The following is a 60,948-nucleotide window of genomic DNA, read 5'->3' as shown; positions in this document are numbered from 1 at the left end:
GGCCCGGGGAAAGACAGGCCTGTGTCTGAACCCTGGATTCATCACTCACTAGCTTTATGACTCTAGGAAATTCACCTAGCCCCTGCTATCTTCTCCTACCCCATCTATAAAACTAAAATAATGAGGCCAGTCACAGTGGCTCACGCCTATAATTCCAGCACTTTGGGAGGCCAAGGCGGGCGGATCACCTGAGGTCAGGAGTTCCAGACCAGGCTGGCCAACATTGCGTGAAAACCTGTCTCTACTAAAAATACAAAAATTAGTCGGGCATGGTGGCACATGCCTGTAATTCCAGCTACTCGGGAGGCTGAGGCAGGAGAATCGCTGGAATCTGGAGATGGAAATTGCAGTAAGCTGAGATTGTGCCACTATACTCCAGCCTGGACAACAGAGTAAGACTCAGTCTCAAACAAATAAACAAACAAATAAACAAAACCACTAGAATAATAATAATGCCTGTCTGGCAAGGTTGTGGTGAAAATTAAATACAAGAGCCTGGTTGTTTATTAATTAAAGTAGTATAAGGGATGGTGTGTTCACTGCTATTTATTTATTTATGTTTGACGAAGTCTTTCTCTGCTGCCCATGCAATAGCATTTTGGGAAGCCAAGGTGGGTGAATCACGAGGTCAGGAGTTCAAGACCAGCCTGGCCAATATGGTGAAACCCCATCCCTACTAAAAATACAAAAATTAGCTGGGTGTGATGATGGGTGCCTGTAGTCCCAGCTACTTGGGAGGCTGAGGCAGGAGAATCACTCGAACCCAGGAGGCGGAGGTTGCAGTGAGCTGAGATCTCACCACTGCACTCCATCCTGGGCAACATAGCAAGACTCCATCTAAAAAAAAAAAAAAAGAACAAGCTAAATTCTAGACTTTATTCAGGCTTTGCCAGTTTTTCCACTATTGATGTTTTTCTGTTTCAGAATCCAGTTTGGGATAATACATCACACTTAGCTGCCTTCCTTAACATTCCTTCCATCAGGATCACCCTGGCTGCTGCATAATAGAAGACCAGTTAAGAAGCCATTGCAGGCCGGGCGCGGTGGCTCACGCCTGTAAGCCCAACACTTTGGGAGGCAGAGATGGGCGGATGACGAGGTCGTGAGTTGGAGACCAGCCTGGCCAACATGGTGAAACCCTGTCTCTACTAAAAAATACAAAAATTAGCTGGGCGTGGTGACACATGCCTGTAATCCCAGCTTCCTGGGAGACTGAGGCAGGAGAATCGCTTGAACCCGGGAGGCAGAGGTTGCAGTGAGCCAAGATCACGACATTGCACTCCAGCCTGGGTGACAGAGCGAGATTCCAACTTGGGGAAAAAAAGAAGAAGCCATTGCAGTAGTCCAGGCAAAAGATAATGGGGTATTGAACTAGGGTGTTAGAAGTCACATTGTGAAAAGTGGTCAGATTCTGGATGAATATTAAGGAAGAGGCAATGGAATTTATAGGATATGGATTGTAGGAGAAAGAAGAGAGTCAAGCGTTACTCCAAGATTTGGGGCTAAATAACTAGACAGATGGAATAGTCATTGATTGGAATGGGTACAGCTGACCAAGGAATACTATTTGGGCTGGAGATCAGGAGTTTGCAGCAGTCAGACAAACGAGTCTGGTACTACCAAATTTATTTTTAATTAATGAATTTGTTTATTTATTTTCATAAGGACAGGGTCTCATTATGTTGCTCAGGCCTGAGTAACATAACTGAGGTCTCAAACTGTTGGGCTCAAGTGATCCTGCCACCTCAGCCTCCCAAAGTGCTCAGCTTATAGGCGTGAGCCACCATACCCAGCCAAACACAGGAGTCTGAATTTCAGGGAGAAAGCTTGGCTGGAAATGCAAATGTGGGAGTCGTTAAACTTATAGCTAGCATTCCAAGAAATTAAGCTGGATGAGATCATAAGAGGAATGAGTGAAAACAGAAAAGACAAGAGGTCCGAGGATGGAGCCCTGAGGCTGAGGAACATGTTGAGAAGAGAAGGAGGAAGCGGAGGAGACCAAGAAGTGGTGGCCATTGCATTACGTGACGAAGCAAGTGAGTGATCCCAGAAACCCAGTGGCAAATGCAGATAACAGAGGCTTTGAGAGGAGGACTAAGAATTAATCACTGGCCGGGCGAGGTAGCTCAGGCCTGTAATCCCAGCACTTTGGGAGGCCGCAGCAGGTGGATCACGAGGTCAAAAGATCCAGACCATCCTGGTCAACATGGTGAAACCCCGTCTCTACTAAAATTACAAAAAATTAGCTGAGCATGGTGGTGCATGCCTGTAATCCCAGCTACTCAGGAGGCTGAGGCAGGAGAATTGCCTGAACCCAGGAGGCAGATGTTGCGGTGAGCCGAGATCGTGCCATGGCACTCCAGCCTGGGTAACAAGAGCGAAACTCCATCTCAAAAAAAAAAAAAGAAAGAATTAATCACTGGATAGATTTGGCAGTGGTGAGGGCAATGGTGATCTTTACAGGAGTGATTCTAGAATGATGGGGTGAGAGTGGATTCAAGAGAGAATGAGAAGAGAGGAAGTGATGAGAGCAAGGAGAATTTTCAGTAAAGAAGAGCAGACAAATGTAGCCAGAAGAGAACAGAGGGTTGAGGGAGGTGATTTACTTTTTTATTTAAGATCTGAGAGAGGTTGATGACAATGATCCCATAGAGGCAGGCAAACTGATCATGCAGAAGAGATGGAGAGGATTGGAGAGCCCTGGAGTTACCCAGGTGAGAGAGAATGTTAACTAGTGCTCAGGTGAAGGAGCTCACCTAGGTAAGAACACAGGCGGTTCACGTACAGTAACAGGAGGGATGATGGAGCACATGGAGACAGATGCAGGTAGGTGGTGGAGGCGTGTGGAAATTCTTTCAGATTGCTTCTATTTTCTCCAGGAAGTTGAGAGCAAGACCATCAACAGAGTGAGCAGAGAGGAGGAGCGGGTGGAGGTCGGAGGAGAGAGGAGAATAAAATAGTTTTCAGGGTGGGTGGAAGAGTGCACAGAACTAAGGAAATCCAAGAGCGCTGGTGATCAATACAAACAGCATTTGAGGGTCATGAATTTAAATAAGAATAGCCAGTTTGGAGGTATGTTTTTTTTTTAGCTGTTTGGGTGAAGGCTGAAGAGGTCACAGCAGTGGATTTTTACCACACGAATATGATGGAAGGAGAGGGGGCAAGGGAGTTAAGCGTGTATGCATTGGACTAATTATAATGATGAGGCATGGAATCAAAGCTGAGGAAGCAGAAGGGTGGATGTGATGGGGATAGAGGATGGTGAAAGGAGGTTGATTCTACCTCCTTTTCATGAAAGACAAGGCTGGGTGAGGTGGCTCATGCCTATAATCCCAGCACTTTGAGAGGCCGAGGCAGGTGGATCACCTGAGATCAGGAGTTCGAGACCAGCCTGGCCAACATGGTGAAATTCTGTCTCTACTAAAAATACAAGAAATTAGCTGGACATGGTGTCACGTGCCTGTAATCCCAACTACTCAGGAGGCTGAGGCAGGAGAATCACTTGAACCCGTGAGATGTAGATTGCAGTGAGCTGAGATCACGCCACTGTACTCTGGCCTGGGCAACACAGTGAGACTCTGTCTCAAAAAAAAGAAAAGAAAAGAAAAGAAAAGAAAGACAAGGCTGACTTATTCATGGTAGGTACAGTGCCTAAGTCCCATAATACTTTTAAGGACCCACAAAATGTTTTTATTTTGAATTTATTTTAAAATCAGAAGGAAAAATGAATACAATAAAAATGTGTATAATAATGAATTCAACCTGGATTATATTAGTCTTTTTTTTTGAGACGGAGTTTCACTCTTGTTACCCAGGCTGGAGTGCAATGGCGCGATCTCGGCTCACCGCAACCTCCGCCTCCTGAGTTCAGGCAATTCTCCTGCCTCAGCCTCCTGAGTAGCTGGGATTACAGGCACGTGCCACCACGCCCAGCTAATTTTTTGTATTTTTAGTAGAGACGGGGTTTCACCATGCTGACCAGGATGGTCTCGATCTCTTGACCTCGTGATCCACCCGCCTCGGCCTCCCAAAGTGCTGGGATTACAGGCTTGAGCCACCGCGCCCGGCCCTATATTAGTCTTTAAACTAATGTAGTTATACAATGTAATATTTACTATTGTGTGAAGGAAGGAGTCCCCTAAGGTGAAATGGCTAGGACCCATGAAGGCCATAATATGGTTTTTGTGAGAGATCCCAGTGGGTTAGTAGACTTGTTTGAGCCAAGGTGCTAGAGGTCATGGGCTGGAAAGCTAGGAGTTGGTAATAGGAAAGTATGATACTTAAAATAGAGATGATGGAGTGTGTGAAGCTATTGGTAGCAAGGTTTAGGGTGGGATCATCTTTCTCATTGGAGGGGAAGAAATCAAGGATATGAGAAGCTGGTTTTATCACATATCTATTGCTATGTTAACAAACCATCTGAAAATTTAGTGGCTTAAAACAATGACCATTTAGCTGCTAATGGCTTGGCAATATGGCCTGGGCTCTGCTGAGCAGTTCTTCTGTTGGTCTTGCCTAGAATCACTCATGGGGCTGCAGTCATCTGGGAGCTTGACTGGGGCCAGGTAATCCAATATAACTGCTCTTCTGATGTTGTTGGGCAGGGAACCTCCACTCTCCTCCATTGGGCTTTTCGTCTTCCAGTAGGAGGCTAGATGGACTTCTTGACCTGATGTTGCAAAGTGGCAAGCTGCAAGTCTCTTGAGACTTAGACTCTAGGAACTCACACAACATTTCTACCCCATTCTATCAGCTAAAAGCAAGTCATAAGGCCAGCCCAGATGCAAGCAAGAGGTTGAGAAATAGATTCCACCTCTTGCTGGGAAAAGCAGCAAAATAATTGCAAAGTGTCTTGTGGAACAGGAGGAAGAAGAGTGGCCATGTTTGCAATCTATCATAGTTATTGGAAGAACTGTTTAGGTCATATTGAATCATTAAGAATCACCAAGAATTTGACAGAAGTGGGAGTGAAGGGATTGACAAGCCAGATGCTAAAATCTTCAAAGCACGAGGAGGCACTAAGTCATATCCTCTAATGCCAACAACTTCAAATGCTTCAGATACCTTTATTGTTTCATGAGTGAATTTCCATACATTTCAGCAGTTAAAAGGAATTTATTTTTCATGACTTCTTTGACTCAGTCACTCATCAGTTCAGACGTGATCCTAAGGAAGGAGTCTAAAACATGGGGGAAAAAAACCTACCCTCATAAAAATGTGTGGCACTGGCCAGGCGTGATGGCTCATACCTGTAATCCCAGCACTTTGGGAGGCTGAGGTGGGCAGATCGCCTGGATCACCTGAGGTTAGGAATTCAAGACCAACCTGGCTAACATGGTGAAAACTTGTTTCTACTGAAAATAAAAAAAAAAATTAGCCAGGTGTATTGGCACACACCTGTAATCACAGCTACTCAGGAGGCTGAGGCAGGAGAATCACTTGAACCTGGGAGGTGGAGGTTGAGGTGAGCTGAGATTGCACCATTGCACTCCATCTTGAGCAACAAGAGCAAAACTCTGTCTCAAACAATAAGTAAATAAATATGTGTGGCACTAATATTTATCTGGGGACTGTATCCTCAGTGCCTCTGGTATCTAATGGTAACATATGAGTACTCAAGATTTTTTGAATGAATTTATAATTAGAAAAAAGTAAGCAACCGAAACAGCCAATAATCAGCCAAATATAGTATATATATTTACTATTAATAGAAGATCACACAGCCATCAAAAATTATGCTTTTGAGAACTATTGATATATGATATGGAGTAAAAAAAAGCAGGATACCACATTGTAGCTACATTATGATGATGCCTGTGTAAAACTATCTGGTTGGAAAAAAGGAATCAAAACAACAATAATAGTGGTTTTCTCAAGCTAGTAGAATTGTGGGTGTTTTTTTTTTTTCTTTTTACTTTATTCTAAAAAAAAAGTTAGGCTGGGCACAGTGATTCATCCCTGTAACCCCAGCACTTTGGGATGCCAAGGCTGGTGGATCACTTGAGGTCACTTCAAGACTAGCCTGGCCAACATGGTGAAACCCCGTCTCTATTAAAAATACAAAAATTAGCTGGGTGGGCTGGGCACAGTACCTGACGCCTGTAATCTCAGCGCTTTGGGAGGCCGAGGTGGGTGGATCACCTGAGGTCAGGAGTTGGAAACCAGTCTGGCCAACATGGTGAAACCCCTGCCTCTACTAAAAATTAAAAAATCAGCCGGCTGAGGTGGTGTGCGCCTGTAATCCCAGCTACTCAGGAGGCTGAGGCAGAATTGCTTGGACCCGGCAGGCGGAGGTTGCAGTGAGCCCAGGTTGTTCCACTACACTCCAGCCTGGGCGACAGAATGAGACTCCAGAAAAGGAAAAGAAGTTATAGATGCTTATTGTAAAACAAACAAAAATTAAAGTGTTAATGCTGAAAAGTATCAATAGGAAAAAAAGAAGAAACACTTCTATAATCCCATCATCCAGAGAAAAGCACTGTCAATGTTGAAGTAGGTTCTGCTTTGTTTCCGGCTTCCCCCCACCCCACTTCACATGTTCTTAGCTTTTTTGAACATCTTTAGACGTCAAAAAAAGTATTTTTAACAGTCACATAGGGTTGATGTACCATAATTTATTTGCCTGTGGTAATTTTTGAATTACAGGTTGTTTGCAATTTTTCACCGAAAAAAAATTTAAACAAAATGAATGGTAGAGCCATGTCATTACTCAAATTCAGAGAGCTCTTCAGGGAAGAGGCCACCACAGTTGAGAGGAGGCCAGCCAGGGAGCTGGGTGGGTGTGAGTGTTATGTCCAATGGAGACTGCAGGGAAAATGAGCCCAAGAGCTCTGTGCCCCTGGGGGTGGCTGTGTGAAGGTGAGAAGCTGCTCTGCATGGACTAGGGACTGCTCCTTCCGATGTTTTGAACTTAGAGGTCAGATCTCAATCTGAAGGACTGGAGATGGGTGCTAGCGTTCCTGACCCCTGACCTCTGCCCTCTTGTCCTGCACAAACTAGAAATTATGTTGTGGGTCCTTTTTTTTTTTTGAGACAGTCTCTCACTGTCCGCCAAGGTGGAGTGCAGTGGCACGATCTCAGCTCACTGCAACCTCTGCGCCTCCCCGGGTTCTCAAGCGATTCTCCTGCGTCAGCCTTCTGAGTAGCTGGGATTACAGGCAGGCGCCACCAGCCTGGCTAATTTCTGTATTTTCAGTAGAGACGGGGTTTCACCATGTTGGCTAGGCTAGTCTCGAACTCTTGGCCTCAGGTGGTCCGCCTGCCTCAGCCTCCCAAAGTGCTGGGATTACAGGCGTGAACCCACCGCGCCTGGCTGGGTCCTTGTCTTGAAACGTGTCTCTGAGCGAGGAGCGGCAAAGAGGCCTGGAGGACAGACTTCCCCCACTGCCCCTACCTTACTCTCTCAATCTGAGCTCCGGGTTTGGGCAATTGAGGATTACCCTGAGGCCAAAGACGAAAGTCATTGGGTACGGGAGAAGGAACTCGGCGGCGGAGGGGGGTTTGAGCGCACATTTACAGAGTCAGGGGCATTCCCAGTCTAAGGAGGATTCTCAGAGGCGGTCACAAAAAGGAATCGGGTGGAAGAGCTGAGACTTGAGTGAGGGAAGGGTGGTGGGGGTAGGGCGGGGGTGGGCGTTGGGTGGATCGGGTTGATATTTGTAGAAAGATAGGTTGATCCTGAAAGGCTGGGGACTGCGATGGAGGGAGGAGGAAGCGGAGGGCTAGGAGGAGCGGAGGAGCACACAGATGAAGAGAGTGATAAAGGCTTTACAAGCGGGGAGGCGTGGGCTGGTGACAGGCGGAGGGCGGGGAGCGAGTGCCTGCGTGTACAGCGATCTATATGAGAAGCGTGAGGGGCCGCGGGCAGGCGAGGGCAGGGCTGGGGCGTGGGCCGCGGACCGCGGGGCGGGAAAGTGGGCATGGGAGATGGGAGAATAACGGGGTGGCGCGCCTCTGGCTTCTTAGTTTGCTCCCATTGAGACTCTTAAGATTTTCTTCTCTCGTGGAAGGAAGCTGGGTTGGGGCGTTGGGTGGCCGCGGAAGGCCGGGGCCCCGGGGCGCGCCGGGTGCTAGGTGTGCGCCGTGCGTCGCGGGGGGGTGGGGGCGGGCTCCGCCCCTGGCAGGGGGCCTGAACGCGTGCGAGGAGCCGCCGCCGCCGCTCGGGGTCGCCTGGAGCCCCAGATTCCCGAGCGCTCGGCTCGCATGGCAGCCGCTTCGGCGCCCGGCCCCGCGGCCAGCTAGGGGCGGCCCAGCGCTCCCGCCCGGCCCCTCGGCAGCGACCGTCGGATCCGGCCTCGCTCTGCGCCCCGGGGCGCGCCGCCTCCCCGCCGGAGGTGAGGACTGCGGGGACAGGGCGCGCAGGGCTACGGGCGCGGCGGGGATTCCAGGCCCCGCGCCGCCGCCGAGCCCAGCGCGGCGGACATAGGAAGGGGACGTGGGAGCGAGTGGTGGGGGGGCTGTCGGAGCTGTGGGGCGGAGACTGCTCGCTGCTGGGAACCGTCCCTCTCTCCGGCCCCCGCGTCCCCTCCGTGCTCGAGGCCGCCTCTCTGCGCTGTCCCCATCCCGCGGACCCCTCCGTCCTGACTGTGATCCCAGCCCCAGCTGTTCCCGCGCCTGGCCTCGTTCCGCGCTGCCCACCTTTCGCCTCCTTCTTGCAGACCCCGCTCCAGGGTTCCCGTCTTTGCTCTCCTCGCCTGCTCAACCCTTCCCCGCCCCAGCACTCCCGCTGTCCCGGCACCCCTCTCCCTCGTCGGCTCCTGTCAGTTGGAACCCGTATCCGTGCCGCTATCCCCGCATCCGGCCGCCTCCCAACCGGTGCCGTCCCACAGGTGTCCACGCGTCCGGCCGTCCATCCGTCTGTCCCTCCTGGGGCCGGCGCTGACCATGCCCAGCGGCTGCCGCTGCCTGCATCTCGTGTGCCTGTTGTGCATTCTGGGGGCTCCGCGTCAGCCTGTCCGAGGTGAGCGCACCCGCGGGCACCAGTCGCAGCCCTGTCCAGCGGTCCTCGCTTGCACGTTGACCTCTGCCGGCCGGAGACTGCACTGCAGCCGCTCTGACCCGTGGGGCAAGCAAAACCGAGGTTGCCTCTTTGGAATGGGATGGGTTTCTGTGTTGTCCTGCCCTTGGGCTGAGTCCACTCAGTTACCCGAACCCCAATCCTCTTCTGAGTCCCCCATCCCAGGTAGCTGTGTCCTAAGACTCACCGCTCCCACATCAATCTCTTGCAGCCGATGACTGCAGCTCCCACTGTGACCTGGCCCATGGCTGCTGTGCACCTGACGGCTCCTGCAGGTACCTGTCCTAACCTCGTGCCCCAAACACTTTGGTTCCCATTTTCCAGCCCTTCACATGCACAACAGAGTGTCTAGGGGCTTCAGACTCTACTCTTCATGCCTCATCACTCCTATGGCCGACTGGCCAGCCCGCCTTTCCCCTTTACCTCACCTCTGTTGCTTCTTCTAGTTTTTATCTCCCCACTTCTTTCATCTCCCAAGTCTGACTCAGGGATTCTCTCTGAACCATTGCTCCTCAAGATACAGGGAAAGAGACCTAAAGCTTGAGAGAGTTTGGGGATTGGGTGCCATGAGGAAATGGGGAGATAAAGGAGAGAGAGAAAGAGAAACAGTTTAGCCTGGAAAAGAAACGCTGCAGGGAGGGTTGCTGAAGAGAAACATTTATAATGAAAGAGGATCTTTCTTGAGTTTGAGTAGTTGGTTCACTTAGGTGGAGGGTGGAGATTGGGCAAATTCTGTAGCAGGAGGAAAGTGGACATAAAAAAATGAGCTGATAGGACAGGTAGTTCAACTGGCTGGGGATCTTTAAGACTTTTCATCCCTGGAGGGCTTTTAAAATATGAGTCGAGTGTTTGCTCTAGAATCAGGGTGGGAGGATAGTTCTGATGACCCTTTTTATTTTTGAGATGGAGTCTCAACTCTGTTGCCCAGGCTGGAGTGCAGTGGTGTGATCTCAGCTCACTGCAGCTCTGCCTCTTGGGTTCAAGTGGTTCTCCTGTCTCAGCCTCTTCAACAACAGATTACAGATGCACACCACCATGCCTGGGTAATGTTTTTTTTCTTTTTTTTTTTTTTTTTGAGACAGAGTTTCACTCTTGTTACCCAGGCTGGAGTGCAATGGCGCGATCTCAGCTCACTGCAACCTCCGCCTCCTGGGTTCAGGCAATTCTCCTGCCTCAGCCTCCTGAGTAGCTGGGATTACAGGCACGCACTACCATGCCCAGCTAATTTTTTGTATTTTTAGTAGAGACTGGGCTTCACCATGTTGACCAGGATGGTCTCGATCTCTTGACCTCGTGATCCACCCGCCTTGGCCTCCCAAAGTGCTGGGATTACAGGCTTGAGCCACCGCGCCCGGCCATGTTTTGTATTTTTAGTGGAGACGAGGTTTCACCCAGTTGGCCAAGCTGGTCTTGAACTCCTGACCTCAAGTGATCCACCAGCCTCAGCCTCCCAAACTGCTGGGATTACAGGTGTGAGCCACTACACCTGGTGCTGATGACCTTTCAAGGTCATTCTTCTTTAAATGTTTGTGAGCACAGCCGGGTGCGGTGGCTCAAGCCTGTAATCCCAGCACTTTGGGAGGCCGAGGCGGGTGGATCATGAGGTCAAGAGATCGAGACCATCCTGGTCAACATGGTGAAGCCCCATCTCTACTAAAAATACAAAAAATTAGCTGGGCATGGTGGCACGTGCCTGTAATCCCAGCTACTCAGGAGGCTGCGGCAGGAGAATTGCTTGAACCCAGGAGGCGGAGGTTGCGGTGAGCCGAGATCGTGCCATTGCACTCCAGCCTGGGTAACAAGAGCGAAACTCCGTCTCAAAAAAAAAAAAAAAAAAAAAATGTGAGCACCTCAGACATGCCAGGAGGGGTAATGGAGGCATCTAAAAACATCTTATTTCTTCCCCTACTCAACCCTGCAAGGTGTATCCCCAACTTACAGACGAGAAAACTGATGCTTAGGTTAGACAAAGTACAGAACCAGGGTTTGAGTGCTGATGTCTGATGGTCTGATTCCATATATGTGTCCTATGACCCTGCACAGCCCTACACCTACATGGGACAGGTCTGCTTTCCCTTAGGGGCTGTCATGTGTCCTCTTGGTTTCTAGAAGCTCTGGTTCTGTCTCCTCCATTTCTTAACTTCCATGACCCAGAGCCCTGACCCTGTGCTTCTCCCTGTCAGGTGCGACCCGGGCTGGGAGGGGCTGCACTGTGAGCGCTGTGTGAGGATGCCTGGCTGCCAGCATGGTACCTGCCACCAGCCATGGCAGTGCATCTGCCTCAGTGGCTGGGCGGGCAAGTTCTGTGACAAAGGTAGGGGAAGGACGGGTAACTGTTGGTTGGGAACCCTATGCTCTTAGGGAAACATCCATCAGTGTTTATTGAATGCCTATTGTGTCCTTGTCAAACCTTCAAATACATGACATTTTATAATTTTTTTTTTATTTTTTATTTTTTTATTTTTATTTTTTTTTTATATTTTCTTTTTTTTTTTTCTTTTTTTTTTATTTGAGACGGAGTTTCGCTCTTGCTGCCCAGGCTGGAGTGCAATGGCGCGATCTCGGCTCACCGTAACCTCCGCCTCCTGGGTTCAGGCAATTCTCCTGCCTCAGCCTCCTGAGTAGCTGGGATTACAGGCACACGCCACCATGCCCAGCTAATTTTTAGTATTTTTAGTAGAGACGGGGTTTCACCATGTTGACCAGGATGGTTTCGATCTCTTGACCTCGTGATCCACCCGCCTCGGCCTCCCAAAGTGCTGGGATTACAGGCTTGAGCCACCGCGCCCAGCGACATTTTATAATTTTTTATCTTATACTTTTTATATGTTGTCTGAATTGATCCTCAACATAACCCCACAGGATAGGAAACACAGCTGCTGAAAATTGTACTCATTTTTGAAACTAAGGCCCACAGAAGAGCTATAACCTGCTCAAAGTCAGTTTTTTGTTTTTTGTTTTTTTGAGACGGAGTTTCGCTCTTGTTACCCAGGCTGGAGTGCAATGGTGTGATCTCGGCTCACCGCAACCTCCGCCTTCTGGGTTCAGGCAATTCTCCTGCCTCAGTCTCCTGAGTAGCTGGGATTACAGGCACGCGCCACCATGCCCAGCTAATGTTTTTTTGTATTTTTAGTAGCAACGGGGTTTCACCATGTTGACCGGGATGGTCTCGATCTCTTGACCTTGTGATCCACCCGCCTCGGCCTCCCAAAGTGCTGGGATTACAGGCGTGAGCCACCGCACCCGGCCTTAGTTTTTTGTTTTTGAGATGAACTCTCAATCTGTCACCCAGGCTGGAGTGCAGTGGTATAATCTCAGCTCACTGCAACCTTTGCCTCCTGGGTTCAAGTGATTCTCCTGCCTCAGCCTCCCGAGTAGCTGGGATTACAGGTGCCCACCACCACACTCGGCTAATTTTTTTTTTTTTTGAGACTGAGTCTCACTCTATTGCCCAGGCTGGAGTGCAGTAGTGTGATCTGGGCTCACTGCAACCTCTGCCTCCTTGGTTTAAGCAATTCTCCTGCCTCAGCCTCCCAAGTAGCTGGGATTACAGGTGCCTGCCACCATGCCTGGCTAATTTTTTGTATTTTTAGTAGAGATGGGATTTCACCATGTTAGCAAAGCTGTTCTCCATATCCTGACTTCAAGTGATCCACCTGCCTTAGCCTCCCAAAGTGCTGGAATTACAGGTGTGAGCCACTTCACTGGCCTAATTTTTCTATTTTTAGTAGAGATGGGTTTTTGTCATGTTGGCCAGGCTGGTCTCGAACTCCTGACCTCAAATCGTTCCCCCACCTCGGCTTCCCAAAGTGCTGGGATTACAGGCAAGAGGCACCATACCCAGCCCAAAGTCAGTTTCAGACAGACTGAAGGCAAGTGCCAGGAGCCCCCTGACTCCAAATTCAGTGTTGTCTCCCCAGTACACACCAGCCTGGGCTGGGTTTGTAGTATAGCCACACCCATAGAGCCTGGGGCCTGGAAGGCATGGACAAGTCTGGTCTGGGGACCAGATGTGAGGGGCTATCCCAGAGCCTTTCCTGTCCCTTCTCCAGATGAACATATCTGTACCACGCAGTCTCCCTGCCAGAATGGAGGCCAGTGCATGTATGACGGGGGCGGTGAGTACCATTGTGTGTGCCTACCAGGCTTCCATGGGCATGACTGCGAGCGCAAGACTGGACCCTGTGAACAGGCAGGGTGAGTGCTGGGCCCTTGGGGCCAGTGGAAAGTTAGACCAGAACCTGGTGATGAGATGAGGAAAGGGCAGGAATGTTAGGATGGGAGACTGAGGGTCAGACTCGCACAGGAGCACTCAGACAAAACCCCTGCATGCCAGTGTTCCTAGTTCAGGGTTTCTCAACTTTTTTTGTACCTTCTGAGCCATTTCTTCAACAACCTATAGGAGCTAGAGCAGTAACAAATGTGTGACTGCTCTGACTGAGAAGGGTGGGTGTGGGGGGGGGTGGAGGGGCCTGGGTCTCCCCTTATCCTCCCCTGAATGCTGGCTTGCACCCTTCGGTGTCACCATAGGGATGAGGAAACAGGCTGCAGGGCTGGACTTGTCCTCATTTCTGCATCAGGCCCAGGAGCCTGCGAGGATAATAATAGCACACTTATCCTGAGCCTTGCCTTCCGGCTGGGCCCTGTACTAACTGCTTAACATTGATTATTCCATTTAACCCTCACAGATAGGGAAGCTGGGCACTATTTTTATTGTCACTTTTAAAATGAGGTATTTGAGGCTTGGAGAGGGTAGCCCAAGGTGACATGGCAGGCAGTGGTCAGGATACTGACCTGGGCTACCCTGCAAGTGTCGTGTCGGTAAGTTGGTATCATGTCCTCTCCCACCCTCACCCCAGCTCCCCATGCCGCAATGGCGGGCAGTGCCAGGACGACCAGGGCTTTGCCCTCAACTTCACGTGCCGCTGCTTGGTGGGCTTTGTGGGTGCCCGCTGTGAGGTGAACGTGGATGACTGCCTGATGCGGCCTTGTGCTAACGGTGCCACCTGCCTTGACGGCATAAACCGCTTCTCCTGCCTCTGTCCTGAGGGCTTTGCTGGACGCTTCTGCACCATCAACCTGGATGACTGTGCTAGCCGCCCATGCCAGAGAGGGGCCCGGTGTCGGGACCGTGTCAATGACTTCGACTGTCTCTGCCCTAGTGGCTATGGTGGCAAGACTTGTGAGCTTGTCTTACCCGTCCCAGATCCCCCCACCACAATGGACACCCTTCTAGGGCCCACCTCAGCTGTGGTGGTACCTGCCACGGGGCCAGCCCCCCATAGCGCAGGGGCTGGTCTGCTGCGGATCTCAGTGAAAGAGGTGGTGCGGAGGCAAGAGGCTGGGCTAGGTGAGCCTGGCCTGGTGGCCCTGGTGGTGTTTGGGGCCCTCACTGCTGCCCTGGTTCTGGCTACTGTGTCACTGACCCTGAGGGCGTGGCGTCGGGGTGTCTGCCCCCCCGGACCTTGTTGCTACCCTGCCCCACACTATGCTCCAGCATGCCAGGACCAGGAGTGTCAGGTTAGCATGCTGCCGGCAGGGCTCCCCCTTCCACCTGACTTGCCCCCTGAGCCTGGAAAGACCACAGCACTGTGATGAAGGTGGCGGCTTTCCAGCCCCCTTCCTCTTCCATCCCTCAGACTGGAGTGGTCCTTTCTCACCACCCTTCAACTTGGGTACACACACTGAGGAGACCTCAGCCTCACACCAGAAATATTATTTTTTTAATACACAGAATGTAAGATGGAATTTTATCAAATAAAACTATGAAAATGCAAATGGGCTCCTATACCAGAAAAACCCACCTGGTGTTCCAGCTGAAAGAGGGCCGGAGCAGAGGCCTGGTTCTGAGGAAGCTCGGGATGCTGCCCACCAAGGAGTGGTTTCCAAAGAGTACCCCAGGGTGCCCTTTTCCCCTCTGGGGAAGTGTGGAGAGGTACAGCCTCAGAGGAGAATGTAAACAAGTAGCCAGCACCTCTGTACGGGCCCGGCCTGGATCAGAGAGAGGGGAGAACCCTGCAGGGTGTGGGATGGGGCTCAGGGCCCTCCGAGCGAGGAGGGGACTCCCTGCTGGCTGCTCTGCAGCAGCTGCTGGAACAATGAGTGGGGCTGGTTGAGCAGGGCAGCTGGGGAGTCCAGCTCCACTACTCTCCCCGCTTGCAGCACCAGCACCCGGTCTGAGTTCAGGATTGTGTTGAGCCTGTGGGGGGAAGATGGGCAGTGTGGGGGATGAGGGACAGTGCCCTAAGTGAGAAAGCTGACGTGCTTTCCCTCCTCTCCCCTTGGGACACCACAGGTCTGTCCCCACAGGCTTTATCCCCTGGATCGGTGCTGGAGAAGAGATTGCAGAGTCCCTCAGATAATGTGCTATAAAGGGCCCTGAGCAGTACCTGGAGGAGGAGGTGCTGTCTTCTGGGGGACAGGATCTCTAGGGCCCTGACCCCTGGGGTCCCTGAAAGTAATGGAGGTTCTGGGTGCATGCTACCACAGTCCCTGATTAGACTGTCACTCTGGGTGTTTGCACACCTGTGGGCAATGGTCAGCACTGTCTTGTTGGCAAAGCGTTTGTAGATGGTCTGTTGGAGCAGCTGGTCTGTCTTCTGGTCCACGCTTGCTGTGGCCTCATCAATACACAGGATCTGGAATATGGGAATGGGGTAGGGGACAAGGAAGGAGAGGCTGTAGGGTGAGCTGGGTCTGGCCCAAGCAACAGCTCCCCACTTCTAGCTCTAAAAGGAAAATGAAGTTGGTCACCTAAAACATCTTCCCACTCTACCTCCTCACCCTGACACTCCCCCTGCCACCTCCTTCCTAGCCCTCTCTAATGTCTCCTCCTCTCACCTTACCTTGGCATCTGTGAGGAGAGCCCTGGCCAGACACAACAGCTGCCTCTGCCCAAGGGATAAGCTCCGGCCCCCCTCGCCCAGCTCACCATCCAGACCACCTGCAAGGAGAGCATCTTCACTGCAGGGTCCAGGCCTTCCCTGCTCCCTTCTTGCTCTAGGGTCGGGGTCCAGCACTCACCCATGGATGTAATCACCTCATTCAGGTGGCACTGCTCCAGGGCCTGCCACAAGGCCCTGTCCTTATGTAGGCCTCGGGGGTCCAGGTTTTCCCGAACAGTCCCACTGAACAAGAAGGGCTCCTGGGGGATGATAGCCAGCTGGGATCTGGGGGTCAGTGACATGGAGTCTAGCGGTTAGAGATGTAGCCACTTCTGCTCCCAGCTCAGTTTTTGACTACAGGGCTAGCACCTCCACAAAAGCCTGGAGATGAGACCTGAACATAACCCCAGCTCTGCTCCCCACCCCATCCCCACCAAATGATCTGTCAGCTGGGTACCCAGAATTACCAGTGCTATGAGCAATACCAAAGAAACCAAAGGCTGGACTCTGTTCTGAAGGAGCCTACATTTCATGGAGGTGCACAAACACAAACCAGAGAAAACAAATGGGCTAAACTGCAGCACTGACTCCAAGGGCAGCAGTGGCTACACGGGCACGACCAGAGTGACTGAAAGGGCAGGTGACACTTCAAGGTTGGAGTGGGCCTAGAATTGGGTCCTGAAGACATGGTGGAGGTATAAGGTGGGGCCACCACAGCTTAGAAGAGAAGGCAGAAGAGGCAGGCCTATGGCTTTAGGATACAGCTTCCCTACCTTTTCCATGGCGGGGAACTCAGAGAAAACGATACTAGGTTGACCTGGGGGTAGGGAAGGAGCGCATACCCTCCAGTGAGGCCACCTGAAGCCAAGGGTAACTGGCTCAGGTCTCAAGCTGTCTGAAGCATTGCCTGCTGAGCCTCAGGGCTCGGGATCAGTATCTTGGGACACAAGAGTAGAGGGTATATGCTGTGAAGTATAAGAAAGATGAAGCTGGAAAGGTGGCCTGAGTCAGGGCAAGGAAGACATTGCGATCACCAGCCATGAATCTGGACCTGGGCACTGGGATTTTGCTGTCGTTGCCTGCTCATCCTGTCCTCCGTTTCAGCCCCCTGAACAGCCCTGGCTGCCCTGAGTTTACATAAAGCCTTCCTAGTTGTGCCCTCCTCTAAGTACCCGTAGTTCTGGTTCCCCTGTCCCCCTCCCAAGTCCACCTCTCCCAGACCTGAGCTGGGCCAGCTCCAGCTGGCTGGTGTCCACGCCATCCAGCAGCACTCGCCCTGAACTGGGCTCTAGCAGCCGGAAGAGCACCAACAACAGGGAAGACTTGCCGGAGCCCGTGCGGCCCACGATGCCCAACTTCTCTCCAGGCTGCACGCGGAAGGTCACTCCATCCAGGGCATTTGGCAGCCCTGGCCGGTACACCAACACCACGTCCTGGAACTCCACACTCCCCTCGGTCAGCCAGCCGGTGCCCAACTGATGGGGTCCATAAGTGGGAGATAGAGGGAGAGCGGGACATGGGTGAGATGAGGAGTGATGGTGACGAGGGGTGAAATAGACAGTGCGAGAGGAAAGGAGAATGAGGAAAGATGGGGAAGAAGGGACATAGTGAAGAATTGTCATCATGCAGAAAGGTTACGGGAGCTGAGATGAGTGAGCAAAAATAAAATGACTTGGGGGGAAACTGGGGTCTGCAGAGTTCCAGAGCTTTGGCCTGGGGTGGGGGTACAGGCCCACCTGCAGCGTCTGGCCCTGGGGTTCCTGGGGCAGGTCACAGGAGTACTCTTCCAGACGCTCGACGCTCACCAGCATGGCCTCTGTCTGTGTGAAGCTGCTCACCAGGCCCGAGAGCAGGCCCGTCAGGGACAGGGCGTAAGACAGCGACAGGCCCACCAGCCCTGCAGGAGAGGAGTATCAGCTGCTGGGAAAGCTTGGACACTGGGATGTGTGTGGGTGATTCCCCAAGCTGTGGACTGCGGGCATTTAAAGGAAGCACAGAGAAGCAGGAGGGTGACAGGACCTAGCCAGGGGAACAGAAGGCTCGATGCAGGGCAGGGGGTGGGGCTGGAGAAGCTGGGAGGGATGGCAGGTGGGAGACTGAGATAGGCTGGGGCAGTGTGGTGGGGACAGGGTGGGGGCAGGAAAGGGACTAAGACCAGCAGGTTGGAAGACTCATTTTAGTCCCTGAGCCACCACCACCGGGGCATCACTCCTTGGGACTGTCTCCTCAACTCAAACTGGGGGTGATGATGATAAGCATGATACACCCTCACAGGGAACCCTGGGTGGGAGGTGAGAATGTTGGGGGACAGTGCAGGGGGAGATCTGGGAGGAGGTGGACTAAGTTGCAGCTGAGGTAGGGTTGAAGGGTCTTGGGTGGCACCTGGGTTGGCGAGGCCCTGCTGGTGTTGCACCAGGGCAATGCCTGCGATGGCGCTGACCACTGCCGCCCCCATGAGCTGTAGCCGAATGTCCAGCCACTGCATTGTGGCACTGGTGGCAAACTGGCACCTCTGGTTTAGCTCAAGGAGTCGTTGGTTCTCCTCCTCAAACCTGGGAAGGTCAGAGGGATGCAAGGCTACTCCACTGTTGCCCTTAGCCACCCGGGCTCCTTCCCTATCCAGCAGCTTCTTCTCGGGAGCTGATCTATACACTCACATGCCTCCCTCAAGGCTGCAGATGCCAGCATGCTCTTTCTTTTTTTTTTTTTTTTTTTTTTTTTTTTTTTTGAGACAGAGTTTCGCTCCTTACCCAGGCTGGAGTGCAATGGCGCGATCTCGGCTCACCGCAACCTCCGCCTCCTGGGTTCAGGTAATTCTCCTGCCTCAGCCTCCTGAGTAGCTGGGATTACAGGCACACGCCACCATGCCCAGCTGATTTTTTGTATTTTTAGTAGAGACGGGGTTTCACCATGTCGACCAGGATGGTCTCGAACTCTCGACCTCGTGATCCACCCGCCTTGGCCTCCCAAAGTGCTGGGATTACAGGCTTGAGCCACCGCGCCCGGCAGCATGCTCTTTCAAAGTGGGCGTCTGCTCTGCCTCCCTATCTCCCTCTTCTGTTGCTTTCCTCCTTCCCCATCCTTGTTCCCAGGTGGCCTGAATCAACCCTATGCTGCATATTCTTCTTCTCGGGGGTCTCTCTTTTCCCCTCCTTCCAACACCTCATCCCCCTGGGCTCTGGTTCACACACCTGTAGGTGGCCCCTGCAGCCCGGAGCACAGGGAGGCCAGCCAAGGTATCCGCCAGGTGGGTATAGAGTGGAGACAGGGTGAGGCTGCCCAGGCGCCGCAGCTCCCGTGAGGAGGCCCTGTAGCGGCGCTGCACCTGATAGTAGATGATGCTCAAAGGTGGCAGCAGCAGCAGCAGCCAGGGCAGGCCAGAGCCCAGCACAGCCAGGAGCCCCAGCAGGCCTGCTGCATTGGCCAGGAAGATGTTGAGGATGAAGGGCAGGCTGTCATCCGCACAGGCCACGTCGGAGGAGAAGCGGTTTAGGATCCGGCCCGTGGGCGTGGCATTGAAGAAAGTCACTGGTGCCTGGGAGAAGGACACTGGTTGGGCCAGAACAGAGTCTGGCACAAAAGGGGTTGGCAGGCAGCCCTGGGGGAAGTGGGGTGGAAAGGAAAGCCCAAGATAGAGAATAGGGAAGGAGTGAAGTATCTCCAGAATTTGGGGGCAGAGAGGAGATTGGCAGACCTTGAGGAAGACTATCCCAGAACAGGAAAGACTCTCCCAACCCTCTGGCCAGCGGCAATCCTAGGAGCCTCTGCTGGCCATTCCTCTCCCTCTGGGCGAGACATGCCTATGACCCTTTTCAAGGGCAGGGATCTAGACTCTGTCTAGAAGATAAGGACTTCTGGCCAGTGAGTGAGATTAAGTTAGATGTCCGTTAGAACAGTGGGCAGCTGCTCCCTGAGAGGCAGTGGAAAGACCCACGCAGTGCTGGGTTTGTTTACTGGCTCTCCACAGAACTAGCCTTGGCCAGGTCACTTCAACTTTCAGCATCTCAGTTTCTTCAACTGTAAAAGGCGAATAACAGAACCTACTTCACAGGGTTATTGAGAGGCCCTGCTAAGAAAGTGGACACAAAAGGGGCTTTGTAATAACAATGTTAATAATTGCTAAGTGAGCACTTAGTGCGTGGCAGGTACTACCCTAACCCCTTTCCATGTGCTAATTAATTAGGTCCTCAGAAGAAGTATACCGGGTAAGCAACAGACGAGAGATATACGGAGCAGCAGGGATGGATCTGAGAAACAGCCCTAAATAAAAATGGTAAGAAATGGAATGTGAGGCTGGGCGCGGTGGCTCAAGCCTGTAATCTCAGCACTTTGGGAGGCCGAGGCAGGTGGATCACGAGGTCAAGAGATCGAGACCATCCTGGTCAACATGGTGAAACCCTGTCTCTACTAAAAATACAAAATATTAGCTGGGCATGGTGGTGTGTGCCTGTAATTCCAGCTACTCAGAAGGCTGAGGCAGGAGAATTGCCTGAACCCGGGAGGTGAAGGTTGCGGTGAGCTGAGATCGCGCCATTGCACTTCAGCCTGGGTAACCAGAGCGAAACTCCGTCTCAAAAAAAAAAAAGAATGTAAGATCTAACACAAGATCATTTGCATAAATTAAAAACACATGCATACCAAACAGACATTTTGTAAAAAGACAAACAAAAAGATACATATGAAACTCATTTCAGAATGGCTGCTTAAGGAGCCAGAGGAAATAGAAACAGGGCATACAGATAAAGGGGATGGATAAAGAAGTAAAACAGGCCAGGCGCGGTGGCTCACACCTGTAATCCTAGCACTTTGGGAGGCCAAGGGGGTGGATCACCTGAGGTCAGGAGTTCAAGACCAGCCTGGCCATGATGGTGAAACCTCATCGTTAAAAAATAAAAATAAATAAAAATAAAAATAAAGAAGTAAAACAGAAAGGGGGCCTTGTGTGAAGTCAGGGGTCAATCCTCTGCACCTCAAAGTCCAAAATGGAAGTAATTCTCAGGTAGATTATATTATTTGCCTCATTATACACATGAGAAAACTATAGCAGTAAGTAACTGGGTTTGAACCCAGGCATCCACTCTGCCCTGCAGCCTCTCCAGGTCTCAGAGATTGTCACATGCCAAACCCACCTGTAAGGATGGGATGTAGGACTGGGGATGTCGGATAGGGCCCAGTGGAGCCTGAGTATTGGGAGGACACTCCACAGGGCTAGGAGACTGCACTCCCCTACCCCCAAACTCCCAGCTCCTCACCATAAGGACTTGATGCAGCAGGCGGCGATGCAGGGTGGCAGCTGCTTGGAGGGTGCCTGCAGCAAAGAGCACTGCCCGGAGGAGGGTGCAGAGGGAGTTGACACCAGCAATGGTCGCATATATGGTGAGGTAGAAACGGAGGTCTGAGGAGCCATTGAGGGCAGCTTTTGGCAGTGGGAACACTGGGGTGCTGGGTGGTGGGGAGGGGGCCGTGGGTAACCAAAAGTTGGGCCACTCAGGGGTCCCTTCTCCTCCCCCATGCCATTTCTCCCACCTTCCAGAAGCCACAGCACCTGGAATACTGGCCCCAACCCTCACTCCCTGCCTGGCGACCAGGCCTACTCCCAGCCCCAGCCACTTACTAGAGGTTTCCGGGGGAAAAGAGGAGCAGCTGTGGACAGAAGAGCCCCATAGAAGCTGGGCTGGTGGAGGCTGGTGCCTCCTGGGAGCTATTCTCAGCCTTCAGCTGAGAGATCCAGTGGGAAAGCCACCAGTCAGCAGCATTCCGCGTGGCTGGGTGGGGACAGGAAGGAAAAAGCTGTGAGGGGCTCCTCTCCCTCATTCATTCTATTCCAATGACCCCTTTCTCGGCCCTTGCCTCTGGTTCCTGCCCAACTCCATCCCTCTGGCCTGGCCTCTCCACCCTGCCACTACCCCGTATCTTCCCTAGTACGCACTTCTCTCCTAGGCCCATCACCCTTCAGCTCTGGGGAGAACAGGATCTCAGACTTGCAGAATGGAAGCTAACCTGGGGGGCAGAACTGAAGCCAGCTATAGAGCACATGCCTCTGGCCCCCAGGCCTGTCAGAATTAGGAGTATGGCTTTTGCCCCAGATGTGACCCATGCTTGGTGAGTCTCTGGGCTTTGTAATGATTAGTGTAAGGTAATGGGCACCTGGACAGCACACCTTACAGCGGTGGTGTAAGAGACTCCCTGGCACACTCACCTTGCATGAGAAGCAGAGAGAAGAGGATGGCTAAGGCCAAGGCCCCGCCTACAGCCTTCCAGTAAGCTTGGTACACATGCAAGGCCACGGCGCCCTCCTTCTTGCTTTCTTCCTGTAGCAGGCGACCAGATGTGCTCTGCTCCTCCTCCAGCCTCCACTTTGTTTTCTCTTGGTTCTGTACTGACTGGGCTGTGGCTGTGAGAATCAGGGGTCATGGAGGAATTAAGCTTGCAGGGTGCCAGCTGGAAACAGTATTTCAGAGGAGCAGGCAGCCTTTGTAGAAGCTCCACAGTGTGGGAGTGAAAAGCAAGGCTTTTTCTCCCACTGGGGAGCCATACCTGAGTCAGACTCTTGTCCATTCTCAGCCCAGGCTTTGGGGACAGCTTGTACCAGTGGCAGAATCTCAGAGGGAGGCCCTGGAGGGTAGAAGGGGAGATTAGGAGGGGCTGTTCTGAGTCTATACTATGCTTTTCTCAGTGCGTGTGCAGATCCCACCTCCCATCCTCTTAGGCCTCCCTCTCTAACCCACCCTAGCAGGATCCTGATCTGCATAACCCTAGATCCTGAGCAGGACTCAAGTCTATCCTTGTTTTTCTTTTTTCTTTTTTTTTTTTTTTGAGACGGAGTTTCGCTTGTTACCCAGGCTGGAGTGCAAGGGCGCGATCTCGGCTCACCGCAACCTCCGTCTCCTGGGTTCAGGCAATTCTCCTGCCTCAGTCTCCTGAGTAGCTGGGATTACAGGCACGCGCCACCATGCCCAGCTAATGTTTTGTATTTTTAGTAGAGACGGGGTTTCACCATGTTGACCAGGATGGTCTCGATCTCTTGACCTTGTGATCCGCCCGCTTCGGCCTCCCAAAGTGCTGGGATTACAGGCTTGAGCCACCGCGCCCGGCCTTCAAGTCTATCCTTGTAAACCTAGATTCCAACCAGCAGAGAGGGACGAATGTCCATCCCCAAGAGGACATCCAGAGCTACGCTTGCCACTGTTTCCAGGGTTACTTCTCATTACTGCAGAGCTTTTTCTCATGCTTCGCTCAATTCCTAACATCTGGTTGGAGCTTCACTTTCTATTTTTCTCCCAGTGACCTTGCAGGTGGTCATGTCCCTCTGCATAAAAATCTTTCAGAGTTAAAAAATTTTTTTTTTCTTAAGATGGAGTTTCACTTGTTACCCAGGCTGGAGTGCAATGGCGCGATCTCAGCTCACTGCAACCTCCGCCTCCTGGGTTCAGGCAATTCTCCTACCTCAGCCTCCTGAGTAGCTGGGATTACAGGCACACGCCACCATGCCCAGCTAATGTTTTGTAGTTTTTTTTTTTTTTTTTGAGACGGAGTTTCGCTCTTGTTACCCAGGCTGGAGTGCAATGGCGCGATCTCGGCTCACCGCAACCTCCGCCTCCTGGGTTCAAGCAATTCTCCTGCCTCAGCCTCCTGAGTAGCTGGGATTACAGGCACGCGCCACAATGCCCAGCTAATTTTTTGTATTTTTAGTAGAGACGGGGTTTCACCATGTTGACCAGGATGGTCTCGATCTCTTGACCTCGTGATCCACCCGCCTCGGCCTCCCAAAGTGCTGGGATTACAGGCTTGAGCCACCGCGCCCGGCCTATGTTTTGTATTTTTAGTAGAGATGGGGTTTCACCATGTTGACCAGGATGGTCTCAATCTCTTGACCTCGTGATCCACCTGCCTCGGCCTCCCAAAGTGCTGGGATTACAGGCTTGAGCCACCGCGCCCGGCTAAAATTTTTTATTTTTACAAAAAGACCATTCTAAACCTGACTGCTTTCTTTTCTCTGAAGATATGAGACTGTTGTCTCTCCTGTTCCCTGAGCCTTTACGTTCCAGGAGCACTCCATCACAAAGCCCATGAGTCCCAGATACACTGGCATTTCCCCAACATGCTCCTTTTCCCTCCTGTTCTAGTTCCTCACACCAGTTCTGTGAAGGCAGGAGGCGGCAATGACTGGCTCAGGCCACACATGCAGCAGGTGGCAGTCTGTACTTCACAATCTCCTGCCACACCTGGGCAGACACCTCCCTTATGTGGGGCTCCTGCCCCCATTACCAGCCTGGATGAGGCGCCCAGCTTCCATCAGCAGCACCATGTCAGCCCTCTCCAGGTACTCGGTGCGGTGGGTGCACAGCAGCCGTGTGGTGTGGCTCAGCACGCCCAGGATGCACCTGTGCAGTAGATGGTTGGCCACATCTGCGTCCACAGCGGCCAGAGGGTCATCGAGGAGATAGAGCTGCTTTTCCTAGGAAGACGTAAGGGTACCATGGGCACCAGGACCCAGAGGCTCTCCTGGGAAGATCTCAAGGTGGTCATGGAAGACAATCGAGAGGAACTCTGGGGGCTACCCCTACACTAGCAGAGAAGGTGGTGAGACCTGAGGGTGGACATCCCTTCAGGCAAGCGAGAACACCACCCCAGGGCCAGCACCCAGCTTTTCTAGGTCCCAGGGCCCCAGCCCACATTAACTTTATTTTTTGGAAACAGAGTTTTGCTCTTGTTGCCCAGGCTGAAATGCAATGGCGTGACCTTGGCTCACTGCAACCTCCGCCTCTTGGGTTTAAGCGATTCTCCTGTCTCAGCCTCCTGAGTAGCTGTGATTACAGGCATGTACCACTATGCCTGGCAAATTTTTGTATTTCTTTTTTTTTTTTTTTAAGTAGAGATGAGGTTTCACCATGTTGGCCAGGCCAGTCTCAAACTCCTGACCTCAAGTGATCTGCTCTCCTCAGCCTCTCAAAGTGCTGGGATTACACCAACTAGCTTTTTAAAATTATTTTTTGTGGAGACAGGATTTTGCCACATTGCCCAAGCTGGTCTTAAACTTCTAGGCTCAAGCAATCCTCCTGCCTTGGCCTCCCAAAGTGCTGGGATTACAGACCTAAGCCACCATGCCCAGCCCACATAATACTTTGTAAAGGGCCTTGAACTCTGCCTTAAATCTGCAAAAGGGATGGGACAGCCAGTATCTCAGGAACATTCAACAGCGCAGGGAAGGAACCAGATGCCGAGGATAATATTCCTATCCTCCTGACTCAGCCAAGCTCTCAAGGCTCTGGACTCGCCCGACCTCCCTGTCACTGCAACCCCCATCTTTAACTTACCTGGTAGACAGCACGAGCAAGGGCAATCCGGGCACGCTGTCCCCCACTAAGGGTCACACCCTTCTCCCCCACCTCTGTCTGGTCTCCAGCAGGCAGGATCTGAAGGAACAGGTGCCCTAGTGGGTCAGGGACCTCCCCATTACCTACTGGCCTACTTCCTATCCCTTTGCAGGAAAGAGACAGTGGGAGTCAAGAGAAGTAGGAAGCTTGAGGAGAGCAGACTTAAATTTGGGGTGAGCTAGTCAGAGGTAACAAGGCAGAATTCCAAAAACATCTAACATTTATCAAACACTTACTATGTGCTTAGCACTTTACAGGCATGATCTCATTCAAGCCCTCTGATAATCTTATGAAGATGGTATCATTTCCTTTTCTCAGGTGCAACCAAAGCTCAAACAGATTAACTAGCTTGCCCACAGCTAGTAAGGGGCAGGATACAAGTTTACATTCTTAACTACTCTGTATGTTTACTACCCCTTTTTTTTGAGACTGAGTTTCGCTCTTGTTATCCAGGCTGGAGTACAATGGCGCGATCTCGGCTCACCGCAACCTCCGCCTCCTGGGTTCAAGCAATTCTCCTGCCTCAGCCTCCCGAGTAGCTGGGACTACAGGTGTGCGCCACCATGCCCAGCTAATTTTTGTATGTTTAGTAGAGACAGGGTTTCACCATGTTGACCAGGATGGTCTTGATCTTTTGACCTCGTGATCCACCCGCCTCAGCCTCCCAAAGTGCTGGGATTATAGGCGTGAGCCACCATGCCTGCCCTACCCTGTCTTTCTAATAGGCAGATACCTTGGGCAAATTTGATGTAAAAGCTTTTATAGATTTTTACTTTTTGTGTGAGTATGTGAGACAGAGTCTTGCTCTGTCGTCCAGGCTGGAGTGCATTGGCATGATCTCTGCTCACTACAACCTCCGTCGCTCTAGTTCAAGCAATTCTCCTGCTTCACCCTCCTGAGTAGCTGGGACTACAGGTGTGAGTCGCCATGCCCAGCTAATTTTTGTATTTTTAGTAGAGACGGGGTCTCACCATGTTGCCCAGGCTGGTCTCAAACTGTTGGGCTCAAGTGATCTGCCTGCCTTAGTCTCCCAAAGTGCTGGGATTATAGGCATGAGCCACCGCACCTGGCCCAGCTTTCATAGGTTTTTAGAAAAGGAAGGTACTACCTCCAAGCCTTCTTGTGGCCTCAGAAATGGTCTACTAAGCAAAGGAATTCCCGTCCTCATGCATAGGAAGCAACTGTGGTCCACTAGATGGTGAGTCCCCTGAGCTAAAAGCTTTGTTGTTCATCTCTTTCCTTAGTGTCTAGAACAGGACCCAGAACCTAGCAGAAGTGGGAGGCCAAGGTGGGTGAATCGCTTGAGGTCAGGAGTTCGAGACCACCCAGGGCAATATGGTGAAATCCCACCTCTACAAAAATAATAATAATAATAATAATAATGGCTGGGTGTGGTGGTGGCTCATGCCTGTAGTCCCAGCTACTTAGGGGGCTGAGGTATGAGGATCACTCGAGCCCAAGAGGCAGAGGCTGCAGTCAACCAAGATGGCGCCACTGCATTCGAGCCTGGGCGATAGAAAAAAGACCCTGTCTCAAAAGAAAAAAAGGAAAAACAAAAGAATGACAGCTGCATACAGGATGCCTCATGGTCAAAGTTAAAGGTGCTCCTTCCCAGGGATGTTTTACCTGGGTAGGTTACTGGTGGTGAAGGTTAGCTCCTGAAGGGAACGGGGGAGGGGGTTGAGTGGGAAGTCAAGGGAGAAAACTGGAATCTCTTCCTCTATATATGTAGTACTCTGGATTGGGGCAAGGGGAAATCTAATAGTCTTGGCAGGTTTCAGTAGTGTAACCTGCAACCAAATGAGATCTTGACTCTTCCAAGCCTTTCCAGCAGCAGGTGGGGAAAATCTTCCAAGCCTTCCCAGTGGGAGGTGGGTATGGAGAAGGGGACAAGGAGCCAGGCTGTGCAGAGCTAAGCCTCACAGGGAGAACCCTCCCTAGCTCCAGAGGCCATAGGGCTCTTCCCACTGCTATGTAGAACACCCAGTCACCACCCTACTGGGCCCTATAGGAAGGGGCAGCTGAACACTCTGGGAGGACCACAGTCCAATGGCCATTCCTAGATAAGTGATGCCCGAGTAGAAGCAACCCCTTTCCAGAGAAGCAAGGCTCTGGTTTGAGGTGTCAGGGACACATGGAGAGGCAAGCAGCTGAGAGGATTCAAGGCCAGGCACTCACACTGAGGTCATCATTGAGGGCGCAGGCTTCTAGCACCTCCTTGTACAGCTGTGCATCAAATGTCTTCCCAAAGAGGATGTTGTCTCGGATGGTGGCAAACTGGATCCAGGGTTCCTGGGTGGCCAGGCCAAAGCCCTTGGACAGCCCCCACACTGCCACACGCCCACGCAGCCTGCAGAGAGCCAGGCCAGCAGTATGGGGACCAGCTCTTCTCTGGGTCCCTCCGTGCCCAGCACTTGACTCCTAGAAGCCTCCCCAGGCTACTGTCTTCTACACAGGGTCCCCTTTCATATCACATGACTGAGCTGGCAGCCCCTGAAGTGAAGGGGTCTTAATGAAGCCCATCCTGGATGGAGAAGGGAAAAATTGCTGTTTGGCTACAGCCAAGCAGCTGTTGCATTTACAAGTGCTCAGGAGCCACCAGACTGTATTTGTTCTCATCTGAAAACAAGATCTTCCCTCAAACCTATGCTCCTCTCTAGATCCCTTCCCTGCACAGCCACATTTCTGAAAGAATGGGTGACACTGGATGTTTCCATTCTTTTGCTCACTATTATAGCATTTAAAACACTCTGGTGTAATGATTACGATGGTTTACTTTCTTGGTCACCTCCTTCTTTCCAGATTGAAAACTCTCCCAATTAAGGGACCATGCATTGCTCTTTTTAGTACCTCCGACCCCAAAAAGGTGTCCAACACATAGCAGGGGCTCAGTAAGTGTTTTCTAAAGGACAGAGTGAAGACAGGGGTGCACAGGAGGTTGGTTACCTGTGGAGCTCTCCAGCGATGGCAGCCAGCAGGGCGCTCTTCCCACAGCCCACCTTCCCCACAATGCCCACCAGCATACCCTGCAAGGAAGCCACACAAGCGTCTGCTGTTGGTAGGGGAAGGAACAGAGATGGCAGCGCTCTCCCTCTTGATGCTCTGGGCTGCCAATCCACCCACTAAGTGGATTTCTTTTTAGTGTGTAGGGAAAGAATTCTCCACTTTATGGGCTGTTATCTGTTGGCTCCAGAGAAGTAGAGTGGTTTTTTCTCCACTCAGAGTGGCTATCAGTTTCACCGTCTATGTGAAGGGCCTCTGAAGGGGAGCAGCATGCCAGAGAGAATGGGAGGAAACTGCCCAAGGACTTCCAAGGTAAGCTCTGAGACAAGCCTCTCAGAACGGGAGAGGGGAGGGTAGGACTCCGGGCTTTGGGACCTGGATGCTGGGTTGGCTAAGTCAACCTGTGGCTAGACTTCCCGTATCTCAGGGCAAAAAGCAGTGCTTTGCATAGACACCTATTTCTGTACCTTATAGTTTAAAATTTTCTGTTTTCCTTCATTTTTTTTTTTTTTTGTCATAACGTTGGTTCAAGGAGCTATCTCCCTGCTCTAAAAAAAAAAAGTCCTACTTCCTTCCATAGAAGGGACTGAGCTCTCAGAAGTCCTATCTGCCTGTGATGCACCAACCCTGGCAGCCAGGGTTGATCCATCTACAAGTGGGAACCACTTCTGAGACCCTTCCCTGGAAATTTGGGTTCAGGTCCAGAGGCAGCTTCTCCTTGTTGGCTATAATTTGGAAGCACAAATGCTCTCTGTAGTCACATCTTCTGCTCAATGGAGGGTGTGTCCACAGAGAGAGGAGAACCAGGCAAACACAGGGAGAGGTACACATAGAAGGCAGAAAGCTCTGCGAGTTGAGGCCTGGTTCTGGGCTGATTCTAAGATCCAGCTGCGTTCCTGCCTTTGGATTCTTCAACGTATCTCTGTATCCTTATTATACATTCTTGTTTGCTTAAGTTAGCTCCAGTGCGTTTCTGTAACTTATATCCAAAAACAGCACCAACTAACATGTTAGCAAAATTCCTTTGTACAATTCCAGCCTTGTCTTGCCTGAACTAAGAGGAAAAACAAAACATAGAGCCTAAGCCAGAAACGTGAGCCAAATGTGGTGGAGGCAATTCAGCTACCACCAGAGAATGCCGGGTTGAGCTGCGGGGCACAGGGTTGGAAAGAGGTCAGGAGAGAGTGAAAACTCAGGACAGGAGGTGAACAAGAGTTGGCTTCTTGCCAGGAATGCCCCATTTTAAGTTCTTTGTATGCTATAGCATGAGTCACAGGGTGTGATTGCTTTTCACTAAGCTAAAGAGAGGATTCCCATTTGCAAAATATTTCTTGGAAGTGCTTGCTGGGCCCCTCCCCCAGATCCCCAATGTGGGGGAGATGCTAGATAAGCCACAGGGCCTGTTCTTAATGCTGCAGCTTCTGAGGGACATGGAGAGACAAACACACCCCTTGGTCTGGACTGGATACAAGCTGCCTAAAAACCAGAGAGAGGTGCGACTATTCTGAGAATCAGAAATGAAATGTTATCTCCTCATGGATTAGAATCTGCTCACCAAATGCCTCTCCCTCCTATAGCAATTAGAGCTGCAGAGCCCTCAGCTATGACTGGCTTGGTCACTGCTTCTCTGTCCTGAGTTGTCATCTCTCCCGTTAGTCTGAGGACTCTCCCAGAGTGTCTGTCCAACAAACCTTTTTCACTTTGAGATGACTGATGAAGGTCTCCTGGCTGGTTCCAACTGGGTCCCAAGAGAACAAGGCTCCATGCAGCTCCAATATTGTAGATGGCTCTGTGGGGGGATCTGAACAGAGAAGTCACTTGACTTGGGCTCCTCATCTACCACAATCTGCTTGTAGAGGGTAAATCACGTAATTGACTTACTAGCCCCGTATCTACTTGCCCAGAGCTGAGTCTGAGTTTTGGATTCTACTATCCCTACTCCTCTTGGTGACATCTATGCACAGCACCCAAGTGGCTCCACTCCTCTTCACCCTGTGCCAGGTTCTGCCCACTAGCTTCCCATTACCTGGGCTGTAGTAGGCCTCGGGGTTGTGGTTTGGAAGGTCAAGGAAACGCTGGATCCGGTCCAAGGACACTTTGGCCTCCAGGAGGCCATTGATCACCCAAGGGAAGTTGTTGAGAGGAAGAATGAGCATTCGTACCAGTGCCAGGGCCGTGAACACCTGAGTGAGGTAGGAGCAGGATATACCCCGGCCCAGGAGTTATCTAAGGGCCTGCTCTATGGAAAGCCCTATGGACAGGTCTGTGGAGGGAAGAACCAGGCAACAACAAAACTGAAGGACTGGCTGCCCAATCCTGAGTTCAGACATGGCAGAGATGGCCACTTCAAGAATCCTAGAAATTCCAATGTTCCTCCAAGGTTGCATTTATTTTTTTTTTTAAGATGGAGTCTTGCTTTGTCACCTAGGCTGGAGTGCAGTGGCACAATCTCGGCTGACTGCAACCTCTGCCTCTAGGGTTCAAGTGATTCTCCTGCCTCAGCCTCCCGAGTAGCTGGGATGACAGGCATGCACCACCACACCTGGTTAAGTTTTGTATTTTTAGTAGAAATGGGGTTTCACCATGTTAGTCAGGCTGGTCTTGAACTCCTCACCTAAAGTGATCCACCCACCTTGGCCTCCCAAAGTACTGGAATTACAGGTGTGAGCCACCATACCCAGCCAAGATTGCACCTTTTTAAGTGGGTAAGCCTAGCTCATTTTGAGACTTTTTTAGAATTTCCAAGTAGCAACATCACCTGGCCTTGGCTAGACCCAGTATTGGATTATAGAGTTTTTTTTCCCCCCAAGGCCATTAGAATGAGGATAAAGAGACCTAACCCCAAGAGTGGAACTGACTAGAAGTTGGAGTGAAAGACAGAGGAGAGGAAAGAAAGGAATTCCTTCACAGAGGGGAAGGTTATATATCTAAGGCCCCCAGAAAAGGTTCCTTCAGTTTTCCCTTGGGAGATGAGGCAGTCAGGGATCCCTCCCTCCTCAGCCAGCACTGAGGGCCCAAGCCCACGTCTCCACTTCGCTGAAGTCTCCTTGATGCCGGTCCTTTTCCTTCCTGGTGCTCACCTTGGTGGCAGTGAGCTGATGCCCCATGAGGACATAAGTGATGAAGATGACGATGGAGATGACAACTGGCAGGGCAGCCCACAGGTATACGCAGGCTGCATCCAGGTATTTGATGACCCGGAGTCGCCCCAGCTCTCGAGCCCGGCAGGCCTCTACTCGGGCCCCCAGTGCCTGCTCCCATCCGCAGAACTTGATGACCCGAATGCCACTCAGCAGCTCTGCGACAAGCTAGGGAAAGGAGACAAGGGAGCAATGTGAAGTGGAAGCACTGCTCATGTGTCTTCTCTGCCGAGCCTTCCCCAGGGTCCAGGAAGAACGTCCAGTACTCCAGGCTCCCAGATACTCTGCACTGCCCTAGTCCTGGTTTTCTTCCTCACCTCCAGTCCTTTCTGAAATCCTGCCCCTCAAATCCTTTTCAGGCCTGGGTTGCTTCCGCTCGCAGTCTCTTTTACTTCTCCATTTGTTCCAGCTGGGGACAAGCTGGAGCTGGAAGTCCCTACCTTCCTGGGAGAAGTGGTGGCAGGTGCAGCCAGGTCACCACAGTGGAGTAAATGCACTTCTCCCATTAGATGAGGGACAAAGGGCTATCTCCCAAAACCAAAAGATGTGGGCTTTGGAGGCTGGCCCCAGTTCTGGCCTATGGCTTCAGTGGTACATAAACTATTCCTGTAGGAGTACACAGGTCTAAGAGGCCACACCACAGCCCAGGGTCAAACAGGCTAATGGGCCCAGGCAAGACGGGCAAGGGCCAAAATTCTTAGAGACCTTGTCTGTAGCTGTCACAGGGAGCAGAAAAGGCATGCCATAACCATCTAACAACCTCCCTTACCTCCAGAAGCACTCTGAGCTATTCCACTAAGGGTCAACAACTATGCTGTATGAATTCCCAGGACTGCCATTCCCTTTGTGAAGGTGCCCACAATCACTGCAGAAGCCAGAACTGATTCAGCCAAACCTTAACACCTAGAGTTGGCCCAAGCAGGAAAGCGACCTATTCCGTTCCCCAGTCTACCTAAAGGGGCAGCTGAGGTTCTCCTAGGCCTTGCTACATGCAGCCATGGGGTGGCCTGTGCCCCAGACAAGGAGGTAGGAGACTTGGGTCCCAGCTCTGGCCCTAAAAACCTGTTTGGTGCCAGGGAGATGACTTCCCAAGGTGGTCACATGTATTTAGAGCTGACTTTGTGACTTAGCACTATGGTAAGCATTCTCTCATGTGATCCTTAACAACAACTCTACGAGGTGAGCTACTATAATTATCCTTTTACAGATGAGGAACGGGAAGCCCAAATAGGTTAAGTGACTTGTCTGAAGGGATTGAACTATTAAGTGTAGAGTCAGGATTTGAACCCAGGTCTATCTTTCTCCAGTGTCAGCTCTGAACTTCGAGGTCGCCCTCACTCCCTCTGGTGATGTGCATGGGAAGACCTGGGGCCCTGGGCTGGGTGGGTCTCCAGATAGCTGAGGGACCTCAAGTAGCCCCTTACCTTAACCCGTGCATCCTTGTGTCGTAGCATGTCCTGGTTGCTGGTCATGATGCGGGTGGCAATCACTTTGTTGACAGGTACCAGCAGCAGTGCCAAGATCAGACCACCCACAAAGGCCACACCTACCTGCTGGTACAGCAGGTAGAGGGTGATGGCCAGCTGCAGGGGCAGGCCCCAGGCTTCATGGAAGCTCCCAGCAAAGTTAAGCAGTCGTTCAGAGTCAGTGCCTAGTAGGTTCAGGGCCTCCCCAACAGGAGGGCGGCTGGGCCCCAGCTGTAAAGCCTTGCGGTACAGGATGTTCAGCACGGCCCCCCGTGCCTGAAGTGCTACCTTACGTACCTCATACCCATACTGATTCTGCAGCACAGCACCCAGGACAGCCCCACCAGCAAGCCCCAGAGCATACAGCAGGCCCTGGCTTAGCGGCTCCTGCCCCTCTTCCAGGAAGCCCACCAGTAGGGAAAGCAGCAGGGGCCCTGAGAATCCCAGCATGGTCCCCACCAGCTTCAGCAGTCCAAGTGCCAGATAGCACTGTCCAAAGGCCCCATACAAGGCTCTCCACAGCCGGGCCCCCTCCTGCCAGTGTGCCTGGAAGACACGAGCCAGGTAGGTTGGATGCAGCCTGTGGGGGAGGCGGCAAATGTCCTGAGGCTGCCGGAGCTCTCCACAGGCCCCACGGGCCAGCAAGGGTGCCAACCAGGCATAGGAAAAGCGTGACAACCAACTCTCCCCATCTTCAGCTACCTCGGGTTCTTGATCCTCAGGCAGGAGGGGTTCCTGAGTCCAGGGTTGTCGTGGTCCCCCAGGAGCTGCCCATCCCAGTGCGTAGGCCAAGAGTGCAGCCAGCTGCAGGATGAGCAGGCACAGACGGGCCACGGGCCCTGGGAGAAGTGGGGGCAGAAGTGTTCCTCGCTGGCAATGCCACAACACGGTCAGCACGAGGGCGGGAGCTGGCAGCAAGGCTACCAGAGCCAAGGCCAGGGGACCCCGGGAGTGGCCATGAGGGGAATGGGCCAACACCCACAGGGCCAGGCTGTGGCTGATCCAGGCCACAGCTGCCACACACCCTGTCAATACCTCTAGCCCTATGGGTCCTGGGCCTGCCCCTGGTGGCAAAGCAACTGGAAGGAGGTCGAGCAGCGGGAAGATGGAAAGCAGGAAGGAAGCTGCAAGCCGGAGGCGCCATCCAGGACTGCAGGGTAGGATGTAATCTGGACTCCTGGGGACAAGGGGGAAGAAAAAGAGGCACATTGTGGTGGACTCAGGACCCAGACATACCCCTCACCTCCAAGAATTCACTTACCTAAGGAAGCAACCCCTTGCTGCCTTGCACATCTTATCTCTACCCAACTTTACCTTGGAACTCAGGGTCTTTTCTCCCAGGAAGTCTTCCCAGATGAACCTAACTCATTTTCTGACCAACTGAGCTAACTGGCCACCTGAACCAAACTCATTTTCTCAACTAGCCACATCATTTCTGATTCTTCTTCTTTTTTTAACCACAGACATTAACAATTTTGAGGTAAGGTTGTACCTAATATGAAGACTAACTAGGGAAAAAAAAACCCCAGGGTACTATGTTTGCTACTTGGGTGATGGGAGTATTAGAAGCTCAAACTTCAGCATCACACAATATATCCATGTATAATAACAAATAAGCTGCCGGGCGCGGTGGCTCAAGCCTGTAATCCCAGCACTTTGGGAGGCCAAGGCGGGTGGATCACGAGGTCAAGAGATCGAGACCATCCTGGTCAACATGGTGAAACCCCGTCTCCACTAAAAATACAAAAAATTAGCTGGACATGGTGGCGCGTGCCTGTAATCCCAGCTACTCAGGAGGCTGAGGCAGGAGAATTGCCTGAACCCAGGAGGCGGAGGTTGCGGTGAGCCGATATCGCCCCATTGCACTCCAGCCTGGGTAACAAGAGCGAAACTCCGTCTCAAAAAAATAAATAAATAAATAAAAAATAATAACAAATAAGCACATATGCCTCATGAATCTAAAAAAAAAAAAAAAAAAAATCCAGGCTGGGTGCAATGGCTCACACCTATAATCCAGTACTTTGGGAGGCCGAGGCGGGCAGATCACGAGGTCAGGAGTTTGAGACCAGCCTGGCCAACATGATGAAACCCGTCTCTACTAAAAATATAAAAATTAGCTGGATGCGGTGGCAGGCACCTGTAATCCCAGCTACTCTGGGATGCTGAGGCACAAGAATTGCTTGAACCTGGGAGACAGAGGTTACAGTGAGCCAAGATCGTGCCACTGCACTCCAGCCTGGGCGACAGAGCAAGACTCCGTCAAAAAAAAAAAAAAAAGAAAAAAAAAAGAAATATAGGAAAACCCATCTGCAGCAGTGAATGTCAGGATGCCTTGAAGGTTCGTACAAAAAGAGGCCTGAATCTGTTACACCCTTTGTTGGGAGGGCTGGGTTACTAAAAAAGTTTACTTGTAAACTAAAATGCTTGGGTTTTCTAAAAAGCCCATCTGATAGCAGTTATCTGCAGGGATTTAGAGGGGAATAAAAATCAGCCTTTAAGAATTATTTCTGGGCTGGGCATGGTGGCTCACGCCTGTAATCTCAGCACTTTGGGAGGCTGAGACGGGTGTATCACGGGGTGAGGAGTTCACGACTAGCCTGGCCAAGATGGTGATTTTTTTCTTTCTGAGACAAGATTTCTTTTTTTTTTTTTTTTTGAGACAGAGTCTTGCTTTGTCATCCAGGCTGGAGTGCAGTGTTGCAATCTCGTCTCACTGCAACCTCCGCCTCCTGAGTTCAAGCAATTCTTGTGCCTCAGCCTCCCAAGTAACTGGGACTACAGGTGCACACCACCATGCTCAGCTAATTTTTTTTTTTTAAAAACAAAGTCTCATTCTGTCACCCTGGCTGGAGTGCAGTGGCACAATCTGGGCTCACTGCAACTTCCGCCTCCTGGATTCAAGTGATTCTCCTGCTTCAGCCTCCTGAGGAGCTGGGATTGCAGGTGTGTGCCACCATGCCTGGCTAATTTTTAGTAGAGACAGGGTTTCATTATGTTGGCCAGGCTGGTTTCGAACTCCTGACCTCCACTGATCCACCCGCTTCGGCCTCCCACAGTGCTGAGACTACAGGCTTGAGCCACTGCACCCGGCCTGTTAAAAATAATTTTAAAAAATTAGCCAGACGTGGTGCCATGTGCTTCTGGTCCTAGCAATTCAGAAGGCTGAGGTGTGAGGCTGCTTGAGCCCAGGAGGTCGAGGCTGCAGTGAACTGTGATTGGAGCACTGTACTTCAGCCTGGGCAACAGAGAGGGACCCTGTCTCAAAAAAAGAAAGAAAAGAAAGAAGGAAAAGAAGAAGAAAAAAAAGAATAATATATCCTAAGATGTGGGGACCCAACAAAGAACACTGGGCCCTTGGAAGCATAAATTGGTCCCAAGTTGGCCATCAACTAGTCTCATCACCCCTTGGGCAAGTCTCTTTACCTCTTTGAATCTCCTACTCATCAGCACAGTGAGCAGTGAGTTTTGAAGTAAAGCCTTCTGAGGTCCTTTCCTATCTGAGATTCTGGATCTCTCTAACCCTTCTTAGCAACACACACAAGGCTAATAAGTGAAGTGAGGCACAATGTCCACTGATTACACGATGGTCTTTCTTGCTTTCTCAAGGGGCTGACGAATCCCTTCCTTGGATAGAAGATGCCATGCATCTGCTTGGTCTGGGAGGAATCCTGATTTGTTTCTTACGTAAAGACAAAAGTCTAGACGGGTTTAATCACCTAGCAAAGACATTCACAGCCTTCTCAGAGGAGTAGCTATGAAAAATTGGCACAGGGCCAGCACGGTGGCTCACGCCTGTAATCCTAGCACTTTGGGAGGCTGAGGTGGGTGGATCACCTGAGGTCAGGAGTTCAAGACCAGCCTGGCCATCATGGTGAAACCCCATCTTAAAAAAAATAAAAAAATAAAAATTGGCACAGTTTTTTTGGAAACTCAGTCTAATGAGAAAGTAAGAAAGATCTCTCCGATAGGGACACTTTCCCCCATCAGACTAGGAACTCCCAAAGGCAGTGATGAAGACCGCCCTCCTGTCTTCTCAGCAGCCAGAATGAGTAGCTTTAGTCATCTATAGCCATATAAGAACTAGATACAAAATCAAGGTGAGTTTAGCACCCACACCTTATAGCCCTAACTGGGGAAGGCTTAATGTTTGACTTTGCTCTTCTTGTCTACCTATTGCTTCCTCTTCAGTCGAGCCTACCTATGCCTTTCTTAATCTGGAAACACTAAGGTTTCATGGATTGAAGCGGTGAGAAACTGACCCTACAACTTAAACATGTCATCCCTTTTGGGTGAAAGCATTGTTCACCCAACTTAGCCTCCAATTCATGACAGCTGAGTCTGGGTAGCTGAAAATGGACAATTCTGATGATTTCTGACACTCATTGGACCTTTAAAAACATGCCAGGTACTGCACTACATGCTTAAATTCATTATTTCATTTAAACCTCTCAACAACGAGACTCAGAGAAGGCAGGTTTGCCCAAGAACAGTGACATTGCTGCTAATTAGTAATGCTCAGATTTTATTCTGCTTTTGCCTTACTCCAGAGACCTCGCTATTCCGGTGACACTGATGGAAGATGTAGGTTGCGGGTAAGGTGTGCAGGCACACCCGGACAGATACCTTGCGCCCGTCTCTACCCACCTCGGGGTGCCCAAGTAGCAGGCACTGAGCACGGCGAGGAGCGCGTGGGGCAGGGCGCTGAGCACCAGCTGAGTGAAGCAGTGGCCTGTGGTGTCCCCCTCCCACAGCGGGAGCGGCCGCGCTGCGCTGCTACCGCACAGCTGGACCAGAAGTCGTTCCATGGACGCCCCCTCACCTGAAGAGAAAGATGAGGGTGAAGGGGGTGCAGGGCAGCAGCCAGCTTTGCCCGAACTTCCCAGCCGGAATCCCCCCCTCCCCCGCCTCCAGCCCCGCCCTGGAACCAGAGCCTCCCGTCGCTTCCGCCCCGAAGCCAGACCCCGCCCATTCTCGCGGTACCTTCAGGGGTAGAAAGGGAGGAGGTTTCCTCGGCGGATTTCTGGACGCTGGTTACCCACCTTGCCATCAGTCTTTCCCCTCCCGTTTCTCCGCCCCCGGGCATCCGGAACCTCAAACCTGAAGAAGCTGCAGTGTACCGGATTCCGATATCCTGAGTACCGGTGTATGCAAAAAAAAGTACCGCCCGGCCGCGGTGCTGGACCTTCGCCGGCTGGCGCCCCCTGGAGGCTGGCAGACCTAGCCGGCGCTCTTCCCCACGCCCATGTGCAGGTAGCTGCACGCATGCGCACTGCTCAGTGCTTCGGCTCTCCTTTGTACCGAGGCGCGCTGGTGCAGTTGCACAGTAGCGTTTCGGCACGCTTTTATGTCCTGACTTGTGTAAGGATCGGTCCTTCCTTAGTGCAACGTCATTTATAACCTCTCACGTGGAGTATTCGCTCCCAACTGTGTAAGCCTACTAGTGGGCACAAGCATTGTAATCTCCAGTTTCTAAAGTGGTGGGGAGCCGCGCACGGTAGCCCGATCCGGTAGTCCCTGCGCGCCGGTAGGAGGATGGCCTGAGTCCAGGAGTTCAAGAACAGTCCAAGTAGCATAGTGAGACCCCAATCTCAAGTGGATAGATGGATGGATGGATGGGAACTCAAACATACCTGCCCCACGGACAAATAATGCCACTTTGGGACACTTGCAAACGGTTTTCCTTCATTATTCTAGGGCTGTACGACCTTGGCAAGTTACCTAACGTCTCTGAGCTTCAACTTCTTGATCTGTTTAACAGGGGCAATACCAATACCAAAGTACTGTTGAAACGGTTGAATAATTAATTTAGAGTGCTTAGGGCAAGTGCTCTGCTTAAGGTAGTCCTCCAATGAATTTTTTTTTTTTTTTTTTTTTTTTTTTGAGACGGAGTCTGGCTCCGTCGACCAGGCTGCAGGTGAGAGGTGAAGTGGGCAATCTCAGCTCACGGCAACCTGCACCTCCCAGGTTCAAGCGATTCTCCTCCCTCAGCCTCCTGAGTAGCTGGGATTACAGGCACGTGCCGCCACACCTGGCTAATTTTTGTATTTTTGGTAGAGACGGGGGTTTCACCATGTTTGCCAGGCTAGTCTCGAACTCCTGACCTTAGACGATCCATCCGCCTCAGCCTCCCAAAGTGCTGGGATTATAGGCGTGAGCCACCGCGCCTGACCCTTTCTTTTCTTAGTGATTAAAAACCGTGGCTGTCTGGTTGACTGGGTAAGCAGCTACTAGCAAGTTTTAGCCACTGTACACAAATACATCATCCTACCACAGAGGTCTGTGCTAAAGAGAGAGAGTGTGTGTGTGTGTGTTCTTTCTTTCTTTCTTTCTTTTTTTTTTTTTTTTTTTTTTTTGTTGTTGTTGTTGTTTTGGTTTGGTTTTGGTTTAAGACAGGGTCTCTCTCTGTGCACCCAGGCTGGAGTGTAGTGGCATGATCACAGCCCACTGCAGCCTCCACGTCCTGGGCTTAAGTGATCCTCCTGCCTCTGCCTTCCAGCTGGGACAACTAAAGTGTATTTCGCTGCATGTATACAGCTGGATGAGGCAAAGTTAAGGATGAGAGATCTAAGAGTGAGAGGACAAGAGGACTCTTTAGAGAGGCCACTTCTGAAAGGAGGGTTAGAGGGACAGATAATGCTTCTGTTAAGGATTCCTTGTCCTCCCTTTCACTCCAAGCTGGTGCTCAGGTGGGGAAAACCCTAGTCCTACCAAATAGGTGGCAGAAGACATGGTCTCCTCATATTTTTTTTTTTTTTTTTTTTTTTTTTGAGACGGAGTTTCACTCTTGTTACCCAGGCTGGAGTGCAATGGCATGATCTCGGCTCACCGCAACCTCTCCCTCCTGGGTTCAAGCAATTCTCCTGCCTCAGCCTCCTGAGTAGCTGGGATTACAGGCACGCACTACCATGCCCAGATAATTTTTTTGTATTTTTTTTTTTTTAGTAGAGACAGGGTTTCACCATGTTGACCAGGATGGTCTCAATCTCTTGACCTCATGATCCACCCGCCTCGGCCTCCCAAAGTGCTGGGATTACAGGCTTGAGCCACCTCGCCCGGCTATTTCTTTTCTTTTAAAGGGAAAGACGGAGTGGGAGACCAGAAGCTTATAGCTCACCCAAATACTAACCAGGCACAACCTTGCTTAGCTTCCAAGATCAGACAAGATTGGGTGTTTTCAGGGTGGTATGGCCATAGACCTCTCATGTTCATAACATTCCAGAATCCTTATTTTTGATAAGTTTGGCAAAGGAGTCACACCATCAGTAGGATCCTTTCTGATGGTTACAAATAACCAATAATTTATATTTGCCCAGACATAAAGGAGGAAAGATAATTTAAAACAAATAACTCCTTCATCCAACATCATATGACATTGCATCTACATGTTTTCCAGGTTAAAAAATAAATATAAAGAAAGAAAATAAAAATAAATGAAAACAATATTGTATAGCCCCCTAGTTTCACCCAGTTTCCTGGAGACATTTATGCCATAGTTTCTGAAAAATAAGCCAAAGGTACAAGTTTATCTCCTTCCTTCCATTTTGGGGAATTGTTGGTAAGTGAAGTAACAGCTAGATGGGAAGAAGAGGAAATCATTGGTCACAAGATAATTCACAATCCATAAAGTGGAAGGATGACCAAATTCTCCAAAACTTGGGTGGCCAAAGAAAGATTCTATTAATACAACTTTGAAAACTGACTTTGAACTCATTACACCCAGATTTGATGTGAACTGAGCATGGATGCCCAGATGCTTGGAGTGGAGGTGGGCAGAGATGGCAGGAGTGGAGGTGGGAAGGATCAGCGGAGTGCCTAGGAGGGGTTGGGAGGTAAGGGAAGGAGGTAGAGGTACCTCTGAAGGATGACGAACAGCTCTCACGATGGCTTTCCAAGGCAGTAGGTCCTGTCTTCCAGCTCCCCTCTTGGCTTACTTTCTCCTTTCTGCCTGCACTTTGCTCCATAGTTATCAGCAAGTTGATTATCAGGAATGCAAGGGGACAAGGGTAGCCATGGCTGGGGCTGGGCCAGTCCATTGCCACTCTGCCAGGTCACCATTTTTTGAACATTGTTATTAAGATCTAATTCACAAACCACAAAATTTACCCCTTTAAAGTGTACAATTCAATGATTTTTACTACATTCAGAGTTTTGCAACCATCATCATAATTTTTTTTTTTTTTTTTTGAGACAGAGTCTTACTGTTGCCCAGGCTGGAGTGTAGTGGTGTGATCTCGGCTTACTGCAGCCTCCACCTCCCAGGTTCAAGTGATTCTCCTGACTCAGCCTCCTGAGTAGCTGGGAATACAGGTGCATGCCCCCATGCCCAGATTCCCCCCCCCCCCCGCCCTCCCGTAGAGATGGTGTTTCACCATGTTGGCCAGGCTGGTCTTGAACTCTTGACCTCAGGTAATCTGCCTGCCTTGGACTCTCAAAGTGCTGGGATTACAGGCCTGAGCCACCAAGCCCTACCCATAATTAATTTTAGAAGATTTCCATCACCCCCCAAAAAATCTCCATATCCATTAGCAATTAGTCCTCATTTCAACCCACCTGCTGCAGCGCTTGGCAACCATGAATACACTTTTCTGTATCTATAGATTTTCTTGCCTATACTGAATATTTCTTGTAAACAGAATCATACATGTGTGTCCTTTTGCATCTGGCTTTCTGCACTTAGCATGTTTTCAAGGTTCATCCATGTTGTGGCATGTGTCAGTACATCATTGCTTTTTAATACTGAATAGTATTTCCTTGTATGGATATACTGCATTTGATGTTCCATTTCTCAGTTGATGAACATTCATGTTTCTACTTTTTAGTTATGAATAAATGTTGCTATGAGTTATTCAGGTACAAGGTTTTTATGGCTATAGGCTTGCTTTTCTTTCTTTCTTTTTCTTTCTTTCTTTCTTTTCAGCTAGGAGTACAATTGCTGGGTCACATGGTAACTGCAATTTTAACATTTTGAATAGCTACCAAACTGTTTTCCAAAATGACAGCAGCATTTGAAAATCCTACCAGCAGCCAGGCATGATGGCTTATGCCTTTAATCCCAGAACTTTGGGAGGCTGAGGCAGGAGGATTGCTTGAGCCCAGAAGTTTAAGACCAGCCTGGGCAACAAAGCAAGACCTGGTCTCTACTAAATAAATATATAGGCAAATATGTATAGATTTAGCCAGGCATGGTGGTGCGTGAGCGCTTGTAGTCCCAGCTACTCAAGAGGCTGAGGCAAGAGAATTGCTTCAGCCCAGGAGTGTTTGTAACTGAAATGAACGGCAATAGCACCATTGTACTCCAACTGGGGCGACAGAGTGAGACCCTGTCTCACAGATAAAATAAAATAAAATCCCACCAGCAATGTATAAGGGTTCCAATTTCTTTATATCCTCACCGACACCTATTGTTCGAGGTTTTTTTTTATTTTTTATTTTTTATTTCTTTTTTTTTTTTTTTCAGATGGAATTTCGCTCTTGTTGCCCAGGCTGGGGTGCAATGGCATGATCTTGGCTTACTGCAACCTCCACCTCCCAGGTTCAAGCAATTCTCCTATCTCAGCCTCCCAAGGAGCTGGGATTACAGGCATGTGCCACAATACATGGCTTGTTTGAGTTTTTATTATAGCCATTATAGTGGGTGGGTAGTGGCAGCTGGGTCACCTGCAATGATGCTACTAGTCGTTTTTTTTTTTTTTTTTTTTTGAGACGGAGTTTCGCTCTTGTTACCCAGGCTGGAGTACAATGGCACAATCTCGGCCCACCGCAACCTCCGCCTCCTGGGTTCAAGCAATTCTCCTGCCTCAGCCTCCTGAGTAGCTGGGATTACAGGCACGCGCCACCATGCCCAGCTAATTTTTTGTACTTTTAGTAGAGACGGGGTTTCACTATGTTGACCAGGATGGTCTCAATCTCTCGACCTCGTGATCCACCCGCCTCGGCCTCCCAAAGTGCTGGGATTACAGGCTTGAGCCACCGCGCCCGGCCTAGTCGTTTTGTTTGTTTGTTTGGAGACAGAGTTTTTGTCTGTCACTCAGGCTTGGAGTGCAGTGATGCAATCTCGGCTCACTGCAACCTCCACTCCCTGGGTTCAAGTGATTCTCCTGCCTCGGCCTCCCGAGTAGTGGGGATTACAGGCACCCTCCCACCACACCGGGCCAATTTTTGTATTTTTAGTAGAGGCAGAGTTTTGTCATATTGACCAGGCTGGTCTAGAGCTCCTGACCTCAGGTGGTCTGCTGGCCTCAGCCTCCCAGAGTGCTGGGATTACAGGCAGGAGCCACTGCACCTGGCCGATGCTAGTCTTAAGGCTGGAATTAGGCCTGCCCAACTTGTCATCTGTTTCTCTTTTCTAAAGTTGACATTTCATATGTATAGAATTGTATAATATGTAGTCTTTTGCTCTGGCTTCTTTCACTTAGCATGATGATTTTGGAGTTCACCAATGTAGTAGCATGCATCAGTACCTCATTCCTTTTTGTGTGTGTGATCAATTATACGTAACATAACCATTTTAACCATTTCAGCATACAGTTCTGTGGCATGAAGTATATTTGGAATGTTCCACAACCATTATCGCCATTCATCTTCAATACTTTTTCTTCTTTTTTCTTAGATCCAGGGACAAACTAGATCCGGCACTTTTTTCATCTTCCCAAACTGAAACTCTGTACACATTACACAACAACTCCCCATTCCCCCTCTCTCTCTAGCTCCTGGCAACCACCACTCTACTTTCTGCCTCCATAACTTCGACTACTCCAGGTACTTCATAAGTGGAATCATACAACATTTGTCCTCTTATAACTGGCCTATTTCAGGGTTCATCCATGTTGTGGCACATGTCAGGCTTGCTTTTCTTTTCTTTCTTTTTTTTTTTTTTTTTTTTTTTGAGACGGAGTCTTGCTTTGTTGCCAGGCTGGAGTGCAGTGGTGTGATCTTGGTTCACTGCCACCTCCACCTCCTGGGTTCAAGTGATTCTCCTGCCTTAGCCACCTAAGTAGCTGGGACTACAGGTGCCCACCACCAGGCTGAGCTAATTTTTGTATTTTTAGTGGACAGTGTTTCACTATGTTAGCCAGGATGGTCTCAATCTCCTGACCTCATGATCTGCCTGCCTTGGCCTCCCAAAGTTCTGGGATTACAGGTGTGAGCCACCACACCTGGCCAACTTCGTTTTCATAGCTAAATAATATTCCGTTTTCTGGATAAACATTTGTTTACAGATGGTTATGGATGAATATTCATTTTGTTTAACCATTCTTCTATTAGTTGACATTTGGGTTGTTTCCATCTTTTAGTCCAAATAAATAATGCTATTGTTATGGGATCTTTGATGTGTCACTTTTCTGGCCAGAAACCTTTGTGGCCAGTGGCACCTTTGCCTGACTCAAGCCCACTCAGCTCCTGCCACCCACTCAGGGTGGTAGGCTGTGCTTGGCTTTCACTACTAGTCTGGACCCTTCAAGCATGGAACCAGGCGTGGAACAGTAAGGGGTGTGTGAGCAAGAGAGCATGGGGTCCGGCCACTATGCAGCCAGGCATGCCGGCTGCTGCTGCAGGGGGCAGGCAGCTCCAGGTGCTGGCACAAGCGGCGGCTCTTTGTGAAGCTGCAGCAGGACCAAGTGGACTGCAAGCAGCTTCCCTGGCTAGCACCAGGGAATGCAGTGGCACCTGGCAGCTTGGATACTCCAGGAACCACAGGCCTCAAAGGGGGAGTCAAAGCTCGGGGAGCTCCCAGGTCTGGGCTCCCTGAAGCGCTGCATTTCTTCTCTTCTTTGCCTGCAATGTGGTGAGCAAGGGGCATGTTTCAGCCCCGTTTGTGTTACAGCTCTTCTAGCCTTGTCATTTGATGAGTCCCAATTTCTTGTCCTGCCACCAGGAAAAATGAAATGTGCAGACAAGGGGAGGCTGGAGGTACGCAGACAAGTGGAGGGTGAACAAGTTGAAGAGGGGCTTTACCGAGCAGTAGAACTGCTCAGAGACCTGCTGTAGGTTAGCTCCTTTCTGCAGCCAGCGTGTCCCAATGAGTGTTCAGCCCTCAGCAGAGAGGAGGAGGCACGGGGGTGGGTGGCTCTCTCTGGTGCTGATCGTTCTCTTGTCTCTGCAGTTCTTAGCAGAGAGGCCCTGGAGTGGGTTGCTCCTCTTTGCAGGCAGGTTGTCCCTGGAGTGGTAAGCTCCTCTCTGCTACTAGTCAGCCAGGCATCTGCTCTGCTCTGGCTGAGTTCAGGGTGTTTATGGGCTTGAATGGAGAAGTGCACGCTGATTGGTCCATGGGCAGCCATGGGTGGACCCAAGGAAAAGCACTATGAGTTCCCTCTCCCATCAGCAGGACTGGTAGCCTGGCCCCCAGCTGCAGGCCTTCCCTAGCTTGAAGGTGGGGCTTCACTGGGACCACTCTCTTCTGCCCAGAAGCCATTGTCTCCTGCCACCACCATCCATGGCACTCAGGTTTCTCGTTCCAAGGGATACCTGCAGGCCAGCACTGAGCTGCCCTCAGCACCCCCTCAGCTTCCCTCCCATGCTTATTGGTGGCACAGTCTGGAGGGGGCCAAGGCAGCAGGGGGCTGGCATGTCACTGCTGCTCTGAGTGTGCACCCACCTGGCAGGGCTGCAACAGCGCCCAGTCTCGGCCCCAACCTTGTCCCATGATCAGAGCTTGTGCTGGAAGCTGGGAGAGGCCAGGCGGCAGCAGCAGGCACTTCTGAGCCTGCAGGGGAAAGAGGGGGCCTTCTGGGCCTCAAGAGTACAGAGATGCCTGGGTCCATAGCTGGGTTTGGGCTGCTGCAGGGGCACTCTGGGAGGGCAGGGCTCCTGCCTGCTCCATGGAGTGAGGGGCCCAGGCCTCCCTGCTGCAGCTGGTGTCTTGGCAGTGGCTGGCCGTCTGGAGCTGCTGGTGCCATCACTATTATAAATATTCATGTTCAAGTCTTGTGTGGGCATATGTTTTCACTTTTCTTGGGTATATACCTATGAGTTGAAGTTTTAGACCATATGTTAATTCCACATTTAATCATTTGAGGAACTGCCAGACTGTTTCCCAAAGCAGCCCCACCATTTTACCAGCGGTGTATGAGAGTTCCAATTTCTCCACATCTTCACCAGCACTTGTTATTTGCTGACTTTTTTTATTCTGGCCATTCTAGGATGTGTAATCTCATTGTGACTTGTATTTGTATTTCCCTGATGGGTAATTATGTCTAGCATCTTTTCATGCACTTATTGGCCATTTGTATATCTTCTGAAATGCTCATTCAGATCCCTTGCCCATTTTTAAATTAGGTTGTCTATTATTGAGTTGTAAGAGTTCTTTTTATATTCTAAATGCAAGTCTCTTATCACATATATGATTCACAGATATTTTCTCCCGTTCTGTGGTTTGTCTTTTCACATGAATCTCTCTCTGTCACTCAGGCTGGAGTGCAGTAGCATGAACATGACTCATTGCAGCCTTGACCTTCTGGGCTCAAGCAATCCTCCTGTCTCAGCCCCTGAAGTAGCTGGGACCACAGGTATGCACCACCATGCCACGCCTGGCTATTTTATTTTATTTTTGTAGAGACAGGCTTTTGCCATATTACTCAGGTGGGTCTTGAACTCCTGGGCTCAAGCAATCCTCTCGCCTGGGCTCAAGGAATCCTCTTGCCTCAGCCTTCCTAAATGCTGAGATTATAGGCATGAGCACTACATCTGGCTTTTTCTTTTTCTTTCTTTTTTTTTTTTGAGATGGAGTTTCGCTGTTGTTACCCAAGCTGGAGTGCAATGGCGTGATCTCGGCTCACCACAACCTCCGCCTCCTGGGTTCAAGCAATTCTCCTGCCTCAGCCTCCTGAGTAGCTGGGACTACAGGCATGTGCCACCATGCCCAGCTAATTTTTTGTATTTTTAGTAGAGACGGGGTTTCACCATGTTGACCAGGATGGTCTCGATCTCTCGACCTCGTGATCCACCCGCCTCGGCCTCCCAAAGTGCTGAGATTACAGGCTTGAGCCACTGTGCCCGGCCCATATTGTTTTTTTTTTGAGACCAAGTTGCACTCTGTAACCCAGGCTGGAGTGCAGTGGTGTGCTCTTGGTTTACTGCAACCTCTGCCTCCCTGGTTCAAGTGATTCTCCTGCCTCAGCTTCCAAGTAGCTGGGATTACAGGCATGCACCACCACACTTGGCGAATTTTGGTAGTTTTAGTAGAGATGGAGTTTTGCCATGTTGGCCAGGCTGGTCTCAAACTCCTGACCTCAAGCGATCTGTTCACCTTGGCCTCCCAAATTGCTGGGATTACAGGTGTGAACCACTGCAACTGGCCCTTCACACTCTTCTTTCACATTCTTCATAATGTCCTTAGAGACACAAAAGCTGTTAATTTTGATAAAGTCCAATTTATCTAATTTTTCTTACATTTTTAAAATTATGCTTTAAGTTCTGAGATGCATGTGCAGAATGTACAGGTTTGTTACGTAGATATACACGTGCCATGGTGGTTTGCTGCACCCATCAACCCATCATCTACATTAGTTATTTCTTCTATTGCTATCCCTTCCCTATCCCCCCAACACCCTGACAGGCCCCAGTGTGTGATGTTCCCCTCTGTGTGCCCGTAAGTTCTCATTGTTCAACTCCCACTTATGAGTGAGAACATGTGGTGTTTGATTTTCTGTTCCTGTGTTAGTTTGCTGAGAATGATGTTTTTCAGCTTCATCCATGTCCCCGCAAAGGGAATTCATTCTTTTTTATGGCTGCATAGTATTCCATGGTGTATATGTACCACATCTTCTTTACCCAGTCTATCATTGATGGGCATTTGGGTTGGTTCCAAGTCTTTGTTAATGTGAATAGTGCTGCAATAAACATACATGTACATGTGTCTTTATAGTAGAATGATTTATAATCCTTTGGATATATAAACAGTAATGGAATTTCTGGGTCAAATGGTATTTCTAGTCTAGTTCCAGATCCTTGAGGAATCCCCACACTGTCTTCCACAATGGTTGAACTAATTTACACACCCACCAACAGTGTAAAAGCATTCCTATTTTTCCACATTTGCTCCAGCATCTATTGTTTCCTTTTTTTTTTTTTTTATTGAGTTGGAGTCTTGCGCTGTTGCCCAGGCTGGAGTGCAATGGCATGATCTCAGCTCACTGCAACCTCTGCCTCCCAGGTTCAAGTGATTCTCCTGCCTCAGCCTCCTGAGTAGCTCGGATTACAGGCACCCACCACCATGCCCGGCTAATTTTTTGTATTTTTAGTAGATATGGAGTTTCACTATGTTTGCAGGCTCGTCTTGAACTCCTGATCTCGTGACCCACCTGTCTTGGCCTCCCAGAGTACTGGGATTACAGGTGTAAGCCATGGCGCAAGGCCTGTTGCTTCTTGACTTTTTAATGATCAACATTCTAACAGGCATGAGATGGTATCATTGTGGTTTTGATTTGCATTTCTCTAATGACCAGTGATGATGAGATTTTTTTCATGTTTCTTGGCCACATAAATGTCTTCTTTTGAAAAGTGTCTGTTTATATCCTTCACCCACTTTTTTTTATTTGCCAGTTTTTTTTTTTTTTTGAGACGGAGTTTCGCTCTTGTTACCCAGGCTGGAGTGCAATGGCACGATCTTGGCTCACCGAAACCTCCGCCTCCTGGGTTCAGGCAATTCTCCTGCCTCAGCCTCCAGAGTAGCTGGGATTACAGGCACACACCACCATGTCCAGCTAATTTTTTGTATTTTTAGTAGAGACAGGGTTTCACTGTGTTGACCAGGATGGTCTCGATCTCTTGACCTCGTGATCCACCTGCCTCGGCCTCCCAAAGTGCTGGGATTACAGGCTTGAGCCACCGCGCCCGGCCCACCCACTTTTTTCTTGTAATTTTGTTTATGTCCTTGTAGATTCTAGATATTAGCACTCTATCAGATGGACAGAGTGCAAAAATTTTCTCCCATTTGTGGGGAACACTCCCGTGTGAGACCCCTAAAAGGCGTCAGTCTCACTATACGGTGAGTTTGATCCCAAACACAGTTTCCTACTGGAGGCAGTCGAGCTATCCGGAAATATAGGAAGAAAGATGAATGATCAGTTTCTAATATCAACCACAATATCATTTGGGCCTAAAACTATGCATTGCTGCTAGACTGAGTGACCCCCTGCTAGCAACCGGTTCCTGCTTTTAACCTTTTTATGACTCTTTAAGAATAAGATTTAACCTTACTTACCAGACTGCCTTGTACCCTAGATAATGGTTTAACTGTCGATATTTGCAAAGCAAATGCCACCATAAGGGATGGCTTTGATTCCTGACTCAGAGATTCCTGAATGGGGAAATTGAGTTAAGTTGAGTTAGGAGTAGACAAAGGAGAATCCGGTTAAGAGATATTCTGATGAGCAAAACCAGAAAACCTTTTCACATCTCAGTTCTAAAACAAGATCAAACCGGAGATACCTGCAGCCAGGAGGAATAATGTCTGGATGCAAACAAGCTTTGTGATTACAGGAAATTCTGTTACTTTTTACAACCACTGATTGCATATCTGACTTCTCTATTGTATAGGCCATGTAAGGTATACATTTGCATTTCCTCTTGCAACCATTGTGTATTTGACTTCTCTATTGTATAGGCCATGTGAGGCATACATTTACATTCCTCTTACTATGACGTAAACCAGAGCCAAGAAAGTGTATTTATTCCTGGCCTTTGAAAAATAAAATTTGCTGTTTAGGCACAGCCTATCAGCCCTCCAGACGCCTCGCTTTCTCTCTCTCTGTCTTTATTATTTTCCCAGGCGCACTCCCTCTTCCAGGTATTGGGACCCTCTTGCAGGTCGAGAGACCCCCGGGCAGACGTGCCTACCCGTCCCGGACGGTCCACGACACCCATTCAGTAGATTACCTGTTCACTCTGATGATAGTTTGTTTTGCTGTGCTGAAGCTCTTTAGTTTAATTAGATCTCATTTGTCCAATTTATCTAATTTTTCTAGTACTTTTGGTGTCATATCTAACAATCTGGCCAGGTTCTGGGCTCTCTGTTCTCTCCCATTGATCTACATGTCTCTCCTTCTGCTAGTGCTATTCTGTCTAGACTACCATTCCTTCTGTAGCAAGTTTTGAAATTTCGGAATTGTGAGTACACTTTGTTCTTCTTTTGTGGGATTATTTTGGCTATTTGGAGTCCCTTGCAATTCAATATGGATTTTAGCATCAGCTTGTCAATTTCCAGTGAAGTCATTTGGGATCCTGATAAGGATTGCTTTAAATCTTGTTCAGTATGGGGAGTATTACCATCGCAACAGTGTTACGTCTTCTAATCCATGGACATGGGATGTTCTCCTTTTTTTTATTTTTTATTTTTTATTTTTTTTCAAGATGGAGTCTTGCTCTGTTACCCAGCCTGGAGTGCAGTCACAGGATCTTGGCTCACTGCAATCTCCGCCTCCCAGGTTCAAACAATTTTCCTGTCTCAGCGTCCCAAGTAGTTGGGACTACAGGCACACACCACCATGCCTGGCTAATTTTTTTTTTGTATTTTTAGTAAAGACGGAGTTTTACCATGTTGGTCAAGCTGGTCTTGAACTCCCAACCTCAGGTGATCACCTGCTTCAGCCTCCCAAAGTGCTGGGATTACAGATGTGAGCCACCACACCTGGCTGCATTTATTTAGATCTTCATTTTGACAAGGCTTTTGTAGTTTTCAGAGTTTGGAATTTCTTTTGTTAAATTTATTCCCAAGTATTCAAGGTTATTGTGAATTTAATGGTTTACTTACTTTCAAAAAGTAACCCCTGGCAACTCCTAATTTGTTTCCATCTCTGTAATTTGGTTATTTTGAAAATGTTTTGTAAATAGAAGCATGTGCCTTTGTTTTTTGTTTTGTTTTGTTTTTTGAGACAGAGTCTTGCTCTGTTGCCCAAGCTGGAATGCAATAGCTCAATCTCACTGCAATCTTGGCTCACTGCAACCTCCACTCCCCAAGTTCAAGTGCTTCTCCTGCCTCATCCTCCTGAGTAGCTGGGATTACAGGCATGTGCCACCATGCCTGGCTAATTTCTGTATTTTTAGTAGAAACAGCGTTTCACCACGTCGCCTAGGCTGGTCTTGAACTCCTGACCTCAAGTCATCCTCCCACCTTGGCTTCTCAAACTGTTGGGATTACAGGCATGAGCCACTGCACCCAGCCTGAAGTTGGCTTTTTTTTATTTTTTTAAACTCAGAATAAGACTTTGAGATCCATCTAAGTTTGTTGCATATGCCAATAGTTTTTTCCTTTCCATTGCTGAGTAATACATGATATGGATGTACCACTTTGTTTTACCACCCACCTATTGAGAGACTTATTGATGATTTTCAGTTTTTGGCTAGTGCAAATTAAGCTGCTATGAACATTCATGACATTCATGTGTTTGTTTTTGAATGGATGCAAATTTTCATTTTTTGGGGATAAATATCCATGAGTGTAACTACTGTGTTGTATGGCAAATGTCTACTTTTTTTTTTTTTGAGACAGAGTCTTGCTCTGTCACCCAGGCTGGAGTGCAGTGGCACCATCTCAGCTCACTGCAACCTCTGCCTCCTGGGTTCCAGCAATTCTCTTGCCTCAGCCTTCCCTGTAGCTGTGACTATAGGTGCAACACCAACACGCCTGGCTAATTTTTGTGTTTTTAGTAGAGACGGGGTTTCACCATGTTGGCCAGGCTGGTCTCGAACTCCTGACCTCATGATTTGCCCACCTCGATCTCCCAAAGTTCTGGGATTACAGACATGAGCCACTGTGCCTGGCTTACTTTATTTTTTTTTTTTTAGGAAACTGCCAAATTGTTTTCCAAAGTGGCTGTACTATTTTACTTTCCCACCAGCAATGTATGCAAGATACTGTTTCTCTGCATCATCACTTGTAGCTGGGATTAGAGGCATGCACCACTTTGCCCAGCTAATTTTATATTTTTAGTAGAGACAGGGTTTCTCCATGTTGGTCAGGCTGGTCTTGAACTCCCAACCTCAGGGTGATCCACCTGCCTCAGCCTCCCAAAGTACTGGGATTATAGGCGTGAGCTACCACACATGGTCAAGAGTTCTTTATATATTCTATGAATGTCAGATATTTTCTTTGTTTGTTTTTTGTTTTGTTTTGTTTTGTTTGAGATGGAGTCTTGCTCTGTTGCCCAGATCTCTGCTCACTGCAACATTCACTTCCCAGGTTCAAGTGATTCTCCTGCCTCAGCCTCCTGAGTAGCTGGGATTACAGGCATGTGCCACCAAGACTGGCTAATTTTTGTGCTTTTAGTAGAGATGGGATTTCATCATGTTGGTCAGGCTGGTCTTGAACTCCTGACCTTATGATCCACTTGCCTTAGCTTCCCAAAGTGCCGGGATTACAGGCATGAACCACCGCACCCAATTGATATCAGATATTTTCTTGCAAATATTTTCTTCCAGTTTGTAGCTTGTATTTTTCTTTTTCTTTATTTTATTGTGATTATTTGAGACAGGGTCTTGCTCTGTCACCCACACTGGAGTGCAGCAGTGCAATCATGGCTCACTCACAGCCTCGACCTCCTGGGCTCAAAGTGATCATCCTACTTCAGCCTCCCAAGTAGCTAGGACCACAGGTGTGTGCCACCATGCCTGGCTATTTTTTTTTCTAGAGATGGCATCTCCCTATGTTTCCCAGGATGGTCTCGAGCCCCTGTGCTCAGGTGATCCTCCCAGACTCCCAAAGTGTTGGGATCACAGGGATGAGCCACCACATCTGGTTAATTTTTGTACTTTTTGTAGAGACAGGTTTTTGCCATGTTTCCCAGGTTTGTCTCCAACTCCTGGACTCAAGTAATCTGCCCACCTCGACTTCCCAAAGTGCTGAGTTTACATGAGCCACCATGCCCCGCACTGAAGGATCTATCTCTAAGGTGGCTCAGTCACATGGTGGGTAAGTAAGTGTTGGTTGTTAGTGGAAGGTCTTAGTTCCTCCATTTGAACCTCTCCATAAAGCCTGCTTGAGTGTCTTTATGACCTGGTGGTTAGGTTTCCCAATGGTAAGCAGTCTAAGACCATAGGGTGAGGGCTGAAATGCCCTTTATGTTCTAGCCTGAGAAGTCACATATTGATGACACAGACTAGCTGTGATTCAGTGAGGTAGGGGACATCTCAAAGGTGTGAATATCCAGAGTCAAGGGCATTGGAAGCCATCTTGGAGACTGGGTACCATAGCTGGTCAATAGAACTAAATAGATGCAATTCGAGAGAGTCTGGTTCCATAGTTAGGAAGCATAAACACCCTCTTATACTGGTTTAGTACGGTAAGATTTGGGCTGGCTGGGAAATATGACTTCTGTAAAGTAGAAGAAGAGCAACTGAGGAAGGGTAGGTGGCATTTCTACAACAGGAAAATAGAACAATTTTGTGAAAGGATCATATGGAAACTGAGTATTTGGTTACTTATTTTCTTAAAAATATCCATGCTGTAAACTTTTTGGAAAGTTGCCTTATGCCTCAGCCTGCTGTCCTGAATGACTGTTCCACATCTCCTCTAACCTCCTATACCTTCTGCCCTTCTCCTTCTCTACTGATGACATTGCTTCCTAACCCTCAGAAAAGGTTCAGGCACATCTGCCCACTGACAGCATCTATGCTAACACAATCTCCCTTCCCTCCTTGAACAGTCTCTCCTCCCAAAGTCAACTCTTCAACTTGGCTACTAGATCTCTTCTCCTCTCAACTACTCAAGGATATTAGGCTTGGCAGCCATTCATCCCTTTATCTGAAATTTGTCTCTCTTGGCTCATTATCATCAGCAAGTATGTCAGGCTATACCATCTTCCATCTTTTTTTTTTTTTGAGATAGGATCTTACTTGTCACTCAGACTGGAGTACAGTGGTGTGATCTTGGCTCACTGCAACCTTGACCTCCCAAGTTCAAGTGATACTTCCATCTCAACCTCCTGAGTAGCTAGGACTACAGGTACACACCACCAAGCCTGGCTAAGTTTTGTATTTTTTCTTAGAAATGGGGTTTTGCCATGATGCCCAGGCTGGTCTCGAATGCCTAGGCTCCAGGGATCCGCCTGCCTTGGCCTCCCAAAGTGCTAGGATTACAGGTGTGAGCCACTGCACCCAACCCTATCTTCCATTTTTTTTTTTTTTTTGAGACGGAGTTTTGCTCTTGTTACCCAGGCTGGAGTGCAATGGTGTGATCTCGGCTCACCGCAACCTCCGCCTCCTGGGTTCAGGCAATTCTCCTGCCTCAGCCTCCTGAGTAGCTGGGATTATAGGCACGCGCCACCATGCCCAGCTAATTTTTTGTATTTTTGGTAGAGACGGGGTTTCACCATGTTGACCAGGTTGGTCTCGATCTCTCGACCTTGTGATCCACCCGCCTCGGCCTCCCAAAGTGCTGGGATTACAGGCTTGAGCCACCGCGCCCGGCCTCCTATCTTCCATTTTTAAACTAAAACAAAAGCAGAAAAACTTTCTCAAAACCTTTCCCCCTTTAGCTACTGTCTCAGGTCTCTGCTTCTCTTTATAACAATGTTTTTGTGTGTTTGTTTTGTTTTTTGAGACAGAGTTGCTCTGTTATCCTGGCTGGAGTGCCGTGGTGCAATCTTGGCTCACTGCAACCTCTGCCTCCTGGGTTCAAGTGATTCTCCTGCCTCAGTCTCCTGAGTAGCTGGGATTACAGGCATGCACCACCACACCTGGCTAATTTTGCATTTTTAGTAGAGATGGGGTTTCACCATGTTGACCAGGCTGGTCTTGAACTCCTGACCTCAGGTGATCCACCCATCTCAGCCTCCCAAAGTGTTGGAATTACAGGCGTGAGCCACGGCATCCAGCCTACAGCAAAACTTATTGAAAGAATGGTCAGTTATCTGTCTCCACTTTCTCTTCTCTCATGGTGAACGCATTTTAATTAGGCCTTTCCCACATCACTCACTGAACCTGCTCTTTTCAAAGTAGTCAATGACTTTCATATTAAATTGAATGGTTATTTCTCAGGACTTACTCTTCACCTATCATTGTATTGGCTATTTGTTACTATGTAACAATTACCCTTAAATTTAGTGACTCAAAACAAGAAGCAATTTTCTCATAGTTTCTATGGTTCAGGAATCCAGGAATAGCTTAGCTATGTGATTCTAGATTAGGTTCTCTTATGAAGTTGCCTTCAAGGTGGTGGCAGGAGTTGTAGTCATGTGAAGTCTTGGAAGGTTGGAAGATCCACTTCCAATGTACTCACTCACATGTCTGGCAAATTAGTGTTTGTTTTTGGAAGTAGGCCTTCGTTCTTCACCATGTAGACCTCTCCATAAGGCTGCTTGAGCATCCTCACAATATGGCAACTGCCTTCTCCTCTGGGAGAAGGGATTTCAAAGAGAACAAAGCAGAAGTTGAAATATCTTTTATGATCTGGTCTCATAAGTTGCACTCCATTATTTCCAGAACATCTTAATGGTTATACAAGTTATTCCAATTCAGTGTAGAAAGAGATTATACAGGAACATGTGTACTGTGAAGCAAGAGTCATTGGGGAGCCATCTTGGAGGCTAGCTAGCAGAGTGATGTATGTCTCAGTTGATTGCTCCCTTCTCCCTTCTCCCTCTCCTTCTTTAATGCTCTCTCATTCTTGATACAATTTTAATTCTTGACTTTCTGGATACCACACATTCTCAGTTCTCTTCCTATCTCACTGGTTGCTTCTCAGTTTTCTTTCTGTTTATCCTTTCAGCTTCAAATGTTAGAGCCTCTTAGGGTTAATTTCACATCTGCAATGGATGCTGTTGTCCTACTTAGATCTCCTTTACAGGACGAGTTGTACCCATTCCTCAGCTCCTGTGAGTGTTGGCTACTAATGGCTCATCGTTTACTCCTCCTTTGGAGAATTGCTCTCCTCAAACTGGATCTGCCTTACCTAAGAGATTAGAGTGATTAACTACTGCTCTCCACGGCCAGCAGACCTGTCATTGACTAATGACTAATGACTAAATGAGGTCAAGTTAAAAAGGCCAATTCCTAGCCTTGGTAGAATGAGCTTTGTGGAATAATTCATGCTCCAAAGTTCTCACAGGATCAAACTGAACACCATAACTTTGCCTAGCTTTTTCTCCTCTCCTATTCTGTTTCTTTTGCTCATTTTCTCCTGACAGCAATCCCTCAAAGATCACATACACTCAAATCCCTATCTCAGCTCTGCTTACTGCGATTGGGATCTAAGATGCCAATACACTTTTTTTCTGTTTGTCCTCATTCCCTAGGCTTCCACTGCTCTTCAGACATACCAAGGATCTGCCCCACCTCAGAATCTTTCTCTCTGCCTATCACCCACATCCCCAGATATCTACATGGTTCAATTCCTTGCTTCCTTCAGGTCTCTGCGCAAACCTCGTTTTATCAGAGAGGCCTTCCCTGTCTGCCTTATATAAATAGATGTATATCTGCATCTATCACTTTCTTTCTTTCTTTTTTTTTTTGAGACGGTGTTTCGCTCTTGTTACCCAGGCTGGAGTGCAATGGTGCAATCTCGGCTCACCGCAACCTCCGCCTCCTGGGTTCAGGCAATTCTCCTGCCTCAGCCTCCTGAGTAGCTGGGATTACAGGCACACGCCACCATGCCCAGCTAATTTTTTGTATTTCTAGTAGAGACGGGGTTTCGCCATGTTGACCAGGATGGTCTTGATCTCTAGACCTTGTGATCCACCCGCCTCGGCCTCCCAAAGTGCTGGGATTACAGGCTTGAGCCACCGCGCCCGGCTGCATCTATCACTTTCTAACCCCCTACCAAATTAATTTTTTCAAAATGCATATTATCATTTGACATGTTATCTATCTACTTTCTATTTGTTTATCGTCTGTCCCTTCCTCTACTAGGCTATGTGTTCCATGAGAGCAGGGATTTTATTATTTTTGCTCATTGTCATATTCCCAGGGCATAGAACAGTGCCTGACACATGGTAAATACTCAATAAATTATTTGTTGAATGAATGAAAAAATGGACTCATTAATAGAAAAACTTAGCCAACCTATTAAAAGTTTCCTTGTTCCCACCTATTCTCCCAACACTCCTGCAGTGGGAAACTGGGCAAGCTCATAGCAGCAACTAAAAATATCGCTCTTGAAAAATAACACAATAATTGAGTGCCAATTATGTGTCCAGTACTGTTCTTGCTACTTTCATGCACTATCTCTAATCTTTAGAACTACCCTGCAAACTGGATACAGAGCATGAAGGTTAACCAATCAAACTTTGGAGACAAAGATTGAAATCTTGCCTCAGCTACTCTGTAACTATGTGATCTCAGGCAAGTTCTTTGAGCTTGAAGAGTCCTAAATGTGGTTAATAATAGATCCCACCTTCAAGTGGCCAGCTCCTGGTACTATCACAAATGTATTCATGTTTATCTCCTCCACCAGAGCAAAGTTCTTGAAGGTAATAATAGAGTCTCTTTCACAGAGTTGGTGGGAGGATTAAATGAGACAATGTATGCAAAAGATCTAGCAAAATAATATTTGCTTAATAACTCTTACTATTATTATTGTATCCATTTTTCAGATGAAAAAACACCAGTGATGTGGCTGGACTCCAGGGTAAATGGCCATGTCAGGCCCCAGAGATTCTGCATCCTTAGCCTTATTCTCCTAGCCTCAAAGATTCCTGAGGCATGGCAGGCTATGAAGCAGAGCCATGAATCAAGGAGACAAGAGCTGGAGCATTAAGTGGTAACCTGGATGGACAGTTGACTAAGAGGCTCCTCTAATGCCATATCACTACAGGAGTTGCAGAATATTGTCATAATTCAGGGAAGTCCCCCTACGTTGAATTGACAGTCATTTTGGTGGGATAGAGACTAAAGGTTGAAGTTAATTTGATTTCTAGAATATGAAGAAATTAGATATTTTGGGCATGTATAAGTTTATGCACTGAGATTCACACTTACAATATAAATAGTACAAAGCAGTGTATAATAAAGCCAGGTGATCTGCACAATGGCTTTTACTGGAATTCAGAAGAGAGAGATCATTGAGAACAATCAAGACAGGTTTTTCCTAGAGGATGGGACCTGAAACAATAATAGTACTACTACTAATAATAACTGTTTATGAAGGGCTTGATTCTTTACGTGTTATTAATATGGTTTGGTTGTATCGCCACCCAAATCTTATCTTGTAGTTTCCATAATCCTCATGTGTCATGGGAGGAACCCAGTGGGAGGTAATTGAATCATGGGGGCAGTTACTTCCATGCTGTTCTCATGGTAGTGAGTGAGTTCTCACGAGATCTGATGGTTTTATAAGGGGCTTTCCCCCTTTTACTCATTCTTCTTCTCCTGTCTGCCATGTGAAGAAGGATGTGTTTGCTTCCCCTTCTGCCATGATTGTAAGTTTCCTGAGACCTCCCCAGCCATGCTGAACTGTGAGTCAATTAAACCTCTTTCCTTTATAAATTACCCAGTCCATGAAGACAGTGTATGTCCTCATAAGGGCATAAAAATGGACTAATGGCAGGGCACGGTGGCTCACACCTGTAATACCAGCACTTTGGGAGGCCGAGGTGCGTAGATCACAAGGTCAGGAATTCGAGACCAGCCTGGCCAAGATGGTGAAACCCTGTCTCTACTCAAAATACAAAAATTAGCTGGGCACGGTAGCTTGAACCCAGGAGGCGGTGGTTGCAGTGAGCCGAGATTGCGCCAGTGCACTCTAGCCTGGGTGGCAGAGCAAGACTCTGTCTCAAAAAAAAAAGACTAGCCGGGCGCGGTGGCTCAAGCCTGTAATCCCAGCACTTTGGGAGGCCGAGGCGGGTGGATCACGAGATCAAGAGATCGAGACCATCCTGGTCAACATGGTGAAACCCCGTCTCTACTAAAAATACAAAAAAAATTAGCTGGGCATGGTGGCACGTGCCTGTAATCCCAGCTACTCAGGAGGCTGAGGCAGGAGAATTGCCTGAACCCAGGAGGCGGAGGTTGCAGTGAGCCGAGATTGCGCCATTGCACTCCAGCTTGGATAACGAGCGAAACTCCGTCTCAAAAAAAAAAAAAAAAAAAAAAAAGACTAATACAATGATTGTCTTTTTAAATATTCACAATAAATTAGCAATGTATGAGATATTATCATCTCCATTTCACAGATAAGGAAACTGAAGCTCAGAGAGTTTAAGTAACTTTCTCATTATCATAAAGCTAACAAGTAGTTTGGGTCAGGATTTGAACCCAGGTCTATCTCTGGTCCTATGGAAACATGCCCATGGCCCATGCCTCTTCCACACTTGAGTGCCTGTCCTGAAGGACCAAGCTTAAACTCAGCTCCCCTTGTTAGTGACATACCCAGCAATCCCCAGTGGATTCCCATAGCACTTTGATCCCACCTCCAAGTGGCCACTTCCTGGAACTATCACAGTGTATCCATGTTTGTCTCCTTCACCAGAGCAAAGATTCTGAAAATCAGAGACATGTCTTATTTATCTCTATCTTTGTCAGTTTTGCAGTACTTGGCACTCAGTGGGCATCAAAATACTGAAAAAATTGATGAAGGAAAACATAAATATTAAATACTGTGATACCAAAAAGCATCTATTTGGGGTTTTTTAAAAGTATGCTTTGAGTTTCTAGTGATTTTAAACATATATTTGATATGACTTTTTTTTTTTTTTTTTTTTTTTTTTTTTTTTTTTTGAGACAGAGTTGCCTTCTGTCACCCAGGCTGGAGTGCAGTGACACTATCTTGGCTCACTGCAACCTCTGCCTCCTAGGTTCAAGCGATTCTCCTGCCTCAGCCTCCCAAGAAGCTGGGATTACAGGTGCCTGCCACCACACCAAGCTCATTTTTTTGTATTTTTAGTAGAGACATGGTTTTATCATGTTGGCCAGGCTGGTCTTGAGCTCCTGACCTAAAGTGATCCACTCACCTTGGCCTCCCAAGGTGCTGAGATTACAGGCATGAGCCACCATACCCAGCCAGATAAGACATTATAATTTCTTTCATGATTCCTGGTATTGTTGAAGAGATATCATTTACAGATATAACAGGGACTATAAATAAACATATGAAAATGATAAAGTATAAGATAGTAAATGATAATGTGTTAAATTGCATGGATTCCTTAATAATGCAATAGAAGTTTAGAAAATATAGAGATTACTGTGATTTTAGCGGTATAAGGAAAGAGAACTGAGGACAGCTCTCTGAAATGCTATATTTGTCAGGTCTCAGTTGCAAGTAACGGAAATAGATTCTGAATAAGTTAAGCTACTGAGCAGTTCACAGAAATACTGGGACACCTGGAGAACCAGGCTCAGAGCCTAAACAGATGCAACCATAGCCAAAACCACTCCATAAACAGTGTTTGGTGAAGATTCTGCTGTCCACTGTATGCCACATTTTATATCTCACTGACACTATCAGGCCAGGGACCTGAGCTTGGCACTGCTGCTAGGGCTGCATGAAAACTAGAAGTTGCTGTCACCAGAAACACTCTTCCCATGACTCTGCTTATTTTCATTAGTAACTCCTGAGTCAAAGGCTAGGATAGCTGCATCTGATTGGCTCAGCCTAGGACACTGTCAGCTCTGGCTGCAAAGGAGGCTGGAAAAGCCCGGATCTGGTGTTTTCAGCATCTCTAGTGAGAAGTAGGATCTGCTTCATATAAGACTCTTGGGGTCTTTTTTGTTTATTTGTATTTTTGAACCAGAGTCTCATTCTGTCACCCAGGCTGGAGTGTAGTGGTATGATCTTGGCTCACTGCAGTCACTGCCTCCTGGGTTCAAGTGACTCTCATGCCTCAGCCTCCCAAGTAGTTGGGATTACAGTTGCGTGCTACCCTGCCTGCCTAATTTTTTGTATAGATGGGTTTCATTATGTTGGCCAGACTGGTCTTGAACTCCTGACCTCAAGTGATCTGCCCGCCTCAGCCTCCCAAAATGCTGGATTCTTTTTTTTTTTTTTTTTTTTGAGACGGAGTTTCCCTCTTGTTACCCAGGCTGGAGTGCAATGGCGCGATATCGGCTCACCGCAACCTCCGCCTCCTGGGTTCAGGCAATTCTCCTGCCTCAGCCTCCTGAGTAGCTGGGATTACAGGCACGCGCCACCAT

General features: G+C 49.1%; 2 protein-coding genes across 11 annotated transcripts; one reads left to right on the top strand and one right to left on the bottom strand.

Annotated features, from left to right (window-relative positions):
• The first annotated feature begins 927 nt into the window (after positions 1-927).
• DLK2 (delta like non-canonical Notch ligand 2) lies at positions 928-14,794 on the top strand. 2 transcript variants are annotated; one of them, XM_039467704.2, is made up of 6 exons: positions 928-2,036; positions 8,829-8,959; positions 9,228-9,291; positions 11,200-11,330; positions 13,069-13,213; positions 13,876-14,794. In XM_039467704.2, exons 2-6 carry the CDS (start codon positions 8,884-8,886, stop codon positions 14,609-14,611), a joined length of 1,152 nt encoding a protein of 383 aa, XP_039323638.1. In that variant the 5' UTR covers positions 928-2,036; positions 8,829-8,883; the 3' UTR covers positions 14,612-14,794. The 2 variants fall into 2 exon arrangements, with proteins under 2 accessions (XP_039323638.1, XP_039323636.1); XM_039467702.2 differs by lacking the exon at positions 928-2,036 and adding an exon at positions 7,677-8,333.
• ABCC10 (ATP binding cassette subfamily C member 10) lies at positions 14,717-38,134 on the bottom strand. 9 transcript variants are annotated; one of them, XM_074397835.1, is made up of 22 exons: positions 37,926-38,134; positions 37,531-37,705; positions 32,845-34,063; positions 31,361-31,588; positions 30,307-30,463; positions 29,972-30,081; positions 28,224-28,303; positions 27,456-27,627; positions 25,218-25,316; positions 24,169-24,358; positions 22,438-22,515; positions 22,100-22,294; positions 21,515-21,665; positions 21,153-21,342; positions 19,092-19,435; positions 18,283-18,452; positions 17,637-17,797; positions 17,122-17,375; positions 16,040-16,185; positions 15,862-15,959; positions 15,542-15,654; positions 14,717-15,215 (listed from the first exon to the last, which is right to left on the bottom strand). In XM_074397835.1, exons 2-22 carry the CDS (start codon positions 37,689-37,691, stop codon positions 15,053-15,055), a joined length of 4,479 nt encoding a protein of 1,492 aa, XP_074253936.1. In that variant the 5' UTR covers positions 37,692-37,705; positions 37,926-38,134; the 3' UTR covers positions 14,717-15,052. The 9 variants fall into 9 exon arrangements, with proteins under 9 accessions (XP_074253936.1, XP_074253935.1, XP_074253934.1 ...); XM_074397834.1 differs by having other exon boundaries at positions 37,867-37,977; XM_074397836.1 differs by having other exon boundaries at positions 15,132-15,215; positions 16,056-16,185; positions 37,867-37,977.
• Positions 38,135-60,948: the final 22,814 nt, after the last annotated feature.

Source organism: Saimiri boliviensis, chromosome 4 (genome assembly GCF_048565385.1).
Source record: "Saimiri boliviensis isolate mSaiBol1 chromosome 4, mSaiBol1.pri, whole genome shotgun sequence".
Classification (NCBI taxonomy): domain Eukaryota; kingdom Metazoa; phylum Chordata; class Mammalia; order Primates; family Cebidae; genus Saimiri; species Saimiri boliviensis.
This window is presented reverse-complemented; position numbering and strand designations above follow the sequence as displayed.

What these genes read in the sequence shown, in the direction of transcription:
- ABCC10 (XM_074397830.1), bottom strand. Translation starts at nt 37,969, where the DNA reads ATGCCCGGGGGCGGAGAAACGGGAGGGGAAAGACTGATGGCAAGGTGG. An exon ending in TGCTGCATCAAGTCCTTATG is followed by an intron (nt 19,436 to 21,152) that starts GTGAGGAGCTGG and finishes TCCTTCTCCCAG; the next exon opens with GCACCAGTGACTTTCTTCAA. An exon ending in GCAGGGCCTCGCCAACCCAG is followed by an intron (nt 17,798 to 18,282) that starts GTGCCACCCAAG and finishes CCTCTCCTGCAG; the next exon opens with GGCTGGTGGGCCTGTCGCTG.
- DLK2 (XM_039467704.2), top strand. Translation starts at nt 8,884, where the DNA reads ATGCCCAGCGGCTGCCGCTGCCTGCATCTCGTGTGCCTGTTGTGCATT. An exon ending in TCCGCGTCAGCCTGTCCGAG is followed by an intron (nt 8,960 to 9,227) that starts GTGAGCGCACCC and finishes AATCTCTTGCAG; the next exon opens with CCGATGACTGCAGCTCCCAC. An exon ending in GGACCCTGTGAACAGGCAGG is followed by an intron (nt 13,214 to 13,875) that starts GTGAGTGCTGGG and finishes CCCTCACCCCAG; the next exon opens with CTCCCCATGCCGCAATGGCG.